At 37.9% G+C, this 72,089-nt stretch overlaps 3 protein-coding genes across 3 annotated transcripts; 1 reads left to right on the forward strand and 2 right to left on the reverse strand.

Moving 5' to 3' along the window:
* The first annotated feature begins 22,406 nt into the window (after positions 1–22,406).
* Positions 22,407–25,319, forward strand: LOC107831981 (protein SPIRAL1-like 1). Its single transcript, XM_016659779.2, has 3 exons — positions 22,407–22,545; positions 23,711–23,995; positions 24,862–25,319. The coding sequence occupies exons 2-3, from the start codon at positions 23,738–23,740 to the stop codon at positions 24,940–24,942; spliced, it is 339 nt and encodes a 112-aa protein (XP_016515265.1). The 5' UTR covers positions 22,407–22,545; positions 23,711–23,737; the 3' UTR covers positions 24,943–25,319.
* A 617-nt stretch (positions 25,320–25,936) lies between these two features.
* On the reverse strand, positions 25,937–34,592 carry LOC107831980 (uncharacterized). The gene is made up of 12 exons (XM_075251606.1): positions 34,181–34,592; positions 33,787–33,936; positions 33,065–33,226; positions 32,279–32,431; positions 32,030–32,182; positions 30,731–30,895; positions 30,421–30,600; positions 29,700–29,886; positions 29,372–29,588; positions 28,241–28,379; positions 26,545–26,666; positions 25,937–26,359 (listed from the first exon to the last, which is right to left on the reverse strand). The coding sequence occupies exons 1-10, from the start codon at positions 34,335–34,337 to the stop codon at positions 28,254–28,256; spliced, it is 1,650 nt and encodes a 549-aa protein (XP_075107707.1). The 5' UTR covers positions 34,338–34,592; the 3' UTR covers positions 25,937–26,359; positions 26,545–26,666; positions 28,241–28,253.
* An 856-nt stretch (positions 34,593–35,448) lies between these two features.
* LOC107765170 (ABC transporter B family member 25) lies at positions 35,449–53,483 on the reverse strand. Its single transcript, XM_075251607.1, has 17 exons — positions 53,280–53,483; positions 52,348–52,416; positions 52,214–52,249; positions 52,060–52,134; positions 51,840–51,964; positions 51,511–51,610; positions 51,216–51,387; positions 50,996–51,114; positions 49,437–49,547; positions 49,192–49,336; positions 48,855–48,987; positions 36,860–36,935; positions 36,718–36,783; positions 36,496–36,603; positions 36,180–36,287; positions 35,904–36,101; positions 35,449–35,825 (listed from the first exon to the last, which is right to left on the reverse strand). The coding sequence occupies exons 1-17, from the start codon at positions 53,349–53,351 to the stop codon at positions 35,622–35,624; spliced, it is 1,917 nt and encodes a 638-aa protein (XP_075107708.1). The 5' UTR covers positions 53,352–53,483; the 3' UTR covers positions 35,449–35,621.
* Positions 53,484–72,089: the final 18,606 nt, after the last annotated feature.

Genomic DNA, 72,089 nt, shown 5'->3' on the forward strand with positions numbered 1-72,089 from the left:
ATCAAAGAAAATAAGAACAAAAATTTAACATGGATTGAACATACCAGTAATGAATGATGCAGGTGAGAATCTAACTTGATGAAATGAGGGAAGATTTAGAGCTAATGGGGTATGCAATGTGCTTGCTTAGGGCTTGAGCTTTAGAGAGTGTAAAATATGAAAAGTTTTGAAAAGCCCTATTTATAGGTTGACCCGTCGGGCCCAGGACTTACCTGAGTCCGGTCGCACAATTTTGAGTGCGGTCCACACTCTTTACCTGTAACTAGGAAGACTTTATGCGATCCGCACAAGAATGAGTGTGGCCGCAAAATTTGTGCGGACCGCACAATTTTGTGTGCAACCGCAATTTGTTAAGGAAATTTGACAGGCCAAACTTTAGAGACCATGCATTTTTTATCTTCCAATTGTGCGACCGCAAACAGAATTGTGCGGCCGTAGAGTGATTGTGCGGTCCGCATAATTTTGGTGCGGTCCGCACTCTTGTGACACTTAGCCAATTTTTCTTGCACAGACCCTGCAATGCACACCCATTCCTACATACACTTCATAACTAGTTAGCACAAAACAAAGCTATCTAACAAAGAAGAAAAACAAGAAAAAGAAAAAGATGAATGGGTTGCCTCCCAAGAAGCGCCTGATTTAATGTCGCGGCACTAAGTAGATTACCAATCATTTAAAATGAAGAACGCCACAATGTGGCCATCATCAAGCTTACCAAGATAATGTTTAACCCGGTGCCTATTGACTCTAAACACCTCATCATTCTTATTTTTCAAATCTAGAGCACCAAAGGGGGTTATATTCACCACTTCAAAAGGGCCACTCCATTTTGACTTCAACTTGCCCAGAAACATCCGTAACCGAAAATTCAATAATAGCACAAGATCACCCTCTTTAAATTCCTTGTTGTGGATGTAATTGTCATGGAGGTACTTCATCTTCTCCTTGTAAAGAGATGAGCTTGTGTAGGCATGATACCGGAACTCATCAAGCTCATTCAATTGCGACATCCTTAGATTTGCCGCGATATCCCATTCAAGGTTCAACTTCTTCAAAGCCCACATGGCCTTATGCTCAAGTTCTACCGGAAGATGGCATGCCTTCCCGAACACTAACTAGTATGGAGACATCCCGATCGGTATTTTGTAGGCCATTCTATAAGCCCAAAGAGCATCATCAAGTTTTCTTGACCAATCCGTCTGGTTGGCATTGACTATCTTTGACAAAATACTCTTTATCTCCCGGTTGAAGACTTCAACTTGTTTTCTTGCTTGAGGATGGTAGGGGGTTGATACTTTATGAGTGACACCATACTTTGTGAGTAAGGTATCAAAAGCCTTGTTGCAAAAATGTGAATCCCCATCACTAATAATGGCTCTTGGGGTACCAAACCTCGTGAAGATGTTCTTTTTCAAGAATGCCACCACGCTCCTTGCTTCATTGTTGGGCAAAGAAATGGCCTCAACCCATTTAGATACATAATCCACCGCAACTAGAATGTAGGTGTTCCCATAAGAGCTAACAAATGGACCCATAAAATCAATACCCCACACATTGAAGATATCTATCTCCAAAATGGTGGTGAGAGGCATTTCATTCTTCTTTGAGATGGGACCGGCCCTTTGGCATTCATCACACCGCTTGACAAGCTAACTAGCATCCTTGTAGAGGGTAGGCCAATAGAATCCACAACTCAAATTTTTTTTTGCCATTCTTGATCCACCATGGTGACCACCATACGGTGAAGAGTGGCAAGCCTCAAGAATACCTATTTGTTCTTCCTCCGGCACACATTGTCGGATCACACCATCAGTACATATTCGAAAAAGATACGGCTCATCCCAATAATAGTCAAGGCAATCCCGTTTGAGCTTCTTCCTTTGGTTTGAAGAGAAGTCATTCGGTACGGTGCCACTCACAAGATAGTTTTCTAAGTCGGCGAACCATGGCATCCCGGTCATTGAAACGGCTAGGAGTTGCTCGTCGAGAAATGAATCATTGATCTCAAGGCCATCATGTGGCCTCCCCTCCTCCTCCAATCGGGACAAGTGGTCCGCCACTTGATTCTCGCTACCCTTTCGGTCTTGAATCTCTAGATCAAACTCTTACAATAGAAGCACCCACCACATCAACCTTGCCTTAGAATCTTTCTTGCTCATCAAATACCGAAGCACCGCGTGTTCGGTGTGAACAATCACCTTTGTACCTATCTAGTACGGGCAGAACTTCTCCATAGTAAAGACAATAGCAAGGAGCTCTTTTTCAGTCATTGTATAGTTGACTTGGGCATCATTCATGGTCTTGCTTACATAATAGACCGGATGGACGATTTTGTTGATACGTTTCCCCAACACCGCTCCAACCGCCACATCACTTGCGTCACACATGAGCTCAAACGGCAAGCTCAAATCCGATGCGGTAATAATAGGAGTATTAGTCAACTTGAACTTAAGCAACTCAAATGCCTTCATGCAATCTTCATTGAAATAGAACTTGGCATCCTTCTCCAAAAGTTTACACAAATGGTTCACCACTTTGGAAAAATCTTTGATGAATCGGCGATATAACCCCGCATGACCCAATAAGCTCCTCACTCCCTTCACGGATGTAGGGGGAGGGAGTTTGGAGATCACTTCAATTTTGGCTTTATCAACCTCAATACCATACTTTGAAATCTTGTGACCGAGGACAATGCCTTCCTCGACCATGAAGTGACATTTCTCCCAATTCAAAACCAAGTTAGTTTCCTCACATCTTGCCAATACCTTGTCCAAGTTGTTCAAGCAATCATCCAAAGAATTCCCAACGACAGAGAAATCATTCATGAAGACCTCAAGAATATCTTCCACCATATTGGTGAAAATAACCATCATACACCGTTGAAAAGTCGTCGGTGCATTAAATAACCCAAATGGAATCCTCGAGAATGCAAAGGTACCATATGGACAAATGAAAGTGATCTTCTCTTGGTCCTCAGGAGCAATAAGAATCTGATTGTAGCCGTAGTATCCATCCAGGAAGCAATAAAAAGCACGTCTGGCAAACCTATCCAACATTTGATCAAGAAATTGAAGCAGAAAATGATCTTTCCAAGTGACTTTGTTGAGCTTCCTATAGTCCATGCACACTCTCCACCCGGTGACAGTTCTTTTGGGGATCAATTCATTCTTGTAATTTATTATCACAGTCATGCCCTCTTTCTTTAGGATACATTGCACCGGAGAAGTCAATGAGCTATCGAAAATAGGGTAAACAACCCCGACATCCAACCACTTTATGATCTCCTTCTTGACCACCTCTTGCATTGCTTCATTTAGCCTCCTTTGACATTCAACAGAGAGTTTGGCACCCTCCTCCAATATAATCTTGTGCATGCAAAAGGCAGGAATTATGCCCCGGATATCCGCCAAGGTCCATCTGATTCCTCTTTTCCTCCTTTGTAGCACCTCCAATGTGGACTCTACCTGCATTTTAGTCAAACAAGAAGAAAGGATAACCGGTAAAGTAGAAGAAGGGCCAAGGAATTCGTACCTGAGATACGGAGGCAATGGCTTTAACTCCAAAGTGGGAGGCTCCACGATTGAGGGATTTGTTGGAGGAGTCTTCCGGTTTTCAAGATCCAAAGATAGCTTGCGGGGCTCATAAGTGTACGACCCCATCCCTTGCAATGCATTCACACACTCCACATAGCCTTCTTTTTCCTCATCATCATCAAGGTTGAGCAATACGGCTTCCAAATTATCCTTAACATTCATTTTGGCACTAGCATCATCAACAATTACTTCGGTCACTAAATCTACGAATGAACAAACTTCGTTGCTATTTGGTTGCCTCATCGATTTGCACACATGGAAAATCACCTTTTCGTTACCTACCCAGAAAGTGAGCTCACCGGCTTCCACATCAACAAGAGCCTTCTCTGTAGCAAGAAAAGGTTTACCCAAGATAATAGGCACCTCGCAGTCAACCTCACAATCAAGGATCACAAAGTCCGCTGAAAGGATGAACTTATCAACACAGACTAACATATCATCAATAATTCCCAATGGCCTCTTCATAGTCCGATACGCCATTTGAAACCTCATGATGTGGGTCTTGGTTGCCTAATTCCCAAAGTTTTGAACACAGAGTAGGGCATCAAGTTGATACTTGCCCCCAAATCACATAAAGCTTTGGCAAAGTCGGCGCTCCCAATAGTGCAGGGGATTGTGAAAGCACCCGGATCTTCCAATTTCGGAGCCATTGAGTGCACAATAGCACTCACTTGATGTGTCATCTTGATAGTTTCATAATTCATCGACCTCTTCTTGGTGACCAAGTCCTTCATGAACTTTGCATAACCGCGCATGTGTTCCAATGCCTCAACCAATAGTACATTGATAGACAAAATCTTCATCATGTAAATAAACTTTTTGAATTGGTTCTAACTATTTTGCTTTGCAAGCCTTTGAGGGTATGGAGGATGAGGCCTTGACATTGGTACCTTAGACTTTGGCACTATCGGTTCCGGTATGTCAATCACGTGCTCCCTAGACGGGTTCACCTCTTCTTGCGTCTCCTCCACATTTTCATCAATATCAATTCTCACTTCATCATTAGCTTGAACCACATTGCTTGGAATTTCATCTTCTTGAACCACAACATCATCATCCACAATTCTTCTTTGATTTGAGGTCGTTGCATCTCCACCTTTTTCCACTTCTCGTAGTCACGGCCATAGCATGTCCCGTATTATTCCCACCCTTTGGGTTCACCACCGTATCACTTGGTAGTGCCCCCTTAGGACGAGTGTTCAATGCTTGTGAGATTTGGCCGAGTTGAACCTCTAAATTACGGATTGAAGTGTTGTGGGAGGCTAATTGAGCATCGGAGTCGACATTTTTCTCCATCATTTGTTTGAACATATTTTCAATCTGTCCCATCTCATTGTTAGAAGAGATCGAGCCTTGAGAAAGATGGGGAGGTGGATTGCTCAGTTGTTGGAACATCGGGGGATTTTGAAAGCCCGAACCCCGGTTGTTGTTGTTATTCCACCCTCCTTGATTACCTCCCCAATTACTTTGATTGTTGCCACCCCAATTGCCTTGGTTTTCTTGATTATTCCAATTGCCTTGATTATTGTTATTTCCCCAATTGCCTTGACTGATGTTTCCACCACTTCAATTGCCTTGGTGGCCTTGGTTGTTACAATTTACTTGATTTTCTTGTGATCTTCATTGTTGTTGATTGTGAGCATTGTTTCTTTGACCTTGATAATTGTTGACGTATTGTACTTATTCTTCTTGCTCATCATATGAATCACCTTGGTCATACCCACTATCATCTTGCATGAATTGTTTCGGACGGCTTTGCCCTTGTTGACCTTTTTGCCATCTCTTGTTCATCATCATATTTACGCCTTCCATCGCATTCACTTGTTTCGGCCCTTGAACTTGTTGCAGCTGAGCTTTTGTGAATTGGTTCATTGTGGTTGTTAACTCTACGATAGCTTGCCCATGATCATGTAGTTCCTTGTGTAGGTGAATAACATTGAGGTCACCTTGCGGAACATTGGCCCTACTTTACCATGCCGATGAGGTATCCGCCATCTCATCTACAATTTCACAAGCTTCGGCATAAGGTGTGTTCATGAAGTTCCCACCGACGAGTTGATTTACCACACATTGATTTGTTGTGTTGATCCCCCTATAGAAGATTTGTTGGATCATGGCCTCGGTCATATCATTATTCAGGAACTTTTTAACCATGGTACGATATCTTTCCCAAATCTCGTACAATGGCTCATTAGGCTCTTGCTTAAACGCTAGAATTTCACCCCGTAGTGTAGCCATGTGCCCCGGAGAGAAGAATTTGGCAATGAATGTTTTGGCAAACTCATCCCATGTATGGATGGAATGATTGGGCAATCTCTCTAGCCAGTCCAATGCTTTTCCCCGTAAAGAAAAGGGAAATAGCCTCAACCTCAGCGCGTCCTCAGTAACATTGGTTTGCTTGCTCCCCCAACAAGTATCGACAAACCCCTTGAGATGCTTGTAAGCATTTTGATTTGGAGCCCCAGTGAAGAATCCTCGTTGCTCAAGTAGTGTAAGCATCACGTTGGTGATTTGGAAGTTGCTCGCCCTAATGCGGGGTGGGACTATAGCACTTGCATAACCCTCATTTGGCAACACCCGGTGCACTGCCACTCTTGGTGGAGGTGGGGGAGGGACGGAAACATTATCTTGAGGCAGTCGGCCTCGCCTATTTGCATGAAGTTCGGGAAGAACCTCACCTCCTTGATCATCGTCCACTTCCTCCCCCAATGGAAAATTACCAATGGGCTAGTTGTTGAGAGCCATTCTCGTACCTATTAGCAATTCAAAAGCAAAATTAGTGACACAAAAGGAAAAGAAGACAAATCACACAAAAACCTAGATATATAGCTAAATCCGTTTAACTCTCCGGCAACGGCACCAAAAATTGATGTCGCCTAAACTCACTCCACAAATATAGGTAATGAGGCGGTCGAAGCAATAATAAAACCCAACGCAAGTCGGGGTCGAATCCTCAGGGAGTTAGAATTGGGATTAGGTATATGCTTAATGTAATTGTACAATATGCCTTAAATAACACTTCCACATTCTTGTTTGTTGTTTCTACTTCTACTTTAAACTATTGATTGCAATTATAAAACTAGAAGATAATATTTTTGGTTTTGGTTATTTTCCAAATGATAAAAGAACTAGGGTCGTGACTTCCACCTAAGTGGTTACCTGATGGGTTGTAAACTCTAGGGCAAGTTTGATTGGTCCGGATTGTACTATAGTAATCACACGCAATTACCCACTCTATACCTCTCGGTAGTTTGAGTGATTTTGCCTGATTTGGCTTTCTCAAGTCCAAATGGGTATTGCAAAAAACAAGTGATAAATGCTCAAGTCGGGTCTTACTATCTCTAGATTCAACCCTTTAATTGGGGCTATCAATTTCTTGAGTTCGCCCCAAATTCTTGTTAGCCAAGTTTTTCTAGACTTAGTCTTTCTTTCTCAAGTAGAGACTAAGTCAATTAGGCGTGAATCAATATTTGCAACCATTAATTCTTTAAATCAAGCAAGAACTAGGCTAAATATCACTAACCCAATCACAAACAAGTCCTAAATCAAACACCCATTAAGTACCCATACTAGGGTTGGGCCACAACCCTAGCTAAAAATTTAGCTACTCATGAAAAATGAAGAAATACAAGAAGAAATTAAGATAGAATGCATAATAATTGAATAGGAAAAGAAAACCTAATGTTTAGAAGCTATTCTAGTACAATATTACTCAAAACAATAAAGAAAAATGACTTAGGTTCTCTCCCAAAACGAAACTTACCCTAAAAATGATAAAAAATCTATTTATACTAAGCTGAAAATATCTGACAAAATATCCCCTATGGAGGTTGTGCGACCGCATAATTCTGAGTGCGCTACGCACTTTGAGCTTGACTGGTCAACTGGGCCTTCTGCGGTCACATAAAAGTGGGATGCGTCCGCACTACATCTAATTGTACGGTCCATACATTTCTGAGTGCGGCCGCACACTTGACCTGGGCTGGGACTTGGACCTTATTATGCGGTCCGCACAACTGCAATCAAGGCTCTCTGATTCTTGTCATTTGCGGGCCGCATAATAGTGAGTACGACTGCACTTGGCATCATGCGGTCGCGCAATAATGGTGCAGTCCGCATTTCTTCAACTTGCCCAAAATTCCAACTCTCTGAATCTCTCTTCTGTGGCCGCACCAAAATTATGTGGTCCGCATACTCTACAACTAATCTGACAGGGATTCTTTATTGTTTGCAGCCACACACAGTATTGTGCGGTCCGCATTATAAGCATTTTTGCCTTGTTTTGGTCTTTGTCCAATTTTAACTCGTTTTTAAGTTGATTTTCACTTCTTTGGCTCGTCTCCCAATATTCCTGCACGAAAGCACATTTTATTAGTTCCCGGGAATACCTTTAAGTATTTTTGAGCTAAAATGCAAGTAAAAGAGAGCAAATTAGCGGTCAAAATCCCTACTTATCATGTGCATAGATGTAACTGTCGAAGGGTTAGTGGGAGGCCCGTAATCATGGTAAGTTTTCTTTTCTGATTCAATAATGTTTGACTTTCTCCTTGCGCTATCGAATTCTTATCGGTTCTATTTTCTTTTATAGGTCTCCCTAAGTATATTGCTATGAGGCCTTCATCTGGTGATGAGGATGTGCCTCTCGAGTTCCCTGCCCCGAGTCAGGGTGATGATAAGAAAGGTAAAAGGGCCCCGAGATCCCCGAACTCGGAGAAGTAGAGACCAAAAAAGAGGCAAATGCGCAAACCCAAAGAAAACATTGGCGCCCTCCCATCGGACTCAATTCGCCGACTGAGGGATGAATCTGAAGAAGAAGAAGAAGACAATTTCGAGCTCGTGGCTCGGGTACGAACTGCTTTGCCTCAAGCCGGGGAAGCTGTTGAGAAGGCATTGGTTGAGATCTCCGAACCGGAATGGGGTGCGACTACTTTGCCCCAAGCTATGGGAGTCGAGAGGGAGACCGGGGCCAACACTTCTCGAGCAGAGGAAGGTGCCCCGAAAGATGCGCTTGGGGTGACTGACCTTACTGGGTCTTCTCAATTCTCAGATGCCATGATCCATGAGGCTGGTATGCTAGAAGGTCGTTCTTACGAGGGGCCTCAGGGGGTGACAGATATCCACAATGTCTTGGATGGGTTAGAATCCACTGCCTCAGAGGACATCACTAGGCTTGGTGACTTTCTGCTGCCAAATAAGATTCCATCATCGGGGGCCAGTGGATATTCTTCGAGCCCAAAGTTGGTGGATCGATTCCCGGCCCCGAGCATTAACCCTGACCTAAGGCGGTCAATAATTTTCTCTATCCCAGAGGATGCCCGGGTTTTCTCTGCCCCCGTGGGGGTCTCTAGCTACCTTCGGTGCTTGGTGACCGAAGAGGACCAGGTCGTGATGGTAGCAGTAGAAGCGCCCTACCTATTCAATAAAGCTCAACATGCTTTGAATTGGGTAACTTCAAGTGTCCCTTTATTATGTATTTTAAACTTGAAGTTGCAAATAATCCTAACACATTTCTTTATGCTTGAACGCCTCGGTACTGCACCATGAGACTTTCCTCCGATACCGGGAGGAGTTAGCCCAATACGAGGCTGAGGTTCAGGAGCTTACTGAGAAGAGGGACACTTATAAGCTTCTGAATGAGAAACTTCAGGCCGAGTTAGAAGCGGCTCGGAATGAGTATGCCGAGTGGGCCGAGTAGGTAAATCGAGTAATTGAAGATAGTGACCACGAACTGGACTCAGTGACTAATGATCTGATCCTGCAGGTTTGACAAAGCTTGAACAAATCGGGCAGCTCCAGGCGCAGGTAGACACGATACAAGCTGAGGCCGAAGAGTTCAAGAAAAATATGGATCTCATAACCTCGGAAAAGGAAGCTGTCCAAGCATAACTGGCGTCGGCCGAGGCCCAGCTTCGGGTTGCAAAAGCGAAAACCTTGGTGCAGGCTAAGAAGATCTAGGAGCTCCAATCTGAGCTAAACTCGGCCATTTCTGGTTAAGAGAGTCTGGCCAAGGAACTCGAGGCGGCCATATCAGAGGTGTTTGTGGCCGAGACCAAGGCTGATGCTAAAGTGGCCCTATTCAAGGTTGATGTCGAGGCTATTCAGGCGTAGGCCAAAAGCATGGTAGAGCATGCAAGGTGGCAAGATCGAAGGGAAGCCCTCGAGGGAGTCCGTGCTTAGAGTTTCGACATACTGGCGGAAATCGAAAATGTCAAAATAGAAGAAGCTAGGGCCCAGAAGATGGCTTTTCCCAAGGAAGATTCCGAGAGCTTAACCGAATCTGAAGGCGGGGAAGATCCCGAGGATGAAGACGCTGCCCCCCATGAGGACCAGGCCACCTAAGCCTTTAGATGCTTTTGTAAAAAGATTATATATATATATATATATATATATATATATATATATATATATATATATATATATATAAGGCTTTCTTTCCCTTTAGGCTTTCAAATTTTCCCTTTGCTCTATTACTTGTATTCATGAAGGCCGGAATGCCTTAGCATAAAATAACTTAGGTTATGTTCGAAAGTTCAAACAAACCTTACCTTTACATTACTCTATTTTAAGGCGTTTTGGGGGTTCGGTGTTATCAGAAACCTTTTCCAAAAGTAGGTAGCCTAGATTATAGTTTGCAGAGGGTAGCCTTTAGAACCGGTTATGAAAAAGTTTCTTTTTTGAAGGCCTAGTTTTTGTTACGGGTTTCGGATGTCTCTGAGCCGTGTTAATATGGTCGTAGCCTTTTAGTTCAGGAGCTGCCCATTGGACTTGCTTTCCCGAGCTATCCGGGCTTGCCCAAGATAACAGTCCCCGATTGGGGTTGCCGTGGCCTTCAAAAATCGGAGGGTTGCCTAATAGGTCTTATACCCCCGAAGCCCAGTGACTTGGGTCGTTCGAGTTTGTTTTTGGACGGCAGTCCCTGAGTGAGAGAGTGATCATTCATACTCCGGTCATAAGCGACCCTTGAGCTCGTTACCTTTAGGAGATCGGAAGTACGAAATTCTTTAAGGGATATAAAGAGGAAAATTTTAAAACTTAAGATGATCGCAAGGAAAGTACTTCTCTTTATTCTTGTGTAAAACAACTACATGCGTACATGTTTTATGTCAGGGTCGAGCAATCTATATGGGCACCGATTGTTTGACCATTTGGCCCATACAATAAATCCTACCTATCGAGACCCTTCCTTTACGAAGTAATTTCCTCGCTAAAGTTGATATCCGAAGGTAATGCATATCCGAGGGTAATACCCCATAATATTCGAGGTTGATTATAGAGGGAACCTCGGATACTGTTAATGTGATCTTCAACCCCAATTCATAATCGATCTTTGATTCTAAGTTAGCACGATCCATTGTTGCCTCGTTAAAAACCTTGCCAAAACCCATTTGGGACAAAATCGGTCTAAGGAAAAAAGAGCGTAACACATGCTTTCAGACATAAAACTTTGTGTCGCTTCTTGTCGATCACCTGCAAGTGTTAGTCCGAAATAAAAGGAAATGAATAGGGTCATACCTTAGCAGTAATATCATTTTAGGTGAGTTACATTCCAATTGCTCGGTAGTTGTTCTCCATTCATGATTCCGAGCTTATCAGATCCTTTCCCGGTGATCTCGAGAATCTGGTACGGTCCTTCCCAGTGTGGACCCAACTTCCCTTCATTTGGATTCCAGGTGTTTAGTGTGACCTTCCTTAGTACTAAGTCCCCGATATTGAAGTATCGAAGGTTGGATCTTCGATTGTAATACCTCTCAATTTTTTACTTTTGGGCAGCCAATCGAATGAGGCGGCTTCATGCCTTTCATCCAATAGCTCCAAGCTTGTATTCATGGCCTCGTCATTTGATTCCTTTGTTGCATATCGGAATCTGATACTTGGCTTCCTGACTTCATCCGGTATTAGGGCTTCGGCGCCATAAACTAATGAGAACGGAGTAGCCCCGGTACTGGACTTCGCAGTCGTGCGGTATGCCCAAAGGACTTCGGGCAGGATTTCCTTACATTTCCCTTTGGCGCCGGTTAACCTTTTATTGAGGTTTTGGATTATAGTTTTGTTGGTCGATTCGGCTTTCCCGTTCCCGCTAGGGTGATAAGGTGTCGATAAGATTCTTTTGACCTTATGATCTTCGAGGAACTTTATCACTTTGTTGCCGATAAACTGTTTCCCGTTGTCACACTCAATTTCGGATGGCATCCCGAACCGACATATGATGTGGTCCCAAATGAAATCGATGACTTCCTTCTCCCTAACTTTCTCGTATGCCTAAGCTTTAACCCACTTAGAAAAATAGTCAGTCATAAATAAGATAAATTGAGCCTTACCCAATGCCCATGGAAGAGGGCCGACGATGCCCATTCCCCACTTCATGAATGGCCATGGTGACAAGACCGAATGCAACAGTTCCCCGAGTTGGTGAATCATTGGAGCATATCTTTGGCATTTGTCACATTTTTGGACGAACTCCTTCGCATCTTTTTCCATGTCGATCCAGTAATAGACGACTCCAATCACCTTTTGAACCAATGAATCGGCGCCTGAATGATTTCCGCAAGTGCCCTCGTAAACTTTCCTCAGAACATACTCGGTATCTCCCGGTCCCAGACATATTGCTAGCAGGCCATCGAACATTCTTCAGAACAAGGTTGCGTCCTCGGACAAGCTGAATCGGGCTGCCTTTGTGCGCATGGCCCTCGATTCTTTTGCATATGAGGGAAGTTTCCGGTCTTCAAATACTCTACGTATTTATTTTTCCAATCCCAGGTTAAGCTTATGGAGTTTATCTCGGCGTGACCTTCTTCTTCTATTGACCTCATGAACTGTACAACTTCCCCCAAGTTGAGCTCGTCGTCTTCGACCGACGACCCTAAGTTTGCAAGGGCATCAGCCTCACTATTTTGATCTCGAGGTACATGTTGCAAAGTCCATTCTTTAAACCGATGTAACGTTACCTGCAACTTATCTAGGTACATTTGCATTCGTTCTTCTCTGACTTCAAACATTCCGTTAACTTGATTCACCACAAGGAGGGAGTCACACTTAGCTTCGATCACCTCCGCCCCCAAGCTTTTGGCCAGTTTGAGACCTGCAATCATGGACTCATATTCAGCCTCGTTGTTAGTCAATTTCACAGTTCTAATGGATTGCCTAACTATATTGCATGTGGGTGGCTTCAGTACGATGCCAAGTTCGGACCCCTTTGCGTTCGATACACCATCCGTAAAGAGGGCCCAGATTCCCAAAGACATCCCGGAGTTTACCAACAACTCTCTTTCGACCTCGGGTATTATAGCCGGCGTGAAGTCAGCCACGAAATCTGCCAAAATTTGAGACTTAATGGTTGTCCGCGGTCGATATTCAATATCGTGCCAGCTGATTTCCACGACCCATTTGGCCAATCATCCCGAGAGTTCGGGTTTATGCATTATATTTCATAATGGGTAAGTTATCACAACACATATATGGTGGCATTGAAAGTATGGTTTCAGTTTCCTGGAGGCGCTTTGCAAAGCAAGCGCCAATTTTTCTAGGTGGGGATATCTAATTTCGGCCTCACCCAAGGTCCGGCTAACATAATAAATCGGAAATTGCATACCTTGTTCTTCCCGAACTAGGACTCCACTTACTACTATCTCCGATATTGCTAAATACAAGTATAGTTGTTCGTCTTCCCTCGGTGTGTGAAGTAGTGGTGGGCTCAATAAATATCACTTAAGTTCTCCAAGGCCCGTTGGCATTCCGGGGTCCATGTGAAGTTGTTTTTCTTCTTTAGCAACGAGAAAAATCGATGACTCTTATCGGAGGACCTCGAGATGAATCGCCCCAAGGCGTCTATTTGCCCGGTTAGCCTTTGCACAGCCTTCACGTTGTCCACTATCGCGATATCCTCGATAGCTTTGATCTTGTCGTGGTTGATCTCGATTCCTCGGTTGGATACCATGAATCCGAGAAATTTACCTGATCCGACTCCGAACGCGCATTTTTTCGGATTCAACTTCATGTTGTACTTCTTCAATATACTAAAGGTTTCCTGCAAATGCTTTAAATGGTCCTCTGCTCGCAGGGACTTAACTAACATATCGTCAATGTAAACTTCCATATATTTGTTCTTTGAACATCCGGTTTACTAGGCGTTGGTAAGTGGCACCCGCATTTTTAATCTAAATGACATTACGTTATAGCAATACGTGCCATACTTAGTGATGAAGGAGGTTTTTTCCTGATCATTTGGGTTCATTCGTATTTAGTTATACCCGGAGTAGGCATCGAGAAAACTAAGGATCTCGTGGCCGGCCGTGGTATCAATCATGCGATCGATGTTAGGCAAAAGGGAAAGAGTCCTTGGGGCACGCCTTATTTAAGTCCTTGTAATTCACACACATTCTTAGTTTGTTCCCTTTTTTAGGGACTACTATTATGTTTGCTAGCCATTCCGGGTATTTGACTTCCCGGGTGAACTCTATTTTAAGGAGTTTAGTTACCTCGTCCTTGATGAAGGCATGCTTGATCTCGGACTGTGGTCTCCTCTTCTGCTTCACCGGATGGAATTTTGGGTCCAGGCTCAGTTTATGAGTGGTAATATCTGGTGGGATCCATGTCATGTCGATATGGGACCAAGAAAAATAATACATGTTAGCTATAAGAAATTGAATGAGTTTTTTCCTAAGCTCGGGAGTTAACCCCGTGCTCAGGCATACCTTTCGATTGGGTAGATGTTCGATCAGTATGACCTACTCCAGCTCTTCGACCGTTGATTTTGTAGTGTCGGAATCATTAGGGACTATGAAGGATCGAGGAACCCCATAATCACCGTCTTTGTCAGTCCCCTGCTTGTCCAGTTGGGTCGAGGTCGACATCGGTGATTGCTATTTGGCTTCCTGTTTTGCTTTCGAATCTGACCCCTCTGTAGATGAGAGTGTTGCTATTGGAATTACTTCATCGACGGCAAACATTTTCTTCGCGGTGGGATACTCCCCGTAGATCGTTTAATCCCCTCTGGTGTTGGGAATTTTAACACCTAGTGAAAGGTCGAGGACGCAACCCTCATATTGTGAATCCGTGGCCTCCCGAACAGGGCGTTATATCTCATGTCCCCTTCGGTCACGTAAAACTTGATCTCCTTATCGGGTAAAAGCTGCATCGACCGCTCTTGCCACTCTATAGTAGTGTAGGGTTGGCCCCGATCATTTAGCACTCGGTCTGCAAGCACGATTTGGTCCTGTAGGCCGAGTTGTTCTACGATCCTCGATCAGATGATGTTGGCTGAACTACTAGATCAATTAACACACGTTTAACTCGAGTTTTATTCATGAGTACAAATATTACCAATGCATCATTATGGGGCTGCATGATTCCTTTTGTATCCTTGTTGTTGAAAGATAGAGTTCCTTCTGGTATGTAATCTCGAGTCCGTTTCTCCCTCGTGATTGATACTTTGGTGCGCTTTAACATCAGACCTTGGGGAACATCGACCCCTCCGATGATCATATGAATGACATGTTGAGGTTATTCTTGCTCGTTTTGTTTATTGGAGTCACTGTTTCTAAAATGATTCTTGGCTTGGTCACTTAGAAACTCCCAAAAGTACCTATTGTTGAATAACCGGGCTACTTCTTCTCTCAATTGTCGACAATCTTCCGTTCTGTGGCTATAGGTGCCATGATATTTGCACATTTTGTTGGAATCTCTTTGGGTTGGATAAGTATGTAAAGGTCGAGGACATTTGGTATCTTTGATGCGTCTGATAGCCGATACGATGGCGGCTGCATCAAAGTGCCATGATATTTGCACATTTGATAATCGTGGTGCTTTTTTAGATCCGATAGGCTTGTCAAAGTCGTTCTTGCTCATGAGCCCTCGAGAGCTCTGGCCTCGATCACTTCTCCTTTCACTTCGTACAGGATTTCGCCCAGATCCGCTGCTCCTACAATCTCCATTGTATGGCTGGTACCGATCTCTGTTTAATCTCGATTCTCGGTCACTGTCCCTCTTGATTATATCAACGGGTATAATAGGATAAACAGACCCGGAAGGAGCCCTTAGTTGGCCATCTTCGACCCTGATCTTCGATTGATATCGATTATGCACATCGGCCCAAGTAAAAGCTGGGTATTCAATCAAATTTTGTTTCAACTGCTGCGAAGCCACTGAGCTTCGAACATTGAGTCCTTGGGTGAAAGCTTGAACGATCCAATCATCGGCGACCGGTGGCAGGTTCATTCGTTCCATTTGGAATCGAGACATAAATTCTCTGAGCATTTCGTTATCCTTCTGCCTTACGTTGAAAAGGTACGACTTTCTAGCTTCAACCCTGATGGCCCCAACGTGTGCTTTTACAAAAGAATCTGCAAGCATAGCAAATGAGTCAATAGAATTAGGTGGTAAATTGTGGTACCATATCATAACTCCCTTCGACAGGGTTTCTCCAACTTACTTTAGCAAGACAGATTCGATCTCGTTATCCTCTAGATCGTTCCCTTTGATAGCACATGTGTAAGAGGTGACATGCTCGTTCGAGTCTGTCGTTCCATTGTATTTAGGAATCTCGGGCATGTGGAACTTCTTGGGATTCGGTTTGGGAGCGGCGCTGGAGGGGAAAGGTTTTTGCATGAACTTTTTGAAATCCAAACCCTTCAATATTGGCGGTGCCCCCAGGATTTGATCGACCCTGGAGTTGTAAGTTTTCACCTTCTTGTCGTTTGCCTCGATCTTCTTTTCCCCCGACTCAATTCGTATTGTCAGTTCTTCGAACATTTTCATGATTGCAGGATCAGCCCCCGATTTTTTCTCGCTCGATTTCCTTGAAGCTGATTCGACCTTGTGAACAACTTCCTGGGACGGTTCGGGCTCGATCCTGCTCGGTGGGTGATTCTAGTTTTGAAGCTGGGCTATTGCTGCCTGTTGAGCCTGCAACATTTCGAAGATCACCCGCAGGCTAATCCTGCCCTCTTCGTTGCCATGTGTGCTTTGAGCGGCTGATCGAACATCCCTACGGATGCTGCCCTCGGGATCAATGACCAAATTTGCGTTGATGGCTACATGCGAGCTGACGTCGATTGGATCTATAACAGGGACTCCATCAGGGCCAACCGGAGGTACGCCTTTCCCTGTAGGGGTGCTGACTGAGAGTTTAACATTTTGGTCTTGGAATCAAAGATACTCCAAAGGACAAGTGTAAAATAGTGTGTGTTATGAAAGTTTGTACCATATAATCACTATTATCCTTAGCCCCACAGTGGGCGCCAAACTGTTTACCCTCAAAATCGGATAACAATTGAATTTATATGCGGTTTTAAGAATACTTGATACAACTTGATACAAATTAAGAAAACAGATTGGTATTGAAATTGACGATAAAAGAATAAATGCAAACTATACGAAACGGACAACCTTGGCCTTCGAGTTCGATCACCCTCGAACCAAGAAATGATTCAACTTATGTATGAACATAATAACAAGATGATAAAAATTAGAAATGACAGTATATTTCTTTGTGCTGTGTATTGTAATGTCCCTTACAAATGATCAGACCCTCATTTTATAGTAAAGGAGTCCTACTCTTGAAATAATTCTATATAAGGTAAAAAAATCTCATGATTTGCTAATTAATCGGCCTCTCCTTGATACGTGCCGGGATTTTCGCCGTAATCCCCAACCGATCATGGATATTTCGGCCTTCTGTTATTCGGCTCGGCAAATTTCCCTCGATCTTGTTTGGTCTCAATTTTGTTCGGTCCCAGGGTCACGAGCTCAATGATTTGACTTCGCCCCCTTGGTTCGATATATAACCCGAGAAAGAACTTTATTCTGTCACGTTTCAATGTTGATTGGTCACACAATAGGCGAACCGAGTTTCGATCGTATACAAATTGATATCCTTACATAGCTTTATGTCATTTTTCTTCCAACAAAGGAAGAAAAGATAAAGGTTACTAATTAATTCTTTTCCCAAGTGACATAATCTTGAAAGCAAAAGTTACCTTACTAGCATCACAAAGTAGAATTTTCGGGCGCGGATCCAAATTAGTCAAGCCCAAAACGGATATTAAACATCGGAGGAAAAAAGAAGCAAAAGTTACTCTACTAAACTTTTGGCTGTTTCTTATAAAGTAAAAGTAAATCCTACCTTTTGCTTTTTGCTTTGGAATACCAAACTTCTAAACGTATATATTATTGTTGGAGAATAGTTTAAGTATATCATCAACATCCACTTTTTATAAAAAACTGGATTTTGTTTACCTTTTAGGTAATCAAAAGGGGGTCATGTAGATCTAATAAATGTAATTCAGTAAGCAAGAAAATTTTATCTTTTTGTGGAACTTCCATTAAATTGTAATACACATGCATCACCTTTTGTTGTCATTGTGAAAGCAACTAGCTTGTTTGCTTAAAATTGACAACCTAAAGTTACTATAGCCCGTGACATTAGGGACCAAGCAGTCGAGGAAATAAGGATTTTGTGGTTACATATTGCTGCTAATTAAAAAACAGATTTGACGGTTGAAAAGAAATATAGTAGATGAGGGAAGATTTTGGATGGAAAAATACAGATGAATGCAATTAAGCTTTGCCAGATCATAAAATAAATTCTCAAATCTAAAGCACATGGACAGGTTGATTGTACTTAGTCACCTAATAACTTCATTAGTGATTAGTTGGTTGGATGAAGGACAAGGCACCTAAAAATATTATCCCATCTTAACCACAAACGCTCATTTACACTATCCAAAACTTAGAATAGATTGGGATTGTCATAGCTGTCAAAAGGACCCAACCATGGACCACGTCGACCAATATTTTGTTGATTGCATTATAATTTTGGGCTCAATTTGTTGTCAGCATTATACAAATAAGTTTAAAGTTTATTTCCTTTATTTATTTATTTTTTGGTGCAGGTGGGAAGAAAATAATGATAACAATAAAGCAATTCTAAAGTTGGTTAAGGCACATAAACTCTATACACTAAATCATCTATTATATAAGCAAAGGACACAGACTAATATATGATCTATTTAAAACTTTATTAAAACTGAATAAACAATTGTTTCATAATAAATACTATATCTAAACCAAACCCATGGTTAATAGTACATATCCCAACATGCATACATCTTAAGAAATAATAAATGAAGTGCATAATTTATCATGATACCCATATTAATTAATGTATATTTTATCGGATTTGAGAAAATAATTTGAAATTAGTAATAAATATTGTGGGTATAATAGGAATTTTTTTTTTATCTTCTCTTGATTAAAGTGATAAATAAAAATGAAAATTTATTTTTAGTATACATGACAAGTAAAAGTGAGGTGAGAGAGTATAATTAAGAGTTGAATAAGTCATACTGTTATAAGGGGTTAACTTATTAGATTGGGCTAGGACAAATAAATTCTAACTACCCTAGCTCATTAGAAAATAAAGAGAGAGATTGTGATGTTGACAGTGACGAGGAAGGTGAGGAACTAAATCTTGAATTCAAAGGGGCAAAACATTAGCTACTATTTTGTCAGCCATTATTGCAGCTTTGCTTTGCTGGTAACAGGGCACCAGTCTGGAATTTAAGGTGCAAGTATCACCAATGCCTATTAACTACCCCCAAACCCTCTCCTAACCCCTAACCTAACCCCTCCACTCTTCTTCACAAAAGGGGAAAAAAAAAGGGAAGCACAAAAAGGAGGATGCCAGAGGAAATGTATAGCTGCCTACTTTAGTTTTTGGCATTTTTACAAAATGGATTCAATGGGACTGAAAAGAAAGTGGAATCAAGCAAAGATAACCTTCATTGTGATTGTGATGCATCTAAATGTGTGGCCCAGTGGTTAACAAAATAGAGGAAAATCATGGAATTTCATGTTTAAAACTAACTCGTATTACTGAGTTTGACTTAGGGGTGGATGTCGATCGGTGCAGTTCAGTTTTCACGAAGTTCAGTTCAAGTTATTCAACTTTCGGTTATTGATTTGATGTACCGAAAACCGAATCAATATAAATACGATTTTTTCGCGTTAGTTTTTTATTTAGTTCGATCGGTTTTGCCCCGCCCTTTGGTGTTTTCCTCTACTAAAAATCAAGTTTCAGGTATTAAAGATTACCTTAATTTTTCTATTCAATTTCGCATGACAATATAATTGTCATTTCTTATGAGGCACATCATAGTCAAATTCCTAGTATTTCAACTTATTTCTTACTTTTGATGTCAAAGTTAACCAAATAAAGAAAAAAACACGGCTTTCTTTGTCCCTAATTACACATTATCGTCTAATTACCTTCTTTATCTCTCCAGTACTACATAAATTAAACTGAACCGTCTATTTAGGGATAATAGGATGGAAGCTCACACAAGCTAACAAACCTGCTTTCTGCATAACGAGTTAAGCATAGCAGCATATTTACAAAAAAAATTTGGTACCTCAACCCCAAAACCGATTACCAAACCGAACACTAAGTTTTACAAAATTATAAACTGCTAACTGATCAAAAAATCGAATAAATCGAAATTGTCGGTTCGGTCTATATTATGCCCGACCCTAGTTTGGCTGGAAATAAGAAAACACAATGGAAAATCACACTATATACTTTGTGGACATGGATAGAGGCAGAGCCAGATTTTGAAGCTTATGAGTTCATAATTCTAATTTTTTTAAGTTATTGAGTTCTAAATTAATAATTTGTACATATTTAATACAATAAATATTAATATAATACAAATATTGAATTTGAACCAAAACTACTGGGTTCGATCGAATCCAAGGCTAGCTCCACCCCGAACATGGAGCAAGGTTCCCAATAACAAGGAAAGAATTAAAATTCACTGAATTACACAAGGCTTTGTGAGGACAATCGTCCAACATAAGGGTGTTTGGCTCATCATATTCACCCCTCCCAGGGAAGTCCTGGTTCAAACTTCTCCCATATGGGTGGTAAACGGGCTGGTCGAGTCGGATATGGGTCAGGTTACAAACAGGTAATGCAAAACGGATCAATTATTTGACCCGACCCATATTTAATATGGATAAAAAATGAGTTAATCGGCAGATAATATAGATATTTATATTATCAATGACTTCTTGAATATGATCACTTTTGGGAGAATTCCTAATCTCTCAAACTTGAGGAACCCAATTTGAGGCTTTACAAATATAAAAGTTAAACACATTAGTTATCCATTGGTTATTTATTTTATAAGTGGATAATATGGTTCTTATCCATATTTGACACGTTTTTAAAAAGTTCATTAATTATCCAATCCATTTTTAATAAATAATATGGGTGGATAACTGTTTTCTTTTAACCATTTTGCCACCATTATTCTCCCATAACCTATTGAGCTTCTTCAAAATAATAAGCTTGCGTCTCCTCTACCAACAACAGAGAAACCAGTAGAGAGACTCAATGCCATAACCAAATATTTCGTTGAAGGTGTTCAAATTTTGAAGAAGCAAATATTTTTTTTCTAATGAATGAGTGCACTAAATAAAAAAAATATCTGATGAATGGGTGCATTGAGAATCCATTTTTCCTTTTTAAATCAAGATTCATCTACAAGTTTAATGCCATTTGTAGTATAGAATTAAAATGTCTTACAGAAAAAAGAAAGGTACCAAACAAAAAAAAGGCGAGCTTAAGCAAATAAAAATGCAGATAGGGTCGAATTCACAGCAATGTCGAATTAAACATAAGGTTAAAAAATTTACATACTATACATCAAAAAAATGTGTAAGTTACCGCGTTTTGAACCATGTGTTACGGCCTACCAGTACTTGGAATTTTCTCTATTACAAAAATTAATGCGAGTCATTATTAGTAGATTAACTTTTTTTCAAATTATATATTACTCCTTTTACTTTTTTGCTTGTATTTAATAAACGTCCCGCTTTGACTTTCTATGACCATGGAGGGTTAAATTTGCGGCTAAAAACATTCTAGAACTCAATTTGAAATCTTCCCATTTGATTTTTTCACTGTAAAAGAAAACAAGAATGGTGGGAGGATTTTGAAGGGCTGAGAAACTCAACACGGGAGAGAGAGAGAGAGAGAGTTGGGCTCAGATGTTTTGGGGGTTCTGTTGGGCTTAAATGATGTTAGAAAAATGTCTTTTGAGACTAATAGCCTGTTTGTTTTTTGTTTTTTTTAGACAACAGTGTTTTTTTATGTTGCCAAAAGCAGGGGTGGAGCTAGCATAAGCCTTGCGAATTTGGTCTAATAGTAATTTTGGTCCAAATTTTATATTTATTTTAAAAAATTCATAGAATATAATATAAATTATTAATTTAGAACTCATTAATTTAAATAAGTTAGAACCCCGAACCCGTAATATTCAAATCCTGGCTCCACCTCTGGCCAAAAGTGATTTTTTTTAAAGTTAAAGTAATTGGTCAAATTTTTAGAAGGAAAAAAAAATCTTTTGAGTATAAGCAGAAACAATTTTTGAAAAACAGAAAAAATAGCTTCTTTCTAAAATATTTCTTTGAAAAACACTTTTGAGAAAAATACAAATAAAAATACTTTTTAAAAGTTCGACGAAACATTAATTGTTGCTTAAAATTATTTTTTAAATTAATTAATCAAATATAAATTACTTCTCACTAAAAAATACATTAAAATAAATACTTTTCAAATAAGTTTGGTCAAAAGCTACGGAAGATAACATTTGTCTCATTTCAAATTGTTCACGGGTTCGACAAATTCACCAATCACTTTATCTAGTGCATTTACAACTAGTAATTTAATCATAAAAGAGTAACCACGTGAACCAGACAAAGCTAAAAAGACAGGGGTCAAAAAGAAAATTAAAAAATTTACAAAACCGACCTCCCATTATCCCGTTATTATTTGCACTACAGTCCTGTCCAGGCACCCACTATAGACTTTAGTCGTACCTATAAAAAGCCCTACTGCCTTTTCAGGGTAATTTCTCCGTTTCTTCTCTCCACAGATCTGATCCCTACTACTCAGGTACCTGCTCTCTCTTTTTGCTACTCCGTTTGAATCTCTTTTTTAAAAGTTGAATCTCATTTTGTTGTCGATCGTCTTCATCTGGATCGGCGTTTTGGTTTAACATTTATATACGCATCATTCGTTTTATTTTATAAAAAATTTCGTGGTTTCAGATCTGAGTTTAGAATGCTGCTGCGATGGCGAGTTTTAATTTTTAGCGATTTTAGCGATTTATGAATTATGATTGCTTGTCGGTAGATTTTCATCCATGGAGCTCGTTATAAACTGTTCATCATCTCGCGTTATTGTTAGTTTTAAATGTATTAACTATTCATTATCATGCACTTATATAATATATGTGTGTGAATGTGCATTGCTGGCTGGCTTTTCATGTCACTCTCAGGGTTTCGTTCAGATGAAATTCCAAAAATTAATTTAAAGGAATTAATAGAAGAAACTGATAAACTTGACAGAATAAATCAAATTTGACATTCCTGACAGTTATTGCTATTATTTCATTTATCAGTATGTTTTCTGGTTCTGGATGATTTAACAATGACTAAACTTGCATTTCCTGTAATCAGATGTTGTTTTTGCAATCTGCAATGCGGTAATGTGCTGGAAATTTGTGTTTATGCCTAAATTTTTGGTGTAAGACTTGATTTCCTTGGTTGGAAGTTTGCTTCCTAATTGAGTGATGTTATCTGGTTTAGGTAGATGGACGAGTCAATTTGGTCTGAATGGATACAAAAGCTACAATTCGAAGTTCATAGATTCAGATAGATATGAGTTCTATGTCTACAGCTATTTCATTATCATGCATCTAGTAATCTACATGGGTCATAATAGGGCAAACTTCTGTATATATATTTACAATATTTATGCCGTACTAGTTTTGATGATATCCTTAATTGTAGTCATGTCTTACCAAGTTTTGAATTGTCTGTGATTTCTTAATAGAATTGCTTAGTTTCTTATAAGGTGGTTCATTGGAAAGAGAAGTTATATGCTAAAGCCCCTTATGTGATTCTGTTACTTTAGTTTACATGTCACAGACACCCATATTATGGTTCATCTTTATGAGGTACATTGGAGTGGGTCATAGAGCTTATTTGTACTTCAGAAGTTTTGGTTACAATGTTTTACAATCGTTTCTGAGAATGTGTGCTGCTGCTTTGAGCAGAATTTAGCATTTAAAAGTTGAGAGATCATGGGTCGTCGTGGAGTCAGTAGCGGTGGAGGACAGAGTTCCTTGGGTTACCTCTTTGGAGACGGTGAGGCTCCAAAACCTGCTGTCACCAAGGTAGAAGCTCCACAGAATCAGGGAGCAACTACAAGTGATCCACAGAAAACTACTGCAGCTGCAACAGCTGCAAATGCTAATAAGCAGATTCCAGCTGGCATCCAGGGGAGCAACACCAATAACTATTTCCGCGCAGATGGACAAAACACTGGGAATTTCCTCACGGTATGATCCAAATCATTTTTCTCTCAAAGTAGGTTTTAGCATTTCCTTGCAGATTACTTATCCCCTCCTACTTATTGGTTTCTTTCTTTATGATTCACCTCATGGCTTTGATCAAATAAAATAGTTTTTGAAATGACTGCTTTCAGAAGGTGAGTTTGAAAGCAGTGCTTTTATGAAGAAAATTCTTTTCCATTCTCTGTTTAGTTCAGTACTATATGCTTCTTACATTCTTAATTCTGTCACCCCTTCGTTTCTTGCTGCTTCAGTAGAAGCACTTCTACTTTCCAAGTAGGTCAATTGAAGCAGTGGCGAAGCTAGGAATTTTCCCAAGGGTATTCAAATTTTGAAAGAAGTGAAAAAAAATTCTCGACAAAGGGCGTTCAATATGTGTTATATACCTCTAAAATGTAATATTTTACCTATATACACAGTGTAATTTTTCGACAAGGGGTGGTCAGTTGACCACCCTTGTGACCACACTGAATTGAAGCAATTAACATGATAGGTTCCTTTATTACCGTTTGCCATTTTCGGGAGGTAATTGAGGATAAAGCATCTTTTTCTTCTTTATGAAGGAAGTTCTTTTCCGTCTGCTATTTAGTTCAGTATTACATGCTTCTTGCATTCTTGATTCTGTCACATGACCCTTGTGTCAATTGCTGCTGCCCAAGTTTTGTAGCACTTCAGGAGGGGAATTTGAGGACGGGACTATCCTCTTCTGCAGATATTTTTTCCATTTTCATCTAGCTCAGTAGCATCAGCTTCTTGCATTGCTAATTCTGTCGCATCATATTCCCTTTTTCTTGTCTAGTTCACAGGGTGATATTATCTTGTCAATTAAATGTTTGAATCTTGTCTCTTTCCAGGATCGCCCATCTACCAAAGTGCATGCCGCCCCTGGTGGTGGATCTTCCCTGGGTTACTTGTTTGGCGATGGCAAAAACTAGTTCCTTCTGTCCAAAGATGAAACTGTGTTTTCATGAAAAATGATGAGACTGCTGTTACTGTGTGTTGGTTTGTTTTGTGTCTGGGAATACAGTGTCGGCATTTGGATGATCCAATTGTAATATGATAATCCTTTCCTACTCACCGTTGGGATTCAACCGGACAAGCTTCAACTGTGAACAATCCCCAATGCATGCTTACAGAAATCAAGTTTTAGTTCGTGCTACTGTTGTGTTAGGATGCAATTATTTTCAAAAAAACTCAACGTTTTGCTAAAATGATTATGAACATGCATGATACTGCAACAATTGCTCTCCTCATTGTAAAAATGTTTTAGCGATATTATGATATCTACAACTGAAAATATTCAGAGTGGTAATTCAGTGAATGGCATTATAATTACCACGGAAACCATTTTAAATTAATGAAAATTTCTCAGCTTAAAAAATTGTACGCTGAAATGCTATCTATAATCAGCCTTGCATGAATTTATTATGTTCTTGTCATTAGATGACTCGAATAATAACATTGTGAAATCCTCGAGGAAGTGCTCTTTTATGAGTAGAACATGGTGAACTGCAGCAATTGATTGTCAGGAAGGGTTAATAAGCATTGGTGCTTCACAGTTACAAAGACAGCTTGGCGATAAGACTGGAAAATTTGTAATTTGTTTTCTTTCAGCTTCTAGTACGTATTAGCTTAGATGGTGATCACTGTCCCCACAGTGAATATGGGTGAAAGGACAGTGGTATCAGATGATATTGATTCTTTGCCACTGGATCTTTACCCAAACATATCCTGATTCGTAAACCCGAGGAAAATGAAAATGTGAAATTCCCATGCAGGTTGTAGAGAAAATGGTTCAATTCCCTCGGCCACCTTCACATTAAGTTGGCTCTTCACTCTCCCGTCCCTCATACACCACCCCCCCCCCCCCCCATAAAAAGGGGGAAAAGGAAATGCTAAATATAAAAGAAAAAACTAAAAGAGAGAATGGATGGAAATGAAGCATAAAAATATGAGGTTTCTCAATTCTCAAACATCAGTATTTGTCATATTGGGAAGACAAAGTTCTAGTCGATATCCTAATATATACAACAGTTGCGATGGAGCTATTGAACAAAACAAAAGGCCCTTGGATCTAAATCATTTTCACCCCCAGTTCGTCAGAGGATCATATCACTCTGAAATTCTTCCTCTTAACCCTCGCTTCCACCACCTTGAAAAGAGACACCAACGAGGGGAAAAGGAGAAAAACAGGAGTGTTTGATAATTAAAAAGAAGAAATGGTTATATGATGACAGTTCTTTGGGTGTATGTCAAAGAGTTTGGGGGTCGTAGACAAAGGGGAATTCAAGGAAATAACCACCCTCTAATGACAAAATTGCGTAAGGCTAATCAGTTTTCCATTGATTCTATCTGCAAAAGGGGAATAAGAAAAAGTTAGCTAATATAATCAGCACAATATATCACCAATTAGTTGAGAAGCAGGTCTGCTGCTATCTTATGGTTATAGGAGCATAACTGATATGCTAAGGTAAGTGCCTATCTTCACTTCTTCAGAAGTAAAATATTTCTAAATTAACATTCAGTAGTAAAATTACCTAGAGGACTACAATAAGATTGCCCTAAGATGAGATGTGAGGATCATATCTGGTTTCTGTACTCATATTGATTTCCATGAATTGACTTTGATCAAGAGAATCTTTCTCCAAGCTGTTTGATTCTGCCACTCCACAAATGCAATAGTAATCAATTCAATGTCGCAATTCATGCATATAGAGGAGCGCTACCAGGGGTATAGGTTTCATTATCCAAATTGTTGCCAGTGCAGAAAGCAGAAAGATTAGAAATAAAGCAGACAACCAAGATCTGATTCAAGGAAAACCCAACAGAGATAGAAATGCTGTGAAATGTGTTGGTAGAAACCAAGTTATCTAACTCCCATGAACATCAAGCTCCTTTCTTATATTATAAATATCCATTGGCAAATGGTTTTAGTTATATTAGCGAAAAGCCGAAAAATAGCAGCCTTTTTCTGCTCTCTAAGATCTAAATGTCATAGCAAACACAGTAAGACAATGCACGAGACAGCAAGTAAATTGGAATTTAGGGAAATTTTCTAGCACAAAAAAGGTAACGATACAAATAGTCATTTTTCAGACATTAAAGATAGCACAATCAATCAGAAAAAGCTAATTTAACAATTCTTAATACGAGATGACAGGAGTTTCATACATATCTATTGTTGAAAAGCAAAGATTTTATTAATAGCAGAAAAGGGAAAAACCACCTATCAAAGGACTCCAAGTACCTATTTACTCGTGTGATGAATTGGCTTCAAGTATTTAATTAAAAAGAAAAAAGAAGTAAGAAGGCATTTTAACATGTTTCTATTGCCAGCTCAAAATCAGGATGTCAGAAACTCATTTTTTTCTGTTTCATTACATGGTTTTGGAACAAAAACAAAATGGTATAAATGCTTGCAGATCAAACAGGCAAACAAAGCACAGATATGACACAGAATTAAATTTAACTTACATGTTTGTCCAAAATCATTGTAACTTAGAAGCCAAGACAGATATTTACTGATATTTCATTTAATCCCGTTTGCATTTAGCCATTGACTTTTGAAAGAAATCTACAATTTAAGAAGACACAAGGCAAGAACAGCACAGCCTAAATCTAGAAATCCTGTTTTGCCTTGGGTTTGAGGGGGGGTAAACGATGCAGGTGTGGATCTAGAGGTATGATTCTTCATCACATAAATTTTAGGATTTGGGGTATGGATCTAAGTGCGGATACGGGTTTCGGGATACGGTTAATAAATGTACACTACGACACATATATAAGTATACATTTTGATTAATCAAAGTTATTGAACTAAGATTAATAAACTTTAATATGGGCCTCTACCCACATGGAGGAAATCTCATTCTCCTTAAAGATAGATTTAAAACCAAAGGCCACGAACACTTGAAGAAAAGAGTGAAGCCATCTTAACGAAAAGGCAAGTTCAAATAAAAAAGAACACTGCTGGGGATTTTGTAAAAAGTTAAATATTTCAAACTAACCATCAACAGTTTCTTCAGTAAACTGAGGTTCGAAAGAATAATTTCATATACGTATCACGATTGGTCAAGATAAGAGAGTAGAAAAATCAGTAACATTTTGTCTTAGCGTACGACGTCTGAAATTAACAATCGCAGGACTAGGATGGTATTTTTATGACTTCAAATTTTTTTACAGCACTTTGATACAAAATCACCCAACACTTGCAAGATGTGTGGGGGCACATACCTCAGTAAAGGATTTATGAGTCATTTGTTGCAGTGGCATTCACCTTAGAAATCGTAGTACCACAATCTGCTGGATCACTCGCTCTACTACTTTCCAAATTCACATCAGGCACCGCAGAAGACTTTGAGACGTCATGAACCTGTTATAAAGGCACTTCATCATAAATGATCTCAAAGTAAAAGTTCCAACATAAATAACTCGACTTCGCTAACGAGGGAGGTATGCATACAGAATCATGGAAGATCAGAAACCAGCAGGAATGGAAGATATGTAGCATCAGTGTAAATCTGTTTTTGATAAAGAATGTAGCTCCAATAGTGATTATAATTCAAATCGGGCAATTCACTCAGAAACCAACCCATGTGTAGAACAAGTCCTCATAAAGGCCAGTTATAAAAAGGAAAGGAAAATTGGAGGATAGGAAAGAAATCAGAACTTTTAAATTCTAAAAATTGAAGGAAATGCTTTCTTTTCAGTTTCACAAGAGAGAGAGAGAGAGAGAGAGAGAGAGAGAGAGAGAGAGAGAGAGAGAGAGAGAGAGAGAGAGAGAGAGAACTTCTGACTAGAAGCAAATCCTTTTTTTCCTTCAGACTAGAAGCAAACTGAAGCATGTGACTGAAGAGGACTGCTATTTGTGGATTGATATCTCAAATTAACAAGAAAAGAATATATCAGAGCTTGGTCATAAAAGCCTATATCGTTCACCAAACATTAAACAATCCAAATCTGTTGCTTAATCATAAGCTCTGTATATAAATTTCCACAATACAGACTAAAGGTCACCACTGATTCCTCATGTTAGTTCGACAAGAGCATGAAGATTGAATGTTGGCATGTAAGTAGGCATGCCCTCATGACTGTGATTATAAACCAAAGAGAGGAAGAAGATTATAAACCATGGGTGATGGCAGAATATAAGCAACGGTTTGAGGCCATGGTTTCAAGTCAAATGCTAAAACCAATTCTGCAGCTTCATAAATGAAATGCTGCAAGTGCAATAAGAAAAATGATCTATGCAAGCTAACGGGGAAGGAAATTTCATGTTCTTGTGCAGCCACGCAGGCATTAGTACAAAATTTTCTCTTTAAGATTGTATGGCATGATTAAATATTCCACACAAAAAGGTATAACCTCTTGGGCTGGTGAAGCATTAGAGGGGGATGGACTCTTCATCTCAGCTGTAACATCTCCAACCGGGGCCTCATTTCTGATAGATTTCCCACCAGAGACATCTGCTTGCTGGAAGTTGTTTACATTTGTTTCTGTAGGTCTTGTAACTTCTTTAACAGAATTATGGTCGTTGTTCGGCTTCTCATTACCAGTTTCACCACTTCCAGTATTCCTAATTCTGGAAATATGATAACATCATCCAAAAGGCAACAAGTGAACAGAAGAATTGATAAATACTGAAATTCTGCTACTCTTATCCATCAAATGTAGAATTCAGAAGATCATGCACCTGATAGAATCATTGCAGGGAGTCTGTTCAGGTCTTGGTTTGTTGGAAAATAGCACTCCACGAAGCGGTTTTCCATCTATAACAGTTTCAATGGTATACCCATCTGGAAAACTCTTTGTGACCTTGGCTTGAAAAGTCTTCTTCCCCAGAGGAGTCTGGTATTCGTTCAAATAAATGTTCTGCCGACCTGCCACAATATCAGTGCACCTTCAGAAGTCAGTCAAAACCAATGACACCACTGTTTCACTGCTTCAAGCATTAAATGTACTACACAATGTATCACTACAGGGTCTATACCAAAAAGTACTATATATCAGATAACATATGACATGCTAGCACACTTTATTTTTCCTGGAAAAAAAGAGATCCATAGAGAAGTGTACGTGTTTAGTATCCACTAGCATAATTACATAAAACTTTGCCCATAGCTTATAACAAAGAAACAACAACAAATCTTTTTGTTTATATAGCTGTTGGATCATCATGGAGGCTTGCTTAGATGGATTATCATCCAATCGTTCCTCTCTTCAGTTATTCTTGTCTTTAAGGTCTCCTCTTACCTAACATATTGTCACGATAACAGTTAAAGCAATCGCATTGAAAAGACAAAAGTAACTCATAAATGCATTAACAAGGAGCAGCTTCAGTAAGAAAATTCTGAGGAAGTACAAGGTGGGAAACTACAAAATAAAATCAAGAAGATACAAAAAAAGTTTCTCACTTGGCTGTGTATAATTCAAAGGCAGTTGGTGATGGACATTGGCGTTATTCTCAAATCCAACAAGAGCATTATCATAGGGAGAAGCTAAAGCTTGTTGCTCCTGGCATTTTAACTTCAACTGCTTCCTCAAAGACAACTTCTCTATCCTTCTTTCGTCTCGTTCAGCCTCTCTAACAAGGCCTAGTGATATGAATATACAACATAGATTCATAAATTTCTCAAAGGAAAAGTTCTAAATCAATATTGTACCAGAAATAAGTACAAGCCAATGGAAAGCAGTGTGTGATTGTTGGTGGATTCAAAGATAGACCTGTATATAGATAATACATGTCCTCCAAGGGTTGAAGGTTATTATCACAACCACCTATGAACACAAGAGCACCTCCCAAGTGTGGATCTAAGCAATCCCCAGCTACTGAGAATCTGGCAGATGGGCCCTCACCAGTGGGCATGACCTCAGTCCATGTACCTGCAGCTGCAGGGACATTTCGAACATAGAACAGTACACAGACATCCAGCTTCAGATAGCGATCAATTGAATATCATATATCTCTTTAATACACACCAATCATGACAAACAGCACAATAAGTCGGAGAAATTATCATTTAGAAGTTAACAGTAGCACAGATTTCCTGAATATAGTTCTAAAATAACTTTTCTGATTCTCAATGATGAATGCTAACTAAGATCCACCAAGCATCATTTGCTGAATATTTTTAAAACAATTTCGAAATAATATGATCTCAGAATAATTAATTTCTTATTAACTGTTCTGAGGTACCCCGTTGATGTTGGGGACCACACAAGGACAGACACAAAGAGAATTTAAACCAAAATTTGCCTAGATGTTTGGTTTAGAAAAAAGTAACTGCACTTCCTCCTACTCAAATGCTCTATCCCATATCAAGTATTATCACAAACAAAAGAGGGGTCCTGGAGTGGTGGACAATAATGCACTTGATAATTAAGGAAAGAAAACATGGGACACATAAGCCCCTCATTCGAACAGAAAGATAATGCACTTGAAGAACCACAAAGACAAACTCATTTTGTAAGACTGGGGATTGGGGAAATATTAAATGCTGATCGAAGAAGAGCAAAGAATAGAAAAAAGAGACAGCATTCCGACTACAAAAAGTGATAAAGCATGACCAATATTCCAATCATTTTCAACCACTCTATTCTCATTAGCCAACATGAAAGTCGGGTTCCTCCCCCCACATCCCACCCTCCCCCAACGCCAAAAAGAGAAGCAGACACATATATACAAACAAACTTAACCCCCTGGCTCCATCTCTTCCATTATCGTCCGCTCAGATCCATGTCAAATATGGTCACTGCAGTCCATTCCTACTTTCAGGAAGAGTCATGAGCTTGGCGTGATCTTCCATACTTCATGATTTCTTCTTCCTCCTGCCCTCTTCACTATGTCCTTGTGCTTTTTTTTTGTTTTGTTTTTTTGTTTTTTAAGCTTCTCTCCTATAAGAGGATCAGGGACAAGAGGCTTGATGGAACAGCTGACACCATCATATTATTTAGTTTCATTTGTTTGGTTTTCGTTTTATAGGAAAAGAGCTTAAAAGTTATATGTTTCAATAGATAACATACCAACATCAAGCACGTAAACATCATTAAATAGGCTCTGGTCATTAGCGAAACCCCCAAAGACAAACAAGTTCTTCCCAAATGCAACGGTCGTATGCCCAGCTCGCGGTGGCAAATTCTGGCCCGTAGTATTCAACTTGCACCAAACCAGAGTATCTGTGAAAACAAATGCAGACTTAGTACTAGAAACAGAACTGTGATACAAGTGTAACCTTTTCTATATTTCACTTCAAGAGTGAGTTTTGTGAATACCTGTGTCAAGTATATGAACATCTGACAAATAAAAGCTAGATGTGTCTTCACCACCTATGATTATGATCTTATTATTCCAAGACGAACAGGAATGGCTCTCACGCTTACATGGCGGAGTGCCTGATGGCACAATGCGTTTCCAAACAAATGTCTCTGCCAAAATGAGAAGAAGCATTAAAAAAAAAGTTTATGAAATAACCACCACCAGGATCACTAGCCCCCCCCTCCCCCCCCCCCCGGCGCTCTTCTCTCTCTCTTTCTTTTATGTGTGTGTGAGATTAAAAACCATAAACTTCATAGAAAAGAAAACCAAGAGCTGCATGAGATCTAAAAACTGGATTCCTAACAACTGTGCAAGACTTTAGCGATTTAAGTAGCAGTAGAATACAAAATGCATATGAACAATAGGATAAGAACAATTTGAGTTCACCTTTGAAGAGATCATCTAACTTTCTCTCAGATTATATACTACTAGACAGGGGAGGTTTCTTTTCTGAAGAGTTGCAATGCTTAGAGTTCAATTCCTAAGAGAACTAAAATTTTGAGACAGAAACGACTGGCTGATGCCTCCTGTTTTTCTTCACTTTCCTCTTCCATTACTACCAATTTAAAGTTTGTATCACTACCCTCCCCATTGCCCTCATCTTTCTATCAGTAGTTCGATGGTTTTTGAAGTTGTTCGGAATTTCACATTGTTACACGCAAGTCATAATGCAAAATTCTCCGTACTGGCTACGTGCAGTCTACCATTAGCCACCTTAATAATAGAGAGAGAGAGAGAGAGACCTGTATTCAATACGTAAACATCATCATAGTATATTTCAGTGTCATCGTATTTGCCGCATCCACCAAATATGAAAAGCCGTTTTCCAATAAGTGCTGCACTGTGGCCTTCCCTTGGATTAGGGCGATCGCCTCTTAGACTCGGTGATATCCATGTATTTGAAGCTAAAAGCAAGTAGATTCAGCAAATTATTAGGTAGTGGGCGTAAATCATTTGGAACATCAGATAGAATTCCTTATATCTGCCAACTTTCAACATTCAAACAAATGGAAGAACAGAACATGTTTTATCTCATGCTATCGTCTCTCTGGAAAACATCGCACTTTTGGGAATAACAATTCGGGGTATCTTTTTTCTTTCTGATAAGGTAAGATAAAGAAACTACTAACAGATTATCTTGAAGCTCTTTCCTGGTTTCTGAGAGGAGAGACCAGCCTAAATCTTGTAAATAGCCCCAAATCAATGAAAGAAAGAATTATCTTCCATCTAGACTGAGGCATTAATGGTGATTTTCTAATCTCATAGAACAGAATGTAACACAACTTCCTAAGTAGAACAACACAAAATGTAATAACTTAAGGGTTTATCCTCATACCATTAGACTAGAGATATTCTAATCAGAAGATCTAGAAAGCAAATTTAATTTAACATTACACAGACAACAGAGGCAACTATTAAAAGATTAAGCAATAAGAAAATGGTCTTAAGATCAAAATGCACTAACAAGTGTCCAAAATATGTAAATCGTTAAGAGGCTCTCTCCCATTTGTGCCCCCAAACACAAACAGATTATCTCCAATGTTTGTACAACTGTGGCTGTCCCTAGGTGTGGGCAATGTTCCCTTCATCACTGGCTCGCTCCACATTCGATTAACTGCAAAATAGCAGAACAATGTAAGGATAGATTTATCAAAACCTCTCCCCAATTCCTTATGCAACAAAACTTTAAAGCCCCAAGTCTTCAGAGAAAATTAAATAGTATAAGAAAACCCTAAACAAGCATACTGAAAATAGCCACAAGAAAACATGAATTGACACAACAATTTCAGGGGGAAAAAATACAGGAACAAGAAAAGGTGCAATTTTTACTTGGAAAAAACGAAAGAAAAAGAACGCACCAGTGTCAAAGACGTGAACTTTATTGGAATGTCTGTTGTCTTTGCCATAGCCACCGAAGACGTAGAGAAGCTTACCTCCGAAGACAGAGTTACAGGTGTGGCCCCACCTTTTCCCAGGCCCACCACCTCCATGTACACCCACTCTTTCCCATCTCATGCTTAATAACAACTCCAGTGAACCAAACGCACCGCAATAATAATCTAATCAAAAGCCAAAAGCGTAGTTTTTTTTAGAAAATAAATAAAATGTGCAACAAAGAAGGAGAGTGTTATTATGCTAAGTTTCGATTAAGGTTAAATGGGTTTCTGGCGTTTTCATGACTGAGATTAATAACATGCAGCGACAGGCGAGTGAGAAACGGCCATTAACAAGTGTCACGGTCTCCAGAGTCTGTACAACAAATTGTACTCATTTCACAAACATTGGGGACTATTCATGTAAATAAAGATAACTTATCCATCGGACCCACTACCCAAAGCACCTGAATCAAATTTCAAATACTACGATGAGAAGGTGAGAACCATACTCGGTATTGTTTAATTTAGGGGTGCTAAAAAGCAGTTTAGATCGGGTTAAAACATATAAAACAATAATGAAAATTTGCTTAATTCAAGTTAATGATAAGTAATGGTCATATTAAAACAAATTACATTATTTTACGATATTCAGCTACTTAACCACAAGAATTTTTTAGTTTTATTGCATATAAGGGTTGTACTTACTCAGTAGATACACTAGACGAAGAATTTTAAGCTACTTCGTGAAGGCTTATACACTAGATGGTATCTATTTCAATTAATTACTTTTTCCTTCCTTTGATAAACATGACAAGCTCGAGTAGTAAGTATTTCAGGTTAGAAGAGATTGTCATTAAATGGAATGGAAACGTCAAGAGTGAAGAAGAAGAAAAAGCAAATGGCTGGGTCTGATTAAGAAGTACCAAAAGTGAAGGAGGTAATTAATGGAAACGCCTGCCAATAGGGCGAATTGGCTTCTATCTCTACTGTGCAACAAATGACCAACTGACAAAAAGTGTAGTGGTTCAGGGTGAGTTGTCCATATCAGGGATTATAATCTCGCATTCAATGTGATATAAATTTTTGCCCATATCAAACATAATTCCAAATTTTATACCGGAATTAGATACTAAACAAATGACCCTTTAGATGCAAACCAGCCAATTCCAAGGTTTGATTGACATGGGGGATGCTCATAACTCACTCAAACACCATTTTACATGAAGGTAGTTTAGATGGCTTACTCTAAGTTTTGAAATGGTTAAAATGCATGATTTGCACATATGATATCGAACTATTGTTTACAAATCGTCATTTATGGAATGATTGCTGTTCCTTACACTTTCTATATGTGAATGCAAATTCATTGAACATTTCTTCTTGCTAACTCAGTCTATCACTTGGCTTTGAATAAAGCTGAGAACTAGCTATCAGATTTGTGTCCCTGCAATTGCCTCCTCACTAGTGCTGTATAGATCCCATTCTTGTTTAGAAGATCATCATGTGTGCCACTTTCCACTATTTGACCATCGGAAACAACAGCCACAGTGTTTGCACTCTTGACAGTCGAAAGCCTATGAGCTATGACAAGAACGGTTCTGCCTTTCATTAGGGAATCCATGGCATCCTATTACAAGAGATCTCAGGTCATTAAGTAAAACAATCAAGGGAGATATAAGACAGGCAGTATCAGATAAAAGCAGACCTGAACAAGATATTCACTTTCAGCATCCAGAGCGCTCGTAGCCTCGTCCAACAATAGAACTTTTGGGTTCATCAGCAGCGCTCTAGCAATTGCAATTCTCTGCTTCTGACCACCAGAAAGTCTCAATCCTCGTTCTCCAACATGGGTTTGATATTTTTCAGGAAAGTTGGATATAAATTCATGAGCGTTCGCCATTTTCTGTTCAAACAGCAACGTGATAACAGTTAGAATAATTGCAGAAGAATGCAATTAGACATTAAAGACATTGAAACTTACAGCTGCTTTTTCTATATCATCAGTGCTTGCTATGCCACCCAATCCATAGGCAATATTTTCTTCGATGGAACAGTTGAAAAGAACAGGTTCCTGGCTCACTATACTAACCTGACATTTTTTGAAAGAGATGAATTACTTTAGGAATCTACAACTTGTAAAAGCTGAAAAACGTCATTTTTATCTTAAAAAGACGGGGGGGAAGGGGCAAAGCCTTTAAGGTGTCTACATGTTGAGGAATTGTATGGTGAAATATCAGCTACTTTTCATGCAAAGAGAGTATTAGCATCACGAACACTCTATTTATTTCCAGCATTACCTTATGGTGTAGGTGCTTATGAGATATTTCAACCAGAGGAACCCCATTGAGCAAGACCTTCCCTTTAACGGGATCATAAAATCTTTCTATCAAATTTGCTATTGTAGTCTGCAGCAAAGAATTCATGAGCTGTCATGACTCTTTCTTTTTGATGAACAACACAAACTGAAAGTGTGGAACTGCATAGGCATGATATGGAACTTTAATAACAAAGGGTCTTACCTTTCCACCACCACTTGGACCAACCAGTGCAACCTTTGAACCAGATGGCAGCTTCAGTGTTATACCCTGAACCAACAGTGTTTTCTTGGTCAACAACCATTTTTGTTCATATAGGTATTTTATAAGAAGATATGCTCCTAACCTTGAGGATCGTGTGGCTAGGACGGGATGGATAGGCGAACCAGACATCATCCAATTCTACCTCTGCAGCTTGATCACTGTAACAAAAGCATGCAACCGACATTTGATTTAGTCATGTGGAGTGTGACTGGATAGAGAAACGTAATTCGTGTATAATAGTCAGAATTGTCTCTGATCCTGAGAATCAGAGAGGTTTAATTGCTTCACAACGCAAAGTCTGATATGACGGATTAAACGATACTCGTATGTGGGCATGGATGCATATCAGAATTGAGGGCACCAGAACAGCTTGAAGCTGCAACAGCATAGGCCAGCTTTAATCGATATTTTGGCAGACATCAAAAGAAATGGAATTTGCTTACACAATGTGAGAACCAATGAATGAGAAGACCCATCAAAAGGCAAGCTTCTATTTTTTTTTAAAAACTGAATATTCCATTAAACATAGCTTCTTAACATGCAGAAAAGTGAAAGGCATTTTCACCATCGGTCACTGATTACATATTATTTTGGAGATATCTCAAAGATTCAAATCGAAGGGATAGGTACGATTCTGATCTCCCGTAAAGATGGTAGTCACAAGTTAATTCAAGATGTTTATTATGTCCCAAAATTAAAAAGTAATATTTTGAGTTTGGGCCAATTTCTTAAAAAGGGATATGATATCCACATGAAAATAATATGCATCTTTGGTTTAGAGATTAAAGTGGAATTCTAATTGCTAAAGTGCATATGGTGAATAATAGATTATTTTCTCTGAATCTTAAAACAATTGATGCAAAGTGTTTGAAGGTTAATGTGCAAGATGAATCATGGTGTTGGTACATGCGATTTGGGCACTTGAATTTTGAAGCGCTCAAATCAATGGGAGAAAAGAACATGGTGCATGGGATACCATCAATCAACCATCCGAATCAATTGTGTGAAGCTTGTTTTCTTGGAAAACATGCAAGGAGGAGTTTTCCGAAGGAATCCATGTCAAGAGAAACCATGCCACTCCAACTTGTTCAAACTGATGTGTGTGGACCAATCAATCCACCTTTTTTTTTTAAAGTAAATACTTTCTGCTTTTCATTGATGACTTTAGTAGAAAGACTTGGTTTATTTCTTGAACCAAAAGTCTGAAGCTTTTGTTGTTTTTAAAATTTTTAAAGTACTTGTAGAAAAAGAAAGTGGCTATGAAATAAAAGCTTTAAGGTCTGATAGAGGAGGCGAATTCATTTCAAAAGAATTTAATAACTTATGTCGGTCTCATGGAATTCGTCGTCCTCTAACGGCACCTTATTCACCTCTACAAAATGGAGTTGCAGAGAGAAATAATCGAACGATTTTTAATATGGCTAGATGTATGTTGAAAGCTAAAAGTATGCCCAGTGAATTTTGGGCCGAAGCTGTTTCTTGTGCAGTTTATTTAAATAACAGGTTTCCAACAAGGAATGTTAGAGATCAAACCCCTCAAGAAGCATGGAGAAGAAGAAAGCCAAGTGTCAAGCACTTGAGAATCTTTGGGAGCATAGCCTATGCTCATGTACCACATCAAGGGAGAACGAAGCTTGACGATCGAAGTGTCAAGCATGTGTTTGTTGGCTATGATACGAGTTCAAAAGGCTACAAGCTATACAACCCAAGTAGCGGCAAGGTGGTGGTGAGTCGTGATGTTGAATTGGTATGGAATTGGGAAGCTCGGGAAGAAACTTTATATGATTTTCTTCCATACTTTAGTGATGAAGAAGAACCAGAGACCGTGGAACCTGTGCAAGATACAACTCCACCTCCTTCTCCAACCAATGTTGCATCTCCTTCTTCACAGCAAAGTTCAAATGAGCAACCGCAAAGGATAAGGAGCATTCAAAAGCTCTATGATGGCACGGAAGAAGTTACTAATTTTGATTTTTTATATTGTCTCTTTGCTGATAGTGAACCAATGAACTTTGATGAAGTTGTTACAGACAAAAGGTGGAGACAAGCCATAGACAAGGAGATTGAATCAATAGAGAAGAACAACACTTGGAGTTAACAACTCTTCCCAAGGGTCATCGAGCAATTGGAGTAAAATGGGTATAAAAGACAAAGAAGAATGTTGATAGAGATGTGAAGAGATACCAGGCATGACTTGTGGCTAAAGGCTACAAGCAAAGGCAAGGCATTGACTATGAAGAAGTCTATGCACTTGTTGCCCGCATAGACACGATTCGTTTGCTCATCTCTTTGGCGGCGCAAATGAAGCGGAAGATCCATCAACTAGACGTCAAGTCAGCTTTCTTGAAAGGCTATCTTGAAAAAGAAGTCTATGTTGAACAACCATTGGGCTTCGTGGTAAAAAACCATGAAGATAAAGTGTTGAAGTTGAACAAAGCTTTATATGGATTGAAGCAAGCCCCACGAGCATGGAAAAGTTGCATCGACAAGTATTTTCAAGACAATGGGTTTACTCGTCTCCATAAATATGCTCTTTATCTTAAAAGTCATACTAATGGAGATATCTTGCTTGTTTGTCATTATGTTGATGATCTTATTTTCACGGGTAATAACCCAAGTTTGTTTGAAACTTTTAACAAAGATATGTCCCGTGAGTTCGAGATGACAGACGTGGGGCTCATGTCATACTACTTGGGCCTAGAAGTGAAGTGGATAGAGGATGTAATTTTTATCTCTCAAGAAAGCTATACAAAAGAAATATTGAAGAAGTTCAACATGCTCGATTGCAACCCTGTGAACACACCGATGGAGAGTGGGACAAAATTGTCCAAGTTTGATGAAGGAGAAAAAGTGGATCCCACATTTTTCAAAAGTCTTGTGGGAAGTTTGAGGTACTTGACTTGTACCAGGCCAGATATACTCTTTGCAGTTGGAGTAGTAAGCCATTTCATGGAAGCTCCTACCTCCGCTCATTTGAAAGTCACTAGAAGAATTCTTCGTTACCTAAAAGGAACGATTGACTTTAGGTTATTTTATTCTTCTTCTAATGATTTCAACCTTATGAGATATTGATGATAGAAAAAGCACAACTGGTTTTGTGATTTTTCTTGGGTGATTGTGTTATTTCCTGGAATTCAAAGAAACAATCAATTGTTACTCTCTCGACTTGTGAAACTTAATATATAGCAGCAACATTTTGTACCTGTCATACTATTTGGTTGAGAAAATTGTTGAAGGAGCTCAATTTACCACAAATTGAAGCTACAAAGATTTGTATTGACAACAAATCCGCACATGCACTTGCCAAGAATCCGGTGTATCATGATCGAAGCAAGCATATAGATACAAGATATCACTTGATAAGAGAATGCATTAGCAAAAAAGAAGTCGAGCTCAAGTATGTGAAATCTCATGACCAAACTGCAGATATTTTCACAAAACCTCTCAAATTTGAAGATTTTCAGAGATTGAAAGTCTTGGGATGAAGAAGAAAAATCAAAATTAAGGGAGAGATCTGTGGGACCTACCTAAATAAATAAAGTAAAAAAAAAATGATTGGAGGAAATTGTGGCTATGGGCGATGGGTTCATGTTCTAATTGCATATGGGCGGCCGAAAAGTTAGCAATTTGCAATGCAAATTGCAAAAGTCAAATTTGATTAGCTGAATTAGACGACTCCTTCCCTTATAAATAGAACCATTTAGTTTCATATCAAACACACCAAAAATAAGAAAGAAGTATTAGAGCTGTGAGAGTAATCCACAGACTATTTTATAGTCTGTGATAAAATAGAGTGGGAGTAATATTGTGATGAGATATTTAAAATAAAGAGTGTTATTTCTTTTGAGTCGTAGTAGTCTTTTGACACTACAAAGTTGTAATATTATAGTGATATTATATTGCTCCACTCAGGTATTGTATTTTACCACGTTAAAAGATTTGATGTCATTGTTACTCTCTAGTGTCATTATTATTTATCGTGGATATTATTCCTGGGTGGGATATTATTTTTCACAACACCGTGGTATCAGAGCCATGGCGAATAATGGTCCGTTGTCTTTTCAGTATCCTCATCTCACAAAAGATAATTATGAGAAATGGTGTCTACGTATGAAAGATATTTTTGGCTCTCAAGATGTATGGGAAATCGTAGATAGAGGGTATGCAAAACTCGATAATGAGGAAGCTCTGCCTCAAATTGAAAAAGATGTCTTGGCAAAGACAAGGAAAAAGGATCAACAAGCCCTCACGCTCATCCACCAATGTCTGGATGATGCCATGTTTGAGAAGGTGGCAGATGCTTCCACCTCAAAGGAAGCTAGGGAAATTTTACAAAATTCTCTTCAAGGATTTGATAAGGTGAGTAAGGTAAAACTTCAAACTCTAAGGGCTGATTTTGAAGTTTTAAAAATGAAAGAATCCGAATGCATTTCGGATTATTGTTCAAAGTGAAGGTTGTTGTGAATCAATTAAGAATCAATTAAGAAGATACAGGGAAAACATAGAAGATGTCCGTGTGGTAGAAAAGATCCTTCGCACTTTAACACCTAAATTTGATTTTGTGGTGTGTGCTATTGAGGAGTCTAAAGATTTAGACTCTATGATAGTAGAGCAATTGGAGGGTTCTTTACAGGCCCACGAAAAAAAGATCAAAAGGAGACAATAAGTGTCACTGGAGCAATTTCTTAAAACTCAGGCATCCTTTAAGGACCATGGAGGTGAAAAGAGTTATCGAGGAAACGGACGAGGCCGGGGTGGTCATGGAAGAGGAAGAAATAACTGTAACTTCAACAATGAAGTTAAAATCCACCAAACATTCAGAGGTCGTGGTCGTGGACAAAAAGGAGGAAGAGGACGTGGCTACTACCAAGAAAATAATGAACAAAGGTATGACAAATCAAAAATTGAGTGTTATAATTGTCATAAATTTGGCCATTACTCTTGGGAATGTCGTAACAATGTTAAAGAAAAAGCTAACCTTGTTGACGACAAAAAAGAAGAAGATGAGTCAACGTAGTTGCTGGCACTCAAGGAAGAAGACATGGATGATTGTAGCTCGTGGTATTTGGACAATGGCGCAAGCAATCATATTTGTGGATGCAAAGAGAAGTTTGTGGAGATCAATAAAACGGTGAGAGCTAATGTGTCCTTTGGAGATACCTCAAAGATTCAAATCGAAGGGATAGGTACGATTCTAATCTCCTGTAAAGATGGTAGTCACAAGTTAATTCAAGATGTTTATTATGTCCCAAAATTAAAAAGTAATATTTTGAGTGAGCCAACTTCTTGAAAAGGGATATGACATCCACATGAAAAATATGCATATTTGGCTTAGAGATTCAAGTGGAATTCTAATTGCTAAAGTGCATATGGCAAAACAATAGATTATTTTCTCAGAATCTTAAAACAATTGATGCAAAGTGTTTGAAGGCTAATGTGCAAGATGAATCATGGTGTTGGCACGTGCGATTTCGGCACTTGAATTTTGAAGACAAATCAATGATAGAAAAGAACATGGTGCATGGGATACCATCAATCAATCAACCATCCCAATCAATTGTGTGAAGCTTGTCTTCTTAGAAAACATGCAGGGAGGAGTTTTCCGAATGAGTCCATGTCAAGAGCAACCATGCCACTCCAACTTGTTCACACTGATGTGTGTGGACCAATCAATCCATCTTCCTTTGGTAAAAGTAAATACTTTCTACTTTTCATTGATGACTTTAGTAGAAAGACTTGGATTTATTTCTTGAACCAAAAGTCTGAAGCTTCTGCTGTTTTTAAAATTTTTAAAGTACTTGTAGAAAAAGAAAGTGGCTATGAAATAAAAGTTTTAAGGTGCGATAGAGGAGGCGAAATAATATCCTGCCCATGAATAATATCCACGATAAATAATGATGACACAAGAGAGTAACAATGACACCAAATCTTTTAACGGGGTAAAATACAATGCCCGAGAGGAGCAATATATTACCACTATAATATTACAACTTTGTAGTGTCAAAGACTACTACGACTCAAAAGAAATAACACTCTGTATTTTAAATATCTCACCACAATATTACTCTCACTCTATTTTCTCACAGACTATAAAATAGTCTGTGGATTACTCTCACAGCTCTAATACTTCTCTCTTATATTTTGTGTGTTTGATATGAAACTGAATGGTTCTATTTATAAGGGAAGGAGTCGTCTAATTCAGCTAATCAAATTTGACTTTTGCAATTTGCATTGCAAATTGCTAACTTTTCAGCCGCCCATATGCAATTTGAAAATTAAAACATAGACCCACGGCTCATAGCCACAATTTCCTCCAATCATTTTGTTTCTTTTTTTACTTTATTTATTTAGGTAGGTCCCACAAATTTCTCCCTTAATTTTGATTTTTCTTCTTCATCCCAAGACTTGATCTCAATCTCTGAAAATCTTCAAATTTGAGAGGCTTTGTGAAAATATCTGCAGCTTGGTCATGAGATTTCACATACTTGAGCTCGACTTCTTTTATGGTAATGCATTCTCTGATGAAGTGATATCTTGTATCTATATGCTTGCTTCGATCCGGATTCTTCGCGAGTGCCTGTGCAGATTTGTTATCAATACAAATCTCTGTAGCTTCAATTTGTGGCAAATTGAGCTCCTTCAATAATCTTCTTAGCCAAATAGCATGACAGGTACAAGATGTTGATACTACTTATTCGGCTTCACAAGTCGAGAGAGTAACTATGGACTGTTTCTTTGAACTCCAAGAAATAACAGAATCACCCAAGAAAAACGCAAAGCCAGTTGTGCTTTTTTTATCATCAATATCTCCCGCATAATCACTATCACAAAATCTCATAAGGTTCAAATCACTAAAAGAAGAATAAAATAGCCCAAAGTCAATCGTACCTTTTAGGTAACGAAGAATTCTTCTAGCGACCTTCAAGTGAGTGGAGCTAGGAGCTTCCATGAAGCGACTTACTACTCCAACTGCAAAGAGTATATCTAGCCAAGGTATAAGTCAAGTACCTCAAAACTTCCCACAAGACTCCATTTTTCCTCCTTCATCAAACTTGGACAATTTTGTCCCATTCTCCATCGTTGTATTCACGGGGTTGCAATCGAGCATGTTGAACTTCTTCAATATCTCTTTTGTATAGCTTTCTTGAGAGATGAAAATTCCATCCTCCATCTGCTTCACTTCTAGGCCCAGGTAGTATGACATGAGCCCTACGTCTGTCATCTCGAACTCACGGGACATATCTTTTGTGAGACGGGGTACTGAAAAGACAGCAGACCATTATTCGCCATGGCTCTGATAACAAATCTCTCCCTTAATTTTGATTTTTATTCTTCATCCCAAGACTTGATCTCAATCTCTGAAAATCTTCAAATTTGAGAGGTTTTGTGAAAATATATGCAACTTGGTCATGAGATTTCACATACTTGAGCTCGACTTCTTTTTTTGGCAATGCATTCTCTGATGAAGTGATATCTTGTATCTATATGCTTGCTTCGATCATGATACACTGGATTCTTGGCAAGTGTCTGTGCGGATTTGTTGTCAATACAAATCTTTTTAACTTCAATTTGTGGTAAATTGAGCTCTTTCAATAATCTTCTCAGCCAGATAGCATGACATGTACAAGATGTTGCTGCAATATATTCAGCTTAACAAGTCGAGAGAGTAACAATTGATTGTTTTTTTGAACTCCAAGAAATAACAGAATCACCCAAGAAAAACACAAAACCAGTTGTACTTTTTCTATCATCAATATCTCCCGCATAATCACTATCACAAAATCTCATAAGGTTGAAATCACTAGAAGAAGAAATAAATAACCCAAAGTCAATCGTTTCTTTTAGCTAACGAAGAATTCTTCTAGTGACTTTCAAATGAGTGGAGGTAGGAGTTTCCATGAAGCGGCTTACTACTCCAACTACAAAGAGTATATCTGGCCTGGTACAAGTCAAGTACCTCAAACTTTCCATAAGACTTTTGAAAAATGTAGGATCCACTTTTTCTCCTTATTCAAACTTGGACAATTTTGTCCCACTCTCCATCGGTGTGTTTACGGGGTTGCAATCGAGCATGTTGAATTTCTTCAAAATCTCTTTTGTATAGCTTTCTTGAGAGATAAAAATTTCATCCTCTATCCGCTTCACTTCTAGGCCCAAGTAGTATGACATGAGCCCTACGTCTGTCATCTAGAACTCACGGGACATATCTTTCTTAAAAGCTTCAAACAAACTTGGTTTATTACCCGTAAAAATAAGATCATCAACATAAAGACAAACAAGCAAGATATCTCCATTAGTATGAACTTTAAGGTAAAGAACATATTCATGGAGACAACGAGTAAACCCATTGTCTTGAAAATACTTGTCGATACAACTATTCCATGCTCGTGGGGCTTGCTTTTAATCCATATAAAGCTTTCTTCAACCGCAACATTTTATCTTCATGATTTTTTACTACAAAGTCCAATGGTTATTCAACACAGACTTCTTCTTCAAGATAGCCATTCAAAAAGGCTTGACTTGACGTCTAGTTGATGGATCTTCTACTTTATTTGCGCCGCCAAAGAGATGAGCAAATGAATCGTCTCCATGCGGGTAACAGGTGCATAGACTTCTTCATAGTCAATGTCTTGCCTTTGCTTGTAGCCTTTAGCCACAAGTCGTGCCTTGTATCTCTCCACATCTCTATCAACATTCTTCTTTGTCTTGTATACCCATTTTACTCCAATTGCTCGATGACCCTTGGGAAGGGTTGTTAACTCCCAAGTGTTGTTCTTCACTATTGACTCGATCTCCTTCTCTATGGCTTGTTTCCACCTTTTGTCTGTAAGAGCTTCATCAAAGTTCATTAGTTCACTGTCAGCAAAAAAACAATATAAAAATCAAAATTAGTAACTTTTTATGTGTGCTCATAGAGCTCTTGAATACTCATTGTCCTTTGCGACTGTTCATTTGAACTTTCTTGAGAAGAGGGAGATGCAACATTTGTTGGAGAAGGAGGTGGAGTTGTGTCCTGCACAGGTTCCACGGTCTTTGGTTCTTCTTCATCACCAAAGTATGGAAGAAAATCATATGAAGTTTCTTCCCGAGCTTCCCAATTTCATGCCAATTCTTCATCAAATTCAACATCACGACTCACCACCATCTTGCCGCTACTTGGGTTGTATAGCTTGTAGCCTTTTGAACTCGTATCATAGCCAACAAACACATGCTTGACACTTTGATCGTCAAGCTTCGCTCTCCCTTGATGTGGCACATGAGCATAGGCTATGCTCCCAAAGATTCTCAAGTGCTTGACACTTGGTTTTCTTCCACTCCATGCTTCTTGGGGGGTTTGATCTCTAACATTCCTTGTTGGACACCTGTTGTTCAAATAAACTGCATAAGAAACAGCTTCGGCCCAAAATTCCTTGGGCATACTATTATCTTTCAACATACATCTAGCCATATTAAAAATCGTTCGATTCTTTCTCTCTACAACTCCATTTTGTAGAGGTAAATAAGGTGTCGTTAGAGGGTGACGAATTCCATGAGACTGACATAAGTCATTAAATTCTTTTGAAGTGAATTCGCCTCCTCTATCGGACCTTAAAGCTTTTATTTCATAGCCACTTTCTTTTTCTACAAGTACTTTGAAACTTTTAAAAGCAGCAAAAGCTTCAGATTTTTGGTTCAAGAAATAAACTCAAGTCTTTCTACTAAAGTCATCAATGAAAAGCAGAAAATATTTACTTTTACCAAAGGAAGGTGGATTGATTGGTCCACACACATCAGTGTGAACAAGTTGGAATGGCATGATTGCTCTTGATATGGACTCCTTCGGAAAACTCCTCCTTCATTTTTTTCCCAAGAAGACAAGCTTCACACAATTGATTAGGATGGTTGATTGATGGTATCTCATGCACCATGTTCTTTTCTCTCATTGATTTGAGCGCTTCAAAATTCAAGTAGCCAAATCGCATGTGCCAACACCATGATTCATCTTGCACATTAGCCTTCAAACACTTCGCATCAATTGTTTTAAGATTCAGAGAAAATAATCTATTCTTTGCCATATGCACTTTAGCAATTAGAATTCCACTTGAATCTCTAAGCCAAAGATGCATATTTTTCATGTGGATGTCATATTCCTTTTCAAGAAGTTGGCCCAAACTCAAAATATTACTTTTTAATTTTGGGACATAATAAACATCTTGAATTAACTTGTGACTACCATCTTTACAGGAGATCAGAATCGTACATATCCCTTCAATTTGAATCTTTGAGGTATCTCCAAAGGATACATTACCTCTCACCATTTTATTGATCTCCACAAACTTCTCTTTGCATCCACACATATGATTGCTTGCGCCATTGTCTAAATACCACGAGCTACAATCGTCCATGTCTTCTTCCCTGAGTGCCAGCAACAACGTTGACTCATCTTCTTCTTTCTTGTCGTCAACAGGGTTAGTTTTTTCTTCAACATTGCTACAACATTCCCAAGAGTAATTGCCAAATTTATGACAATTATAACACTCAATTTTTGATTTGTCATACCTTTGTCCATTATTTTCTTGGTAGTAGCCACGTCCTCTTCCTCCTCTTTGTTCACGACCACGACCTCTGAATGTTTGGTAGATTTTAACTTCATTGTTGAAGTTGTTACAGTTACTTCTTCCTCTTCCATGACCACCACGGCCTCGTCCGTTTCCTCGATAACTCTTTTCACCTCCATGGTCCTTAAAAGGATGCCTGAGTTTTAAGAAGTTACTCCAGTGGCACTTCTTGTCTCCTTTTGATCTTTTCTTCGTGGGCCTGTAAAGAACCTTCCAATTGCTTTACCATCATAGAGCCTAAATCTTTAGACTCCTCAATAGCACACACCACAAAATCAAAGTTAGATGTTAAAGTGCGAAGGATCTTTTCTACCACACGGACATCTTCTATGTCCTCCCCGTATCTTCTTAATTGATTCACAACAGCCTTCACTTTTGAACAATAATCCGAAATGCATTCAAATTCTTTCATTTTTAAAACTTCAAAATCAGCCCTTAGAGTTTGAAGTTTTACCTTCTTCACCTTGTCAAATCCTTGAAGAGAATTTTGTAAAATCTCCCTAGCTTCCTTTGAGGTGGTAGCATCTGGCGTCTTCTCAAACATGTCATCATCTAGACATTGGTGGATGAGCATGAGGGCTTGTTGATCCTTCTTCCTTGTCTTTGTCAAGACATTTTTTTCATTTTGAGGCAGAGCTTCCTCGTTATCGGGTTTTGCATACCCTCTATCTAAGATTTTCCACACATCCTGAGAGCCAAGAATGGCTTTCATACGTAGACACAATTTCTCATAATTATCTTTTGTGAGATGGGGTACTGAAAAGACAACGGACAATTATTCACCATGGCTCTGATCCACGTTGTTGGGAAAAATAATATTCCGCCCAGAAATAATATCCACGATAAATAATAATGACACAAGAGCGTAACAATGACACCAAATTTTTTAACGAGGTAAAATACAATACCCGAGAAGAGTAATATAATACCACTATAATATTACAACTTTGTAGTGTCAAAAGACTACTACGACTCAAAAGAAATAACACTATTTATTTTAAATATCTCACCACAGTATTACTCCCGCTCTATTTTCTCACAGACTATAAAATAATCTGTGGATTGCTCTCACAACTCTAATACTAATGGTGTGTTTGAGATGAAACTGAATAGCTCTATTTATAATGGAAGGAACCGTCTCATTCAGCTAATCAAATTTGACTTTTGCAATTTGCATTGCAAATTGCTAACTTTTCAGCCACCCATATGCAATTTGAAAATTAGAACATAGACCCACCGCCCATAGCCACAATTTCCGCCAATCATTTTGTTTCTTTTTTTACTTTATTTATTTAGGTAGGTCCCACAATTACCAGATAGCATCTGTTCATAGAGTCTTCCAGTGACAAATTAGTGTTTATGCCACAAGCCCTGACGTTGCTGAAATCTTTTAGCGGTAAAGAGGTATTGAACAATTAACTATTGACTTATTAAAAAACAAAAAGAAAACTGTTGGATTATGAGAATAAAGGAACAAACCCCAAAGGACATTGGTTTCCCGATTCTGGCATGGACGACGTACGATCCAAGAGCTGAAATACCCGCCTGCTGGCTCCAGCAGCTTTCATTGCTACAGTATATAATCCAGATAGTCCAGATACTGATGATCCAACTGTAAGCATATTCAATTGTTTACGTCAACAAAGGATCTAAGATAGAAAAAGATAAATGCCAAAATATTAGGCAACAAAGATAGAAATTGATAAACGCTTGAACAATTGATCTAAGATAGAAATTGATAAATGCTAAAATATTACTATAAGTTATGGGGCATCCAGAGGTACAATTCACTTAAGACAACCAATGAGGGGGTCACCTGTCAAGCTATAGAGTATGAAGGATGTAAGAGCTCCAGGTGTCATAGCGCCTTGGATAGTTAGAGTGGCTCCATATATTACTACTACAATAACTGATAGAGTAGATGCTGCATTTAAGCTTCCAGAGAAAAGACCAACCACTTTCTGCAGAAGAAAAAACGAGATATCAGGTTTTCCTTCTCATCCTTTCACCATCTTTCTCTCTTCTTTTCTTGTGCAGAGGTGGAAGAATAAAGCAACTCACAGCCTGTCCAAGCCCAAGCTTTAAGGTCTCATCAACTTTCTCTGAATAGCGTGAAATCTCATAATCTTCCTGTGCAAATGATCTCACCGTGCGTATAGCGCCAAAAGTTTCCTAAACACAAAGTTCACCTTGATTACATGAGAATAAACCATTGATAAATTTCTAGGATATTATGTTTCTTACAATATTCGGAAACATAACGCAAAAAGTGAGGTGATAAAGGAAACATATTAATTTGAAAAAGATAAAATAAAGGATACATATTATCTGCTAGCAAACATGTACTTCCCGGCAACGTGAAAGCTCATAAAAAACTAGAAGATCCCAGCAGCAACTTGAACTCAGCAGAATTAAGTAACAAGACTTTCGAGTATCATTTCTCTGTTGATAGTTATCACACTGCTTCAAGGGAGTATACATAACACGCCTTCACTGGGATGGCAGCCAACAATGATGGCGCATTTATGAACTACTTTAGCACTACTTCAATGAAAAACTCCACGCAAACGTTCATATTCAAAGGATGTAAGATTTAGTTTCTATAAGTAGGAACGGCAAGCGGTGCGGGTTCTGTCTTAACCCGCAAAATTTCAACCCGCCCCACTCCGCCCTGCATAGCATTTTCACCCGCGTCCACCCGCCCCGCCCCGCTTAGTTTTTTCTTCTTCATTTTGTCAGTTTTATTTATTTTTTATCTTTTGATTGGAATTTTCCGTGTCAGTTAAGGATTTAAGGTGGGTGCAACTGTAAACTGTTTTACTAAGTTTCTTTTTTCTTTTTCGGGCAATAAGCAAGAAAAAGAAAATAGCTAATAGGTTTTAAAGAACTATCACCCGCTACTCATCATGTCTCAAAATTCCTGTGAATTTTTAGTCTTTCCATTTGAGATGTTTAAAAAATATATGACGCCACTCTTGTCATTAACTTCTCAACAACTAATTAACTATTTCAATTGTAGTGATAAAATGCATAAATCAAAACTACCGATAACAAAAATGATAGAATTTAAGACACTCACAATTAATCAACATCAATGATGAGAATTGAGAGGTAACAACTACTAAAATGGTCAACAAAAGAATGTGCTGAAGTTTGCAAGTGAAGAAGCGGATATTAATACTTACCCAAAAAATAGCTGATATTGATCATAAGCATACAAATACGATATTGGGATTATATAGCACAACACCAGACTATTGTAAGCATCAAAGCTCTTCTGTCAAGCCAGAGTCATTATTGCGTGATTGCATCATCAGTATAAATCTTTATCTTATCAAGAATAAAAATCATCCGTATGTTTCTAGCTCGGCCAAACCCGTACCAACCCAAAACCTGCAACCCGCCAAGAACTTTAAAAAATGAAAAATCAACCCGCACCGCCATTATCATCCCTATAAGCTCCCCTTGAAGGACAATGGTTTATTGGTAGGGTCCAAGCAACAATCACTCTATCCATGCAAATTTGGGAAGTCTACTTTGCAAGAACTTCAACTAGAATACAACTGATGTATTTAGAACGCAGGAAGAAATAGACAACCTATACGAGCAGAGTAACAAACCTCAGCAATGGACGAGGCTACTGCTGCAGCAGCTTGAGTTTTGTGGGAAAGTTCGCGCATGTAGCGACCAAATCTGCGTACTGCAACTGATATGACTGGTACAACAGCTAGCGACAACACTAGATTTGTATATTTTTAAAAATCAGTAACACTATAAAATAACAAAAAAAAAAGGTGGAAACAAATAGTATCTTCTCTCAAGAAGATTTTATCTCTTTACATGTTAATTTCCATGATGTTTGAAACATAAACCCAAGTCCAATAAATGCAGTAGCAAGATTCCTCAAAGCCTCTGAAAGGTTAGTAGTTGCAGCATTCTTTATGATCTGGGTATCTTCAGATAGCCTACTGAGAAGCTCCCCTGTTCGAGTAACATCGAAGAACGCTATCTCCTGAAGAATGCATTTTGTCTTTCAGAAAGATCTCTAGGATGGAAAGAAAAAACAAGACCTACTCTAACAGAGTGAGAAAGATAAAACCTAATTAGAGGAAATTAGCCAAGAGTATGTCTTTACCTGGTGAACAAGGTGACTGAGCAGGTTCTTTCTTAACCGGGCTACAACCCTTTCACTGGCAGAAGAGAACAACCATGCTCGAAGCGCTGTGCAAACAGAACTGAAAGAGGCAATTGTTGCAAAATTAGAAATAACAAAATGCAATTGAAGGCAAAAACCATACTGGAGAACTAAGTGTCTCATTATGTCCCCCTCCTGTGAAAGCCTAAAATAATAGAAATACAATCTCCAAGCTCAATTTACTGATAATTGAAAAAAGATACTGAAGCTTTTCTTTAGCAGCATGAAAAGAGAGAATAAGAAAGTTGGGCAAAAGTTGCAGGGGATACCCGACTATGACAATCAGAAAGATTTCAAGTATTGTGTTCTTGACTGCATTTAAAGCTTCTGATTTCTGTTCAGGTGTTTGGATATCACCTGAAACAATATCAATTATTTGGCCACCAAATTTTGGCTGCAAATTGAGCATTATAAAGTCAGTGATAAGAGAATCCAGGAAATCCAGCTTTCGCTTCAGTATAAAAGCAGTGAATTGGAAGAGGTACCTACGATCAAAATGCTTGATGTTGACGCAATCAGCAAAGCAATTGTCGCGATTACCAAACTTCCTGCTTCAGGCTTCGCCTGCAAAACAGGAGCATGTTTGTTTTAATTCAAGTGCACACACTGTTTGCCAGTACATACACAAACAACATCCACTTACAAGTGAAAGGACTCTGCCAAATCCAACATTTGGTGCCTGAAGATGAAGATGAAGATGAAGTTAGCTCTTTGTACACTAAACAATGGACTGTAAGACATGACTAGTACACTAACTGAAAGCAAAACGTAAATTACCGGAACAGAATCGCCATGCTCAAGGTCTTGTAGCTGACCATTTTCAGCACCGTTTCTCTTTCTCCCTAACTATAAAGACAGATATGAACAGTAAAAACCAAAAAATTAATCTGCTAAAAGACCAATGATCTTGTTTCCCAAGTCAAATTCTGGAACTACTAATGTGATGCTGCTAATAGACAAATGATCTTCTTGACCAAGCCAAATTCTGAAACTACTAATGTGATGCTCCTGACCATTAACAAAGTATTAGTTACAATAGCAACTCACAGAGTGCATCACAAAGAAAACAACATGCTCAATGATAGGAATCTCAAATAAGTTATAAACAAGAGACAGCCTTTATATGCAATAAACTTCAATGGACAAGCTTCCATTAGGTCGAACCAAAGAGAGATGGATTAAGTCAAGTTTCTTGCTCATGTAGATGTTCTAACAAGGGCGGCGTAGAAGGTAACTAATGGGTTCATCTGAACCCAGTGGCTTTGGCTCTGCCTGTGTATTAAAATGTACTAAATAAATAAATATGTAGTAATAGATTTGGAACCCAGTAAATCAAATGGGCTGTGATGAATCTCGAATTGAAACCCATAATGTTCAAATTGAGGTTCTGCCTTTCTAACCAAGCTAAATACCAGGAAGCTTATGACTGTACGTTCCATTTACTCCGAGATAGCCTTGAACCATAAAACCCCATGCAAATACAATTGAAACTTGGGTAAATTCTTTGACAACAATATAGAACCTCATGACCTAACAGCCTAAATTCGCAGCTCGTGCTATGTGACACAGTAAAATAAATGTTACGTACGATGAAAGAGGATTGACGAGATAAAAATGATGGATGTAGAGAAGCCTATGAATGCAAATTTGCAAAAACCCAACAAGAAAGGGGAATTTAGTTTAAAGATGAAAAATATAAAGAAACTTACAGCAGTTCTATCTAAGAGAGGAGTTCGCGCACCACCAAGCCCGTGGCCATGCATTCCTGAATGGTAGTTCATGGATTGAGTTTTACTTTAGTGAGTGTGGCGGTCACAAGTAGAGCTCGCTGCAGTTTTAAGTTCAAAGTTCAAACTGAAAACCACAAACTGTGAAATGGGTGGCTGATGAGTGGGAAGGTCTTATAAGAAGTATTTTTTTTATTTTATTTTTTGTATATAATTGGAAGAAGAAGAAAAAAAAATTGTCGTATAGCATTGATAGGTTATAAAGAAGTGCTTGGGAATTTCTTGGAGACCAAGACATGAGACCCCATGTTCTATCCCTGCTGTGAATAAACATACATTTTCTTGAGCTAATTGCTTATGTCATTTACGGACAATTTTGTCACCAATGCAAATTTCTCACATGACTAAGATGATTTAAGTAGTTTTTGTTTATACTTTATATTTATATAATTAAATCTCTTTATAATAATTTTATTTGTTCTATAGTTTTTAGTTATTTTTTTTTTTGGAACCCTAGGAAATCTCGCAGCCTCTACAGTTTTTGCCCTTCGGGTGAGAGCACTGTGCGCATTGGATAAAATTCTCACTGTGTAATAGCCTGCAAACTACACAGAGGATGTAAATCGCACTAGGTAAGCCCGTGTGACAGGCTCAGACCCAGAGGTCATTGAGGGAGGTTCGAACCCGCGTTGCCCATATGGACAACACCTTCCAAACCAACTGGGGCGTCCCTTCGGGGACAGGTTTTGGTTGTTATAAAAAGGTTATATAATAACGTAACATGAAAAATTGGTCTCAAAAGTAAACTTGATTATTATAGTAAAGTGCATTTAGGAATCCAGTATGTAGTTATAGTAGAGAATAGATACTATAGAAAGGTATGATTGCATTTAATCACGAATTCAATAATTAAAATGAGTTATGAACTCGATAGCAAATTACTATAAACTTCAAATACTAGTTTCGACGTTGTTTCAAGTAAGATAGTGATTATTTTTTACATGTACCTTTACCTTTACCTTTATTTTCTTCTATCAAAATTTCCAATGTGATGTAATGGGGGGTTTTTTAATGCCTTCTTGCTTAATAGCCAGAGGAAAAATAGCCACCACGTATTTGCTGAAAACAACATGATATGAGTGGCTTCCTTCCTGGAACTTCTTTGGTTGAAAGATAAAAAAATACTTTAAAAATATAAAGTCGTTGAAATTGCCGTGATGTAGCGTGGCTCGGCTCGCATTTGTTGGTTAGGATCTTTTGACTTTTTGAGTATCGTTTCAGTCTATAAAATAAACGGCTGAACTTTCTTACTCATTTTTAGAAAATAAGAAAGGAAAAAAAAGGGTTCAAATTACAACCTATTGACCACTGAACTGTTCCTTTATGACTATGAGATATAATAGCAAATATGGATTTAAAAGTTTGTTAGAAAACGGATAAACATGAAATTTAAGGAGTGGTTGTTAGGAATATTCCCGATATGCACTATGTCCGTTCGTTGACTCTCAAGTCTTCTTAGACCGAGAGAAGTTATTAAAGTAGTAAAATCGGTATATAATACTCTCTGCGTTTCAATTTATGTGAACTCATTTGACTGGGCACGAAACTTAAGAAAAAAGAGAAGACTTTTGAACTTGTGGTGTAGAATGAAGCACATATATTTTATGTTGATATAAATTATTGTATAAAGGTAAATTATTTCCAAATAAAAAAAGAGATCATTCTTTTTGGCACGAACTAAAAAGGAAATAGATTCACGTAAATTGAAACAGATGGAGTATTAATTTACTACATTTTTCCACAGCTAGTATTCGGGGCAACGTTGCTCCTTTAGTCCAACGCTACGAGTGACAAATGGCTGTTTGGACTATATTTGGATAGTAAAAGATGAGCCGACTCATTAAATGGGTCATTGCCAACTCTACCCAAAATTTACTTGGGTTAAAATGTGTTTGGTCAAGATAGGCTAAATACTGGGTTGTTACTCAACCCGTCGAAACTGACCCAAATCTTTACAATATTCTCAACTTTTAAACAAGCATATATAAAATATTCTCACGTATATAACAATGATTTTTATTTTCATTTTTCTTAAATATCACTCTAGAATGGTGATGATGAAAAAAAAAATTCCCGCAGCTTCTTGTCTTATCTTTTGGTATAAATGTCAAATCATACCTTACGATTTCTTTCCTCAATTTACACTAGAACTTTATTTGATAGTATTTGATCTTCTAATATTAACAAAGATCATAATCATAATAATAATAAAAGTAGTAAAATTAGAACATCTCACCTATGATCATAATTATAGGCTAAACACTGGGTTGTTACTCAACCCGTCGAAACTGACCCAAATCTTTACAATATTCTCAACTTTTAAACAAACATATATAAAATATTCTCACGTATATAACAATGATTTTTATTTTCATTTTTCTTAAATATCACTCTAGAATGGTGATGATGAAAAAAAAAAATTCTCGCAGCTTCTTGTCTTATCTTTTGGTATAAATGTCAAATCATACCTTATGATTTCTTTCCTCAATTTACACTCAGAACTTTATTTGATAGTATTTGATCTTCTAATATTAACAAAGATCATAATCATAATAATAATAAAAGTAGTAAAATTAGAACATCTCACCTACTCCCAACCCACCTCCCACCATCCCAACCCTCACCCTACCCCCGACCCCCCACCCCACACTAAATAAAAATATTATTTAGAGTACTTTCTTTTCATGTTGTAGATAGAGTATTTTCTTTTTTATTTCAACAAAATAAATATTTTCTTTTATGATGTAAAAAAGTATTTTCTTTCATTTCAACAAAATAAGTACTTTCTTTTCATGATATAGAAAAAATAATTTTTTTCACAAAATGGGTACTTTCTTTTTATATTGTAGAAAATGTATTTACTTTTATTTCAACAAAAAGAATACTTTCTTTTCATGTTGTAAAAAATAACTATTTTCTTTCATTTCAATACAATGAGTACTTTCTTTTCATGTTGTAAAAAGAGTACTTTTATTTTGTTTCAACAAGAAAAAGAGTATTTTCTTTTCTACTATGAATCTCAAATTTCAACGTTGTTCTTGTGTAAAAAAGTAAAGTAGCACATTAGTTCCTTTAGGTTTGTGTGAACTTTTTGAAGAATAATTGAATTCTTGAAGAAAATAGAATCTTGAAAACGTTGGGTATTTGGGGGGGGGGGGCACCGGAAACATGATAAATTGGGTGGAGGGGGGTTGAGGATAATAGCAATGTAGCATAGAAAATTATTTTCCTAAAAAATATTTTTGATTCTTTAACTTCACAAGAAGAAAAAAAATCACAAAAAAAGTTTTTCACTCACCAACCAAATATGAAAAAATAATATATAAAATCACTCATTTTCTAGGAAAATATTTTCAAGTTTCCTTCATACCAAACACATTGGAAGCTTTAGCGGGCAAATGCTATTCATAGGTCAATTTTAACTGAAACCATGGGTTGATTGAGCTACTGAAAATAAATGGGTTTAGTTGGATTGTGCCCAAACTTAGCCTATCATTTAAGTAGGGGATTTTTACCTTCCGATATTACATATGAAACTTTATTACCCTTCCTAATCAAGTTTTAACTTAATTACATGGCCATGTACAATTTACCAATTATATACAAATTAGTTTTAAATAAGTATCCCTTTATATTGGGAATTGAATAAAGAATCAGTTATTTTTTCATCATTGTTCTCTCTCCTTCCTGCGCTCTCTCTCTCTCTCTCTCCTGCGCTCTCTCATTCTCTGTTATTTCCTCATTTTTTCTTCCTCTGATGTTCTTTATTTTTTATCCTTTCATGTTGTATATATTTTTAAGGAATTCATCAATGGATTTCAATTGTTTTACTATAGAGTTTTAACTTAGCAATTTTCTTTCATGTTGCACAATTGGTGTTCAAATTGAAATTGTCAATCAATAAATTTTGAAGGTATTTGACTCTCCACCATTGACGGTCATTAAAAGGCTTTGAAGCTTTGAATTTGAATTTGGGTTTTCAAAAACCATTATTTGTTTGGATTGGGTGTTGTTGCAAACAATTGAGAATATTGTTTGGAGTTTATATCTCAATTTTGAGGGTGTTTGGTGAATATTAGACTTGATTTTGGCTGAATTTCATATTGAAACTCGAAGAAGAAGATAACACATAACATACAATATACTTACGAAATTGTAGTAAATTTGTATTATAATTGTATGTAAATTGTATTCTGTTGAAGTTATATATATTTTTTTATTTGAATGTTGTATGAAAGTTGAAAAATAGTTATATAATGTATGAATCGTTGTATAAAATTTGTATTTAAGTTAACAATACTATCTTTTATATAAAGTTGTTGATATGTATCAAAATTATATTAAGAGAGAGTTTTGAGTGGAATTTTAGAGAGGAAGAAGCACACACCACAAACAAAATATATACAAATTAGATACAAAATATATAAAATATACAAAAGACATATTGTATAAAATTTGTATGAAAATTGTATTTAAGTTGAATGATATTATGGATGTATTTTAACTAGGTAAAAATAATGTATGAAAGTTGTAGAAACATTGTAAATAAGTGTATACTATATAATTAGTTGTATGAAATTTATTTTTAGTATGTATGTTGTTGTAGATATATCAATTTATATTAAATATGTACGAAATTTGTTTTTAAATTTGTATGTTGTTGTATCATCAAATTGTATAATATTACTTTTAAGTACGATGTTGTGATGACCCAAAATGTCATCTTTAAATTTAATAATTAATTATGTGATCTAAGCACTATTTACCATTACTCAAGTTGCGTGTGCAGTCCGTAAAAAAATTTCGGAAAGTTTTCAGGTGAAAAATGAAATAAAATTTGAATTAGAGCTTTAAAACTCAACTGAATTGACTTTGGTCAATATTTTGAGCAAACAGACTCGGATCAGTATTTTGACAGTTTTGGTAGGTCTGTATCGTGATTTGGGACTTAGGGGTATGCCCGGAATCAAATTCCGAGGTCCCTAGCCCGAGATATGGAATTTTGATAAAAAATTAAAAGTTTAAGTTCAAATAGTGACTGGATGTCAAATTATGTGCAAACGACCCCAGAATAGAATTTTGATGATTCCAACAGCTCCGTATGGTAATTTTGGACTTAGGAGCGTGATCGAAATTTTATTTGGAAGTCCGTAATGGAATTAGGCTTGAAATATCGAAAGTTGAATTTTTGGGAAGTTTGACTGAGGGGTTGACTTTTTTATATCGGGGTCGAAATCTGATTCTGAAAATTTTCATAGCTCAGTTATGTTATTTATGACTTGTGTGAAAAATTTGAAGTCATTCCGAATTGATTTGATGTGTTTCGACACAAGATATAGAATTTGAAAGTTCAAAGTTTATTGATTTTGATTTGAGGTGCGATTTGTCGTTTTGATGTTGTTTGATGTAGTTTGAAGCCTCGACTAAGTTCGTATGGTATTTTAGGACATGTTGGAATAATTGGTTAAGGTCCCGAGGGTCTCGGGTGGATTTCGGAAAGTAAACGGAATAGATTTCGGACAAAGAGTGCTGGAAATTTCAGTTGCAGAAATTTCGTACATGGAGCCAACTTTGGAAGCTTATATCTCGCAATTCATAAGGAATCAAAACAGTTTTAAAACATTAAAGTTGTAGTCGTTTGATTATAGTTTCCAGAAAGTTAAACCATTCATTATTTGGACATTTGTACAGAAAGTTATGACGGATTGAATGAAGGCTGGTAGAGCGGTTTCGTCAGAAATTTCTGATGCGTTGAGCCGACTTTGGAAGCTTATATCTCGCAATTCATAAGGAATCAGAACATTTTCAAAACATGAAAGTTGTAGTCGTTGGATTATAGTTTCAAGAAAGTTAAACACATTATCATTTGGACATTTGTACATGAAGTTATGATCAATTGAAGGAAGGCTGGTAGAACAGTTTCTGGTGGACTTTTAGTGACGAAAAATGGACTTTTAGTGACGGATTGGCAGAAACTTAAGGACCAAAAATGGTCATTTCATTCATTTCGTTTTGGATTTTTGGAGCACGGTTCTTGGACGATTTTCACGGGAAAACATTGGGGTAAGTGTTCTTTATCCTATATTGATTATATTTCATGATTCCATACTCATTTACATCATGAATCCATGAATTTATGGAAGAAAAATCAAGATTTTTGCAAAATCTTCCAAAAACGAAAATTTAAGATTTGGAGGTCGAGTTGTTATCGGATTTTGGTAAAATTAGTATGGGTGGACTCGTAATTGATTGGGTTATCGGATTTTATAAGTTTCGCCGGATTTCGAGATGTGGCCCCCACAGGCAAATTTTGAGCTAATTTCGAATTTTAATGAAAATGTAATATTTTCTTATGAAATTGATTACTATAATTTTTGTTGACTGTATCGAATTAATTATGACTAGATACGAATCGATCGGAGTCGGAAAATCGCGGAAAAAGCATAATACTTGATTAAATTGGAGCAAGTCGAGGTAAGTGACTTGTCTAACCATGTGTGGGGGAAATTTCCCCTAGGATTGGTATTGATGTGATTATTGAAATGTGTTGAAAGTCGTGTGCACGAGATAACGAGTGTGTACACGGGTTAAATTACGAAAGATTATATTTTTAAATTGTGTAGATCACTGTTGCGCATTTATTAAATTATTTTATCTTGTTATATTCTTCAGCATTGATCTAAGATATATACTTCAAATTTGTTTGATCTTTTCTTACTAATTGTTTTACCTGTTTAGTTGAAACTTAGTTTTTATTATTCTGTGCATTATTTGAAGGTTTATTTTCTTTAAATTAAATATTATTAATATGAAGTATTTGACATTTTTAAACTTGATATTGAAGCAACATAGTAAAGATTTTAAAATATTATTTTTCTAAATTATTTACTCCTGAATATTTTTATACTCATTGTGAGGGAGCCGTGAGCTCTTTATTGTGGAAGAATATTATTGTTGAATTGTTTTGATATGAGCCGCGAGCTCTTATTATAGAAAAATATTATTGTTGAATTATTTTGACATGAGCAGTGAGCTCTTTATTGTGGAAAAATATTATTGATGAATTATTTTGACATGAGCCGTGAGCTCTTTATTGTGGAAAACTATTATTGATGATTTATTTTGGCATGAGCCGTGAGCTCTTTATTGAGGAAAAATATTGTTGTTGAATTATTTTGGCAAGTTAAATTATTTGAGCACTTGAGGTGCAAATTGTGATATTGATACGCATGCGGTGGTATAAGGTCTGGGTGTTGAAACGCATGCGGTGAGATAAGGATGGATTGATACGCGTGGCTAGTAGGGGTGACTACTAGAAGTCATGCGGTGTGATAAGAGTGGCTAAAACGCGGGATGCTATTTCGGAAAAAAAATATTTTTTAAAATAAATTGTGAAGGCTCCCGCGGTGATATAAAAAAATGAGACATTGTGAAATTATTTATAACTTGGGACTACGAGGCGGTACCTCGGTAGTGCCCTTGTTGATATTGATTTATGGCCATAGTTGCTTTCGATTAATTGTTGTGATTTTCATAAAGTTGAAGGAAATTCTATTTTGATTCCACGAGATATTATTTACAATTATTTGGTGTCATTAAATGTGACATACTATTTGATTCATTTCCAATGTCATTTTATTTTACTACATTGATAAATATTTTACCATGCCATTATTATATTTCAATAGGGCCTTACCTGACCTCGTCACTACTCTACCGAGGTTAGGCTTGGCACTTACTGGGTACCGCTGTGGTGTACTCATACTACGCTTCTGCACATCTTTTTGTGTGCAGATCCAGGTACATTTTACCAGCCTAGACGTCAGTGAGTTACCTGCGCACGGAGATTTCGAGGTATATCTGCCAGCGTCCGCAGACTCCGGAGTCCCCTTCTATCATTTTATGTTGCTTCCTTATATTTTATTTAGACCTTGACATATAGAGACATTGGGAATAAATTCTTAGAAGCTTGTGACTTATTTCTACCGGGTTTTGGGAGTTGTAATCATTTGAATTATAGATTACTTATTTTCAGATATTTATGATTATTCCGCATTGATAGGCTTACCTAGTCTTAGAGACTAGGTGCCATCACGACACCCTACGGAAGAAAATTTGGGGTCGTGACAGATGTATCCATTTTAGTGCTAATTTATATATGTTTCTTTAATTTGTGATAGATTAGTGTATTGGGTAAGTTAACCAATCAAGTGAAGCAGAATACTTTATTGGCCCCGCACGATAGTTATTAACCTCGTAAAATCTCTGGACAAATTTTGATAAATATCAACAACTTTACATAAAAAGATAATATATATATATATATATATATATATATATATATATATATATATATATATATATATATATATATATATATATATATATATATATATATATATATATATATATATATATATATATATATATATATATATATATATATATATATATATATATATATATATATATATATATATATATATATATATATATATATATATATATATATATATATATATATATATATATATATATATATATACAACTTTACCACAAATTCATAAGTATATGGTATGCCATGCGTTCTTCTTCTTCTTCAGCCAAAATCAAGTTTAATCTTCACCAAACACCCTCAAAATTGAGATATAAACTTCAAACAATGTTCCCAATTGTTTGCAACAACCTCAATCCAAAAAATAATGGTTTTTAAAAACCCAAATTCGAATTCAAAGCTTTATGATAGATTAGTGTTTGAATCTTCAATTCATACAACCTTCTTACTAGGTGTTGAATTCATCTCTTGAAAAAGACTATCAAATTGCAGGATAATTCGATTTTCAAGAGTGCACAATACACACCGAAGTGTCACAAGTTTGAATTCAATAACATTCTTGTACCGTTAAAGTTTCATACTTAGTGAGTAGCAATATAAAAAAGAAAAGGGCAAACCAGTGAAAAACTGGAGGTTACTTCAATATGTTGATTGGCAGAAGACAACTTTTAGACTTACCTTATTGTATGTGTGAGAGAGAGAGACGGTGAGAGAGAGGCGGAAGTGAGGAAAGATGAGAGAGGAGAAAAAAGGAAAATGATGTAACTAAAAGCCCGTTTGGACATAATTTTTTTTTCCTTTTTTTTAATTTTTTTTTTCGAAATCAGTGTTTGTTCATAAAATTTTCAATTTTCACTTGAAGATGCATTTCAGAAATTTTCGAAAATTTAAAAAACTCCAAAAAACTGTTTTTCAAAATTTTTACTCAAATCACTCACCAAACTTTAGAAATAACCCAAACTGAAATTTATGTCCAAACACAACTCTAAATTTCAAATACCATTTTCATTTGAAAAATATTTTCACCATTTTTTAGAATTTTACAATTCTTATGTCCAAACGCCTACTAAATTTCCTAATTTAAGGCACTAATAATGGATTGTATATAATTTATAATTAATTATTGTTTAGGGTAGGTAGTATACAAAATTAAGACAATTTTGATAAATAAGTTTCAAATATTGCATAGAAAGAAAAAAATTTCTTTAAGTAGCTCATGTCCAACCCATTAAAATCTGGGAGATTTGGGCAGGTCAAATGAGTTTGACCACTTTTGCCACCCCTAATCCAATCAAACTTTCTACAGTTTACCTAAATATTGTTAGCCTATAGGATAACATTTCATGCTTAGCCACTATTAACCTATTAGAGTAGCATGGTATCTTCAAAGATAAATAAAATGGAGAATTGCATTTAGTATTTGGAACTGGGCCTATTCTAAATAAATTTATTCCTAAAAATTACGCTAGATGAATCTTTTTTAAACAATTGTTTTATAATTTTACCATGTTAAGAATTTTTTTGAGAAAATAGTTCCGTATCAGAATTTTAAAACACGCTTGCCAAAATTTTGAAGCAACCGCCAAAATTTTGAAGCACCAAAAATATGACGATCACTAAAATTTTTATCCACAATATTTAAAAATTCTGGCTATCCATCAAGATTTTAAACAAAATTCTAATAATCACTGTGTGCTTTAAATTTCCGAGGACAATGCTCCCTACCGAACTTTAAAATGCTATCATGAGATCTTTTATCCAAACTTCTATTATCGGGGTAAAAAATTAATAGTAGTACCAAAGTGTCATATTTTTGTCATTTTTACCAATTTATTCAACATATAGGCCCATTGGTGTGTTACAATGCAAGAACTTTTATTGGACCCTGGGTCCAAAGGCTTTTGGTTCAACATCTCCCGTCCCCGCGACAAGCAATACTTGGCATCCAATACTAATGTCAAAGAACTAAATCGGGCGAAACTAGAAGAGTTATAAAGTGGAAATATTTAAATATATTTAAAAATACGAAATGTTGATTTATGTAATGATTTAAATCAGTTTTGCCTCCTTCAAGTAAAATAAAAGAAAGAAAAAAACCGCAAAGTCAATGCGAGATAAATTCTAAACTGATGTGCCACTTAATTTTCAAATGAAAAATGACACTGTATAGGCGCTGTAAAAATAATAGCCGAAAAAATATATAAAAAGTGTATATTTTTTGTATATATATATATTTTGTATGTTATATACAAAAATTATACAAATTTTATACACTTTTTCGGCTGGCAGATGTAAATAGTTTCTGACACGGGCTAAAAGTGATAATACCCCTTTTCAAATTAGTAATTTCTAAATAAGTTATAAAACACTATTACAAAAATAATAACAACAAATCCAGTGTAATTCCATATGTGGGTTTTGAGGAGGGCAATGTGTGCGCAGACATTACCCCTACCTTATGGAGATAGAGAGATTATTTTTGATAAATTCTCGGCTCAAAAAATAATGAAAAGAAGCAACAAACAATAATAAGAATAAGGACAACATATAGAAGGGTACATTGAAAATGAACTTTTGGTATCAAAACTGAGATTCAGGATGTGTATTGCCCCAAGTGGCTATTTGTCCCTTCCCCAAGTTACTATATAAACTTAACCACAATCAATTTTGGGACACCTCAAATATGGATATTGCATGAGATCTCAACATGCCGCATTTGTCTAAACAATATCAAAAATTGTACAAGTGAACTTTTTTTTTTCTTCCTTTTCACTCTCGTGATTTGGATATTGGAATTCTGAATTATGCACATGGCATCTGATTCACTTCAAAGAAAATGTTAGGAAATATCTACTGAGATATGTAATAATTATCTCCATTTAATTGGGTTAGAGACTAACTTTGTGACTACATATCCAAACACACCCATTTTTTAACCCGGCACACGCACACCTATATATGGTAATTTTTGGTAAAGGATCTAACTTTGCATCTAAACATAATGAAATTAGTAATTCATGTTGATAAATATATATATTTGCACATGATATTTACATCACACCAACATATCCTTAGTTAAAAGTTTTCTAAAAAAATGATCTTGTCATTACCACACTATCATAATTCATAAATGTCCTCCATTTATAAAGGAGCTGCACCAGATGTTTGCACACTTTGAGTATCAAACTTTGTATGTGAAGCAAATGCTAGAAGTTCAAGATGGTGGTTTGGAACATTCAAGAGGACACTTTATTTTTACTATTTAAATTGTCACGTAAACGAGAGGAGAAAAAGGGAAAATATAAATTTGCTCTTTAACTTTATAAAAAGATTAGTCATTCATGCACCTCCTGATTAATTTTTTTTTTATCTAAAAAGAAAATTAAGAGTTAATCCAAATAGCCGCCCACCCAATCATTTTAACTAAAAATAGCCGATTAAGATATAATATATACATAATTTATATATTATATATGTATAATTATATATAATCAGTGTATAATCTATGTATATGATTAGAAAAAGTAAAATAATAAATATGACCGATCCCAAAGAAAATCACCCCCACTAATATGACCAACGACAAAGAAGAGCTTCAACCACCAGTAACGATGATATTTTAAAAAATTAAACGTTTGGCAAAATAAATGTGCTTGCCGGTTATGCTATCGGAGAAAAAAATAATAATAAAGGTCAACGTAATCCTGAAGCTCTGAGGGAAAAATTCCCATAAAAAGTGAACGAAGCTTCGAAATTGAAAAGAAAGTTAAGGGAGAATAAGAGATGTCTGAAATTCCAGTTTTTACATCTTTTCATTATTGGAAAAAAAATGTTACAATCTAATTAAGGATCATTTTTGACCTTCGAAATTTCTGACAATAATTATTTAATTTTGACCTTTAGCTTTGAAATCGATGTGGTTCTTGTTTGACCAAAAAGTGTAACTTTCGGTTAAACCTTTATATTTATGTAAAGATGGGATAAACCTAGTTAATAATAATATTTCTAAACGTGGATTTTGAAAATACAGATAATATGGGGCTAATCCAGTGGGGGATTAATAATATCGTGCATTAAATATTCCAAAAGTATGAGCAATAATGGAGGAGTAACTAACAATAAATAACAATAAATAACATTTATGTAAATAAAAGGAATCATTCACCCAATAATGAATGAGTTAGATGATTGTTCCTCCTAACAATGATGCGTGACATATAAATCCTAGAATGTTCGAACTATTCTCGGATCTGATAGAAAAGTATGGAATAATATGAGCAAGGATGTTGATAAAAAGGTAATGTTTGTATCTTTGTTAGAGAGAGAATCTTCTTCTAAAAAGTGTTCTTCTCAAGTGAATATCTCATGTCTCTATTCCTCATCTTTTTTCCTATTTATTTGGAACATATCCCCAATAAACCATAATAATACAAGTACCAAGAATATCCAACAGAATATTCTCTTTAATATCCTGCCCTAATAAACTAGCCGTTACAGCTCTTTCTGCAATGCACAATATCGACCATCTTTTGCTTCTTGCCCACGGGCTCTGCCATTTCTTGGTCGACCTCGACTGACTCTTTTCTCGATGCTAGTCCCAAGTAATGAGACAGATTTTGACCTATACAGTTAGTCCCTACGCTTATTAAGGCCGACCTTAGACGACCTTGATGAGTGGATTCTATTTATCGTATTTGGCGAAATTGGGTGAGTAGGCCGAGTAGCGATGTTTCAGATAGGATAACGACAGGACCTTTCGTGGGCCGCGACTTTCAAGGTTACATCGTTTTTGTTCCAGAATGACGTCATGACATCATACGTCATTATGGCGCATTTTTCTGATATTTTGCGTCGTTTCCTGTGCACCTGCCATTTCCATACTAGCACTGGGTAATGATGGCTTGATTTCTCGGTTTTGACGCTTTACTTCTTATAAATAGGGAGATGCGGACATTCGTTCGTTTTGCATATTCTTCATATCGAATCCCTTTGTCTTCTTCTCCTTACTCATTATTGTGTATCCTCTTTACTGGTCTTAGTGATTCTTGTTGCTTCTAATACTTCCTTGCCCGAATATCCTCTCTCCAAAATATGGCTAATGTATCCTCTGGTTCCGGCGTGGGAACTAAACCTGTTCCTTTGGCGGTGCTTATTCCCCCTCGTGCAGAAGGTGTCTCTGTCGCCGTTGAAGATGAAAATTTTCCTACGATGGAGAAAATAATTCCTCGTAGTGAGAAAGTTAGGTTCGACTTTTTGAAGGCGCCTGAAGGCGAGTAAGAGGTCTCTGAGTCAGCAATGAAAGAGGTCGATCTAACAGAGCTTAGGGCAAAATTCAATATTCCTGCCCGGATCAATCTGGTCCCAGCGGGGCGTGATATGGTACAAATCCACCGCCCCGGGTATTGTGCATTTTATGCGTATCCTTTTCAGGTTGGCTATACTCTTCCCCTTCTCCCGTTGGCGGAGGAATTTTGCCGTTACTATAGCGTTTGCCCGACCCAACTCTCTCCATACATTTACAAGCTTATTAGGATGCTCACAAATTTGCGGAATTGGCTGGGGTCAAGGTCACGTTCCGCCATCTGATGTATCTTTTTGCCCCTAATTTCTACAGGGGGACGATGTTTCACATTCGCCAGCAAGGAAGTAAATGCCTGGCGGTGAAGATGGATGACAAGGAAAATTGTCAGTTTGTCAGAACCGAAGACGTGGTGACCAACGCGAATGGTTTCCTTAAGACTTGGAACCATGCTCGTAAGTATCTATTCGCTAACAATACTTGATATGCCTTGGTCACCAGCTCTGACATCTCGTTTCTTCTTTGTACAGCCAAGACTACGCCCCCTCCTTTGGTCGGGGACATTTCAAATTGGGTTGCTCGGGTTCTGCCTCACATTGTGGGGATTCGTGAATGGCCGGGCTTTCTCAAGAAGTTTGGGCCTGCTTCTTTGTCATGACCCAAAATCCAACTAGTCGTGATGGCACCTAACACAACCCGCTAGGTAAGCTAATTACCAACTATTCAATTCCAATGAAATTAATAAGGCAATTAATTAAAAGAAAGTATATAAAATTAATACATTTTCCCAAGAACTGGTAGTACAAATCACGAGCTTCTAAGAATAGAGTATACAAAGCTGGTATGAAGTAAATACATCATCTGTTTAAAAAGTACATAAACAGAGTTTTATGAATCTAAGGCTACCATGAACAAGAGGCAGTTACAACCGGAACGCAGGTACATCTTAAGATTCAGCTCCCAATGAACACAACAACATCAACAGTCAACATCTGCACGCAAGGTGCAGAAGTGTAGTATGAGTACAACCGACCCCATGTACTCAATAAGTAACAAACATAACCTTAGGTTGAAAGTAGTGACGAGCTTGTACCAAGGTCGGGTCCAAAACCAATAATCCACAACAATCCATAACAACGTAAAGCAAGTAATATAAGAAGCAACTCAAAGATAATATGCTCAGCTAAATCATGATTTCTACAAATAGTTCTGCCTTTCAAATACATCAGTGAAAACCCAAATCGTTTACCGAAGTTGCCAAAAATATGAGTAAGTTTGAAAACAGTAATTTTTTCAAAAATCCTTTCAATGATAATTAAGATGTCTCATTTTCTTTCTCGATAACTAGTGTAAAACAAATGCATCACTATGCCCATATGTCAACAAGTGTGAGAAATCACGAATGACGTGATATCGTACAACATGAGGAAAATACATCTCTATGCTTGTATGTCATGTGTTCATGTCAATGCAATGTAACTCACATATGAACTCATGTACTCACACTCTCAGAGTACTCAATCTCACTTTCTCACACATTCCACTCATCATGGTCAATCACTCGATACTGTATATGGCCAATCCGGCCCAGGGAAGATCCATCCCGGAATATACACATCAACTGATCATCAATCACTCAGTACCGAGTAGGGCCAATCCAGCCCGTGGAGAAGATCCATCTCAAGGTATATAATGCTTCGGACAAGATCCATGTCCAGAGAAGATCCATCCCTCAATAATATCAATTGCGCTCACTGGGTGTGTGTGTAGACTCTGGAAGGACTCCTTCAGCCCAAGCGCTATCATAAATCAGTATCAATATCAGAATCAATCAGGCCCTCGGCCTCACTCAGTCATCAATCTCTTTAGTTTCTCTCTCATGGGCTCATAATGTCATGAAAATAGCCCGAAAATGATGATATGATGTATCAATGAATAACAGCAGAGACTGAGATATGATATGCATATGAATGCGTATGACTTAGTATGTAATACAATGAAAGAAGATAACTTAATAGCAGAAATGACCTTAGTGGGTCTCAACAGGATAGACATGTAGTCTAAACATAGTTTATAGCATGGATCACATTTTGATAACTCTAGAACGTATAGATTTCATGATTTCAGACAAGTTTAGGTAACTACACAGTACCACAGAAATAACAGAATCAGAGTTCACACATTGCACGCCCACATGCCCGTCACCTAGCATGTGCGTCACTTCAACACCAAACACATAACACTTATATTTAGGGTTCATACCCTCAGCTCCAAGATTAGAAGAGTTACTTACCTCGAACAAGACGAATCCAATTCCGAGCAAGGTAAAAATTGCTCCAGAAATTTCACTATGCGCGTATCAACTCCTGAACAGCTCGAATTTAGTCACAATTAATTTGATTCAGTCCACACAATTATAGGAATTAATTCCATATCAAAATACTAATGTTTTCCCACAAAATCCGAAATTACACACTAAAAATCGCCCATGGGGCCCACATTTCGGAATCCAACGAAACTTAATAAATCCGACAACTCATCCAATTACAAGTTCAACCATACTAATTTCACTCAATTTCGACTCCAAATCGATGTTCAAGACTCAAAAATTCTTATTATGAACTTTAGGCCAACACCCCCAATTTCCTCTTTAAATTAATCAACCAATTTCCAATAATGAAGATAGATTCATGGAATATAATCACAAGGGAGTCAAGAACATTTATCCCAAGTTGTGTGAAAAACTTTCTCTCCAAAATCGCCCAAACCGAGCTCCAAAATCCGAAAATAGGTGAAAATGTCGAACCCTCGAACTTAAAGGGTTCTGCCCAGGCAATCCGTAGCTGCAGAAGAGAGGTCGCACCTGCGACCCCCGCTTCTGTGGAAAAATGGGCGCATTTGCGAGCCAGGCCGCTTCTGCGGTGCGCCAACCGCATTTGCGGTCGCGCTTCTGCGCGCGTTGGGCCGCTCCTCTGCCCTGGCTTCCACTTCTGTGATGCCTTCCCAGCCAGAACTCCCTCGCTTCTGCGACTTCAGTGTCACTTATGTGACCATCACACTTGCGAGCCCATTTTCGTAGGTGCGAAAACACCAGAACTAGCATACCTCCAGCAGTGCAACATGACACAAAATGATCCGAACCTCATCCGAAACTCACCCGGGCCACCCGGGACCCTGTCCAAGTATACCAACAAGTCTTATATCCCAATACGAACTTAGTCGAATCCTCAAACCACCTCAAACAACATCAAAAACACGAATCGTACCTCAATTCCCATCGTCACAGCGGCTAGGCTGATTCTAAGAGGAAGGCTAATTCTTCCTCGGAGTCTATTCACATCGTCACCACAGTTAGGCCTGCTCGGTCATCTACTTCTGTTCCTTCTTCTATCACGACCAGGTCTGCTCAATCGTCGGCTCCACCTGTTGCTGCCTCAATATCAGTTTCTTCTCTGCCTGCGGACATATCGGCAGTAGAGGTTTCGGTTTCCCTTTGTATCATCTAGTGGATAAGGAGGAAGAGTCGTCGCCGAGCGATGGGAATTTAGTTCCCCGTAAGAGAAGGTTGGTTGACATTGGTGACATGATTGCTAGGGCTATAGATTCATCAAGGGGTGACTTTGTCATCCGTGAGACAACAACAATAATGCTTGGAGATGACATCGAGTTGTCGTCCAAGATTCCGCCATCGGCTGAGGCCGTAGAGGGCGTGTCCCTTCCCGAAGACATGATGGAAGCTGAAGGGCCATCAGCGAGAGTGTCTGATATTTTGTGGCAAGATGAGCCATCGGCCTCGTGACCGGCTGAGGGTCATTCTCGCTGGCCTACATGAAAGTAAAGTGCGTTGCCGATGTTGGTTATGCGATAGGCTCTAATGTTGATGCCGATGAGGTAAGGATGATGGGGAATGAATTTACCTGAATCGAATTAAGATTGGAGGGGTCCACACGGACCATTGCGATCCCCATGGATCGATATTTGTTGGTAAACACGGAGAATGTAGTTCCTTCCCTTGGTCCCCTCACTTCCGATGTGGAGGGTAAAACCCTTGAAAAGGTGGATGACTCTACCTTATCTAGGAGCATAGCCGGCCTCGCTCTCAGGGTAAGCTTTTCGACCTCTTTCATTTTTGATTGTCAAGTTCAAAGTTTATGCTTCGTTCTTACTCTCTGTTTTCTTTTTCTTTCTCTTTTAGACTGTGATTTTGGAAATTGAAAGCGCTCAAAGAGAGGAGAGGCGTAAGGCTATTTTTCTGAAGATAGAGCAAAAATACCGCGAGTACCGTGGTAAGTATCGCGAAATTTGTAGGCGGTTTGGCGAGGGCGGCAATTTCCAAGATCTTAGAGACAAGATGAAGGAATAGAATGATGAGCTGGTGAAGGTCATAAAAAAATGCAGCGTTCTTGAGGGAGCGCTAAGGGATAAAGAAGATGAGCTAGAGGTTAGTAGGGGGGTCGAAGCCTAGTGCGACGATCTCCAAGCCCAGGTGGTATCATTGTGCACCAAGCTCGAGGAGTGTGAATTCAAAGCGGATGCTTTAAGTGGCGAGGTCGCCGAGAAGGCAGCGAAACTCGATAAGGCAGAGTTAGTTCGATCGGGGGCTATGAGGAAGACATAGGCTTTAGAGATCTTAATCCTTGTTCTTTGTTTCGAGCGAGTGAATGCCTTGGAGATGGCCAGACTCAAAGAAGAGCGGCTTGATGAACGAGTTGGAGAAATAGAGAAAGAGGCTTTTGGCCTTTGTGATCGAGTCGCCGCTCTGGAGGCCGAGAAGGCACAATTATTGGCTCGACCATCCCTTTCCCGCGTTTCTAATTTCCCCGATGTTCCTCGAAATTTATACGAGGAGTGGATTCACGCCGAGGCCCAACTGGATATATTCAGAGATCTGATGAGGTCGGGAACCATTTCAGAAGCCGTCCTCGAGGATGCTCGTGTTAAGGCACGTGGAGCTCGGGTCGCTTGTGGCTACGATCTTGCAACACCAGAGGCCGATAACGATGAGGAGGATGCATGTGTGGATCAAATTTAAGAGGACGCCTGGTATGAGGATGAGTATCCTGATGACGATGATGAAGGGGCAGATGGGGATGGCCTA

Source organism: Nicotiana tabacum, chromosome 4 (genome assembly GCF_000715075.1).
Source record: "Nicotiana tabacum cultivar K326 chromosome 4, ASM71507v2, whole genome shotgun sequence".
NCBI classification, from domain to species: domain Eukaryota; kingdom Viridiplantae; phylum Streptophyta; class Magnoliopsida; order Solanales; family Solanaceae; genus Nicotiana; species Nicotiana tabacum.

Bases quoted from the DNA above. Each gene is read 5' to 3' on its own strand.
- LOC107765170 (XM_075251607.1), bottom strand. From the start codon at position 53,351: ATGAACTACCATTCAGGAATGCATGGCCACGGGCTTGGTGGTGCGCGA. The intron at 52,417-53,279 runs GTAAGTTTCTTT...CTGTCTTTATAG, and splicing joins CTCTCTTAGATAGAACTGCT to TTAGGGAGAAAGAGAAACGG. The intron at 49,337-49,436 runs GTGAGTTGCTTT...TTTCTTCTGCAG, and splicing joins AGCTTGGGCTTGGACAGGCT to AAAGTGGTTGGTCTTTTCTC.
- LOC107831980 (XM_075251606.1), bottom strand. From the start codon at position 34,337: ATGAGATGGGAAAGAGTGGGTGTACATGGAGGTGGTGGGCCTGGGAAA. The intron at 33,227-33,786 runs GTTAGTGCATTT...ACTTGCTTTTAG, and splicing joins TTTACATATTTTGGACACTT to CTTCAAATACATGGATATCA. The intron at 30,896-32,029 runs GTATGTTATCTA...ATGTCCCTGCAG, and splicing joins TGTTTACGTGCTTGATGTTG to CTGCAGGTACATGGACTGAG.
- LOC107831981 (XM_016659779.2), top strand. From the start codon at position 23,738: ATGGGTCGTCGTGGAGTCAGTAGCGGTGGAGGACAGAGTTCCTTGGGT. The intron at 23,996-24,861 runs GTATGATCCAAA...GTCTCTTTCCAG, and splicing joins ACACTGGGAATTTCCTCACG to GATCGCCCATCTACCAAAGT.